The sequence below is a fragment of the Oncorhynchus keta genome, chromosome 26 (assembly GCF_023373465.1).
Source record: "Oncorhynchus keta strain PuntledgeMale-10-30-2019 chromosome 26, Oket_V2, whole genome shotgun sequence".
NCBI classification, from domain to species: Eukaryota; Metazoa; Chordata; class Actinopteri; order Salmoniformes; family Salmonidae; genus Oncorhynchus; species Oncorhynchus keta.
The window spans coordinates 2,083,018-2,155,106 of NC_068446.1; the positions used below are offsets into that span (position 1 = coordinate 2,083,018).

At 43.6% G+C, this 72,089-nt stretch overlaps 3 protein-coding genes across 5 annotated transcripts in view; 2 read left to right on the forward strand and 1 right to left on the reverse strand.

Moving 5' to 3' along the window:
* Positions 1–20,880: 20,880 nt before the first annotated feature.
* On the forward strand, positions 20,881–23,775 carry psmg4 (proteasome (prosome, macropain) assembly chaperone 4). The gene is made up of 3 exons (XM_035736753.2): positions 20,881–21,182; positions 21,371–21,446; positions 23,583–23,775. Exons 1-3 carry the CDS (start codon positions 20,940–20,942, stop codon positions 23,702–23,704), a joined length of 441 nt encoding a protein of 146 aa, XP_035592646.1. The 5' UTR covers positions 20,881–20,939; the 3' UTR covers positions 23,705–23,775.
* Positions 23,776–23,910: 135 nt separating this feature from the next.
* LOC118358822 (solute carrier family 22 member 23) lies at positions 23,911–52,038 on the reverse strand. Its single transcript, XM_052480021.1, has 10 exons — positions 50,979–52,038; positions 48,535–48,638; positions 48,024–48,178; positions 38,033–38,219; positions 33,340–33,467; positions 30,675–30,777; positions 28,923–29,149; positions 27,428–27,460; positions 27,015–27,138; positions 23,911–26,269 (listed from the first exon to the last, which is right to left on the reverse strand). Exons 1-10 carry the CDS (start codon positions 51,414–51,416, stop codon positions 25,798–25,800), a joined length of 1,971 nt encoding a protein of 656 aa, XP_052335981.1. The 5' UTR covers positions 51,417–52,038; the 3' UTR covers positions 23,911–25,797.
* Positions 52,039–61,894: 9,856 nt separating this feature from the next.
* LOC118358682 (uncharacterized) overlaps positions 61,895–72,089 on the forward strand; it is a 17,488-nt gene continuing 7,293 nt past the window's right edge. For 2 of the 3 annotated variants that reach the window (XM_052480031.1, XM_052480030.1), the window contains exon 1: positions 61,904–62,424. In XM_052480031.1, the coding sequence (XP_052335991.1) occupies positions 62,006–62,424 (419 nt within the window). In that variant the 5' untranslated portion in view covers positions 61,904–62,005. Of the gene's footprint in view, positions 62,425–71,085; positions 71,611–72,089 lie in introns of those variants that run through there. The other variant, XM_052480032.1, reaches the window with a different exon arrangement.

Here is a 72,089-nt window from a genome sequence, read left to right on the forward strand (position 1 = left end):
GTATAAGGTGCTTTAGTGACAAAACGGATGGCACTGTGATAAACTGCATCCAGTTTGCTGAGTAGAGTGTTGGGAGCTATTTTGTAGATGACATCGCCGAAGTCGAGGATCGGTAGGATAGTCAGTTTTACTAGGGTAAGTTTGGCGGCGTGAGTGAAGGAGGCTTTGTTGCGGAATAGAAAGCCGACTCTAGATTTGATTTTCGATTGGAGATGTTTGATATGAGTCTGGAAGGAGAGTTTGATCAAGCAATTGTCTGTTCGATATAACCCACATACGTTTTCTTGACAACCCCTCATTGTCATTTTGGATGAAGCAAAGTAAAAATAAATCAATTAAGAAATAATATCAATTAAAAAAATAATGAAAGTGGGAATAATTACTCTATATGTGCATTCATTTATTTATTCATGTATTTATCTATTTATGTGTGCATTTATTTATTTATTCATGTATTTATCTATTTATATGTGCATTTATTTATTTATTCATGTATTTATCTATTTATGTGTGCATTTATTTATTTATTCATGTATTTATCTATTTATGTGTGCATTTATTTATTCATTTATTTGTAAATGAGGAAGGTTTGATCCTCCATAGTATGTAGGCCAGGTACTGAATATGCATTTGACAAAGATTTGTGGAGCTTTGACTAACATTTACCAGTAATTCAAAACTATTTGATTTTTCATGTATTTATTTCTATTTAATCGTTTACATATTTTCATGTTATTTCAAAATAATTTTTCTAAATCAATTGTTATTTTATTAACATAGTTTATTTGCTCAATTGCAGTAGAATTCAATTATATTGTAATTCCATGTTAGGCTAATTTGAGTTTGTGAAAGATTCCCCTCCGTACTTTTAGCCAAAACTTGTGTCAAAGGTGTCAGCAGGAACTTCAAGCTATTGATTCAACAAAACAAACTTTACTTTATACTAATTTTGAGTCAAGTGTAAACCGTTCAAAGTGATTTAGAAACTTTTATGAAAATTGCTTGTTATTGTGGGGGAGAGGACTTTGCAATACAGTTAGCAAAAAAGCTGTGCATGGTCCAGCTCTACTGGTAATTAAAATGAAGTGTTAGTGTCAGTAAATATGATGTCCATTCTACAGTAGCTAGCTAGCTAACTCTTTGCTATTCCGTTTTTGTCATACATGAGGTAAACACACATACACACAGGTATCCAAATGTGTAAAGATGTGTGTTCCGTATTGCAGTGTTCTATGTTTGTGGTTAGCAGGTTCACTACCTGGATTAGTCTATGGCACCAACACAGCTGTCATGCTTGTTGTCTGGCTTTCAGTGCAGTTTCATTTAGGGACAGGAGATGGTGCTGTTCACTCAGCTCAGGCTTCAGTTGCGTTGTATGACAAGTACTAACAATTTGATTTGTGCTACTTCTATATGTCATATATTTCCACTTAAAATACATAGGAATTGTCAGTATTATTCATCAAGTAGATATCTGTCTAATTGTTTTTTTTATTTTTTTCCCCCACAGTACCTCAGCGGTATCAGGCAGACCCGTGTGTGAATGGAGTGGATCTATTCTACCAGCAGGCTGGAACAGGAAAGCATGCTGTTCTACTACTTCCTGGAGCTCTGGGTGGGTAACAACACTAGTAGCATGGTCCCCAGGCTACAAGTGTCTGGTGCACAACACTCTGACCTGTCACTTCATCCAAACTTGTCCATTAACTGTCTAAAGTTGTAGATGATGAGCTCTTTCAAATGTAAAGTAGCCTAAATCATGAATGTCGCACTACTGATTAAGGCGTCTGCCCATCAGAGCATCAACACTAATTATAGTGACTTTGATGTTGAGAGGTGACTGATGTTGAGAGGACCTCAAACCTACCTAGCCTACAGTTTAACAACTTCATAAATACTGTTTTTTGGGCCCTCAACAGTAGAATTAGAAACCTTTAATGTTTGTTACCGGTGTTGTGCGGGTTAAATATTCTGTGAAGCTGTGAGACAAAACAAAGGACCACAGTACGAAAAGACAGGGATCAGTCAATATGATGTAGCACCATACACTCAACACTGTGAAGCTGTGAGACAAAACTTACCTGCACATATTCATATCTCTGTTGTTTTACACGGTCTGAGTATCCTTCGAAATGGACTCTGTACAGCTGCTTCATCCTAATTCTGTTGCGTTTCAGTAGACGAGACAGTGCAGAGAGACTCCACTCTTTTGACGTTTTGGAATATGGTGTTATATGCCATTATGTGGTCCTGCAGTTCTGAGTCTGATGCAGTTAATTACAATGACTATATTTACAATGGCCACAGCACATAGCCTGGTTCCTCTCTAGGTTTCTTCCTAGGTTTTGGCCTTTCTAGGGAGTTTTTCCTAGCCACTGTGCTTCTACATCTGCATTGCTTGCTGTTTGGGGTTTTAGGCTGGGTTTCTGTACAGCACTTTGAGATATCAGCTGATGTATGGAAGGGCTATATAAATACATTTGATTTGATTCATCGCCATTTTACCTGCTGATTAGCTGTTGTTGTCTTACCCGTTGTTGTCTTAGCTAGCTCTCCCAATCAACACCTGTGATTGCTTTATGCCTCACTTTATGTCTCTCTCAAATGTCAATATACCTTGTATATTGTTGTTTAGGATAGTTATCATTGTTTTAGTTTACTACGGAGTCCCTAGTCCCACTAGTCCCTCTCTACATGCCTCAGATGCCTCCTTTGCTCCGCCTCCCACACATGCAGTGACATAACCCAGTATAACCAGCGTGTCCAGAGATGCAACCTCTCTTATATCATCACTCAGTGCCTGGGCTTACCTCCACTGTACCCGCACCCCACCATACCCCTGTCTGCACATTATGCCCTGAATCTATTCTACCCTGCCCAGAAATCTGCTCCCTTTATTCTCTGTCCCTAACGCACTAGACGACCAGTTTTGATAGCTTTTAGCCGTACCCTTATCCTACTCATCCTCTCTTCCTCGGGTGATGTGGAGGTTAACCCAGGCCCTGCGTGTCCCCAGGCACTCTCATTTGTTGACTTCTGTAATCAAAAATGTCTTGGTTTCATGCATGTTAACATCGGAAGCCTCCTCTTCTAAGTTTGTTTAACTCCCTGCTTTAGCACACTCCGCCAACCCTGATGTCATTGCCATGTCTGAATCTTAGGCTTTGGAAGGCCACCAAAATTATTAGATTTCCATACCCAATTACAACATTTTCCATCAAGATAGAATTGCCAAAGTGAGAGGAGTTGCAATGTACTGCAGAGATAGCTTGCCAAGTTCTGTTATACTTTCCAGGTCTAAACCCAAACAGTTTGAGCTTCTAATTTAAAAAATGAATCTCTCCAGAAATAAGTCTCTCACTGTTGCCGCCTGTTATAGACCCCCCACAGCTCCCAGCTGTGCCCTGGACACCATATGTGAATTGATTGCCCCTCATCTATCTTCAGAGTTCGTTCTGTTAGGTGACCTAAACGTGGATATGCTTAACACCCCAGCAGTCCTACAATCTAGGCTAGATGCCCTCAATCTCACACAAATTATCAAGGAACCCACCAGGTAAACCCCCAATCCGTAAACATGGGCACCCTCATAGATATTATCCTGACCTCCAAATACACCTCTGCTGTTTTCAATCAAGATCTCAGCGATCACTGCCTCATTTCCTGCATCCGCTATGGGTCCTTGGTCAAACTACCACCCCTCAGCATCGTCAAACGCTCCCTAAAACACTTCTGTGAGCAGGCCTTTCTAATCGACCTGGCCCGGGTATCCTGGAAGGATATTGACCAAATCCTGTCAGTTGAGGTTGCCTGGTTGTTCTTTAAAAGTAATTTCACCACCATCTTAAATAAGCATGCCCCTTTCAAAAAATGTAGAACTAAGAACTGATATAGCCCTTGGTTCATTCCAGACCTGACTGTCCTTGACCAGCACAAAAACATCCTGTGGCGGACTGCAATAGCATCGAACAGTCCCCGCGATATGCAACTGTTCAGGGAAGTCAGGAACCAATACACGCAGTCAGTCAGGAAAGCAAAGGCTAGCTATTTCAATCAGAAATTTGCATCATGTAGCTCTAACTCCAAAATGTTTTGGGACACTGTAAAGTCCATGGAGAACAAGAGCATCTTCTCATCTCCTGTAATCAGAGGGATGATATAAATACTATGCATGCCAGTTTCTCTTGGCTAAGAGTTGAGGAGAGACTGATTGCATCACTTTATAAGAAACATTAATGTGTTGAAAATCCCAAATTGTTTGCATAGTCAACTTACACACAGCTCTGACACACACACTTACCATCCAACCTCACTGAGCTCGAGCTGTTTTGCAAGGAGGAATGGGAAAGAAATTCAGTCTCTCGATGTGCAAAACTGATAGAGACATACCCCAAGCGACTTACAGCTGTAATCGCAGCAAAAGGTGGCGCTACAAAGTATTAACTTAAGGGGGCTGAATAATTTTGCATGCCCAATTGTTCAGTTTTTGATTTGTTAAAAAAAGTTTGAAATATCCAATAAATGTCGTTCCACTTCATGATTGTGTCCCACTTGTTGTTGATTCTTCACAAAAAAATACAGTTTTATATCTTTATGTTTGAAGCCTGAAATGTGGCAAAAGGTCGCAAAGTTCAAGGGGGCCGAATACTTTCGCAAGGCACTATATATATATATATATAGTACCAGTTCAAAGTTTGGACATATCATGTAGTTACCAAAAAAGTGTTATATTAGAGATTCTTTGCCTTGATGACAGCTTTGCACACGCTTAGAATTCTCTCAACCAGCTTCATGAGGTAGTCACCTGGAATGCATTTCCATTAACAGATGTGCCTTGTTAAAAGTTCATTTGTGAAATGTCTTTCCTTCTGAATGCATTTGAGCCAATCAGTTGTGTTGTGACAAGGTATACAGAAGATAGCCCTATTTGGTAAAAGACCAAGTCCATATTATGGCAAGAACAGCTCAAATAAGCAAAGAGAAATGAAATCTTTACTCTAAGACATGAGGGTCAGTCATTATGGAACACTTCAAGAACTCTTAAAGTTTTGTCAAGTGCAGTCTCAAAAACCATTAAGTGCTATGATGAAACTGGCTCTCTTGAGGACCTCCACAGGAAAAGACGACCCAGAGTTACCTCTGCTGCACAGGATAAGTTCATTAGAATTACCAGCCTCAGAAATTGTAGCCCAAATAAATGGTTCACAGAGTTCAAGTAACAGACACATCTCAACATCAACTGCTAAGAGGAGACTGTGTGAATCAGGCCTTCATGGTCGAATTGCTGCAAAGAAACCACTACTAAAGGACACCAATAAGAAAAAGACACTTGCTTGGGCCAAGAAACACGAGCAATGGACATTAGACCGGTGGAAATCTGTCCTTTGGTCTGATGAGATCAAATGTGAGATTTTTGGTTCCAACCGTCGTGTCTTTGTGAGACGCAGAGTATGTGAATGGATGATCTCAGCATGTGTGGTTCCCACCGTGAAGCATGGAGGAGGAGGTGTGATGGTGTGGGGGTGCTTTCCTGGTGACACTGTCTGTGATGTATTTAGAATTCAAGGCACACTTTACCAGCATTGCTACCACAGCATTCTGCAGCAACAGGCTATCCCATCTGGTTTGCGTTTAGTGGGACTATCCTTTGTTTATCAACAGGACAATGAACCAACACACCTCCAGGCTATGTAAGCGGTATTTGACCTATTTGAGTGATGGGGTGCTGCATCAGCTGACCTGGCCTCCACAATCACCCAGCCTGAACCCAATTGAGATGGTTTGGGATAAGTTGGACCACAGGGTGAAGAAAAAGCAGCCAAAAAGTGCTCAGCATATGTGGGAACTCCTTCAAGACTTCAAGAGAGCGGAAGAAATTTGAGAAAGTTGACAAGGATAAGTCACCATGACTCGGCGTAAAATTGCTGGAGAACGAGTTCGACGAAATTCACACCATTCGTGAGGACGTCAACATTCACATTACCCACGCCCTCACTCAAATCCCTGTCCAGGGAACACTTGATCTAGACACAAGCCCCCTGGTTTTGTCTACAGTCTCTGATAGAGATGTGGAGACGCACAAAACAAGCAGCGTTAATACAGCTGACTCCTTTCCCATTCCGTTAGTGGACACGAAGGTGGGTTATCTGTCTTGAAAACCGACACAGATAACCAACCGCTCTGTTCTTCCAACCCACTCCACTTTGTGGGGGATATAGCGAGAAACCAACTTGAACCGGCCTTACCTTAAAGCCGTCTTAGAGGACTGTTTGACTTGTGATGCTTTGATAGATTCGGGTTCAACTATTTCCCTCATATTGCAGACTTTGCTGGATGAACTCAACAGAGCAGTGGACCCATCAAAACTTTGGTTGAAAACGGAATGTTGCAGCACTAGACTTGGAGGTTTCACTCAGGCTACCTCGCCTCTAACCAACCGTCTCCTACTAAAACTGAACTTCAAATGCGTGTCACTTAGCCGCCCCGTGTACGTGACTAGCACTGACACCGAACATATGCTGATTGGGATAGATTTAATTGACCTTTTGGTTCCACTAATGGATTGGAAAACCAGCCAAGTCTGGTCAAAAATAACTATGCCAACTCACCACATTCTTCAAAGGCTACATGCCATACATTGTGCAACGACGAGGGTTCAACATCATCTACTGACGTACCCCCGGGGGAACTAGGTCACGAGTCCGCTATTGGTGGCAAATTACAGGGTGACAAGTTCAACTCTTAATCAAACATGAGGTTTTACTCTGTGGCTTGGGTGGTTCACCAGCCGACACATACTGCCCTCCTCTGATAGGTGGTGTGCTCCTAAATGGCACTATGATTGATGCCATACTGCCCTCCTCTGATAGGTGGTGTGCTCCTAAATGGCACTATGATTGATGCCATACTGCCCTCCTCTGATAGGTGGTGTGCTCCTAAATGGCACTATGATTGATGCCATACTGCCCTCCTCTGATAGGTAGTGTGCTCCTAAATGGCACTATGATTGATGCCATACTGCCCTCCTCTGATAGGTAGTGTGCTCCTAAATGGCACTATGATTGATGCCATACTGCCCTCCTCTGATAGGTGGTGTGCTCCTAAATGGCACTATGATTGATGCCATACTGCCCTCTGATAGGTAGTGTGCTCCTAAATGGCACTATGATTGATGCCATACTGCCCTCCTCTGATAGGTGGTGTGCTCCTAAATGGCACTATGATTGATGCCATACTGCCCTCCTCTGATAGGTGGTGTGCTCCTAAATGGCACTATGATTGATGCCATACTGCCCTCCTCTGATAGGTGGTGTGCTCCTAAATGGCACTATGATTGATGCCATACTGCCCTCCTCTGATAGGTGGTGTGCTCCTAAATGGCACTATGATTGATGCCATACTGCCCTCCTCTGATAGGTGGTGTGCTCCTAAATGGCACTATGATTGATGCCATACTGCCCTCCTCTGATAGGTGGTGTGCTCCTAAATGGCACTATGATTGATGCCATGGCAACCTGGTCCGAAAATTCTGCAATCCGTTTGGAAACGTTCAACAACATTTCTAAAGTGGCTAACTGCCACCCCCTTGTTCCGAAAACATTCAGATTCCCACTGGCAACGACTCCCCAGACAACACTCACCGCCTTATGGGTGTATGCGCTATCACTCTGCATTGGAACCAAGGAAGTATCTCACTACCTACTGGGCGTCGCGAACCTCCCACATACAATCTATTTGGAAACGGACATTTTGGTAAGATTGGGTGTTCACCTCGATACCATACACCAAGGTCTTTGGTCTTTGGCGCAGCCAGTCCAACATGCCTTGTCTTTCGACCCTGTGCGAATGGCATCCGGGCAGACTATTCCTGAAGCTTGCAAAGTGATAACTGAGTCTGCCGTGGTGATACTGGCAAGAACCACAGAGGTTTCTATAAGACTGAAACTGGCGCCGGGCTACCCTCTCCGCGACTATTCGACTTGTGGCTAACAGTTATCACTTTGCAAGCTTCAGGAATAGACCTAACCCACTGTTGAAACTAAATGCAAGATCCACTTACCTCTTGTTACAGAATCTGACTCAAGTGGATATTTCCATTCCTCTGCACACTCAGCTAGGAACATTGATCGATTACTCCTTCCATGATTTTGAACTTGTTGTTCCTGTGATTGGGCCTCTTCTGTCCTCCCTAGACCTATGTGGTGAGAGAGGAACGCTTTTTACTTGTCCGTCAAAGGCAATCGCAATAACTCCCATATTGCCACTTGATGACACATCGACGTTCAGGCTGGATGTCGATTCTGACAAAGAGCTGTTGATATACGCCATTGTCACAGAGGATGATACCTCATCTCCTTCTGCATGTGAGGTACACACTGTCGTGTCTTTGGCATCATTAAAACTTTAGACTTATTTATCAAATAACTCTCTGTAATTATTATTACGCGATTAAACTGATTAATCATGTAACTGTAATTAACATTTAGTCGGGGCACCAAGGAAAATATTCAGATTACAAAGTTATAATTTTCCTAATATAACTTTCAGATATTTTAATATCTGATCAATTAGTCTTCAAATTAATAAATTATAATTGACCTCACATTAGTCTCATTCCAAACGTCATAAATTGTTGGTTATCTGCACGAAACCAGTCTTCACTATTTTATCTTTATTTAGATTTACTAGGCAAGTCAATAATAACAAATTATTATTTTCAATGATGGCCTAGGAACAGTGGGTTAACTGCCTGTTTAGGGGCAGAACAACAGATTTGTACCTTGTCAGCTCGGGGGTTTGAACTTGCAAACTTCCGGTTACTAGTCCAACGCTCTAACCACTAGGCTACCCTACCACCCCTATGAGTCATCCATACATCAATTGTCTTAAAATAATTTATTTACTAACTAAGTATTTCACAGAAGTGCATAACAAACAGTAGATATGGTTAAAAGGAAATGATAGGAGAATGTGCCCTAGTGGGCTAAACCGGCATGGTGGCTTGTTAGACAAAAGGGGAGTGGGGGGTCAGCTGAGGAGACACTACAGAGTTGAATATTATAACAATTGAAATGCTAATCCTTTGCACATGAACGCTCACTCATTCGGGAACAATTGCAATACATATATTTACGCTCAGTTTGTCGTCAGGATCTCTGTTGAACAGTTTGTTTCTGTTGGAGAGTCTGTCCGCCCTCTCTCCCTCTCTGTCTGTCGTGGTTAGAATGGGTAGTTCAGAGTGACATTCATTCATGTTGTTATAGAATAGATGTTTCGGCGGTTGTCTATCTTCGCGTTCAATGATACCGAATTCCTAGCTGCAGACTAGTAATTAATACCAAAGACTTGTTCTTATTCTGTCTGTTTCGATAGTCTACGAGTTTAACCACGTGGTATGGTTAAAATATTCAGCCATCTACTCAAACCTTAGCTTATACTCAGGTTTATGGTCTCTACACAAACCTTGGCCCTCTCATGGTAAGCTGGTCTGCAACCTTTAGCCATCTCGTAATTGAGCTCGGTCTGGTGATAGAAAACCCAGGTGGGGTTTTTATTTGGGACATAGAAAAAGGCTTTCTCATGACGCCAGGTCCTGTCTGTACCCCTGAGGGTGTGCCAAGGACTTAGTGAAGCTTTTTAGGGAATTGGAGTTTCCTTCATTAAACAGTCCAAAATCACATTACACAATTTCACAAACAGTATCATCCTCACTCATTCATCTTATACAACAATTAGATGTAAACCTCATAATTGAGGCTATTGTATAAACAGTGTTATGGTAATGTGGCCCTATTTGTCTCCCATGAGTTTCACAAAATTGTACCAAACGGACCAGTTCGTAGCTGGATTCTTCACTGATCTTTTATACATTCTCCAGAACATAAATGTCTTTCGGTTCTCCAGTTCTGTGAGGTGGAAGAAATTCCTTTGTTCTTTCTATGAAACTCAATCTCTCTCTATACTGTCTGGCCATGAGGCAGGATCTTCCCTGGGAATTTACAACCTCTCTGACCACAGCAGCCTGGTTGTAGGAGACAGAGAGAGATGGTGTCTAGGTAGTGGGATGGTGCTCGCGGTGTCCAAAGAGGGCAACGTCATGACAACACTGATGAGGGAACAGCCGATCATTCCCCAACAATTGACAGGCCATCACCACCTGATGAAAACCTGTACAATATGGCCGAACCATATCCTGGTTTCCATGCACAGGTACTAAAACTTCTGTCGGAGGCAGATGTACTTGTCAATGACTGACGCGGAACAAAATCAGTTGTGGGAATTGTTTAACACAGTGAGATCTGGTCCAGAATCGCTGGATTGCTGTGTTGCGGGTATTCATGTGGTTCCTACGCCACCCAGAGCAGCTTCTACGTTTGTGAGACGACCAAAAATTCCTCTTGCAGCGTGCACAGTGGTACAAGAGATTATCGCCTCCCTATTAGGTACACAGATAATCAAGGAATGCAACATTATGTACAGTGCTCCCGTGTGGCCCATTTTGAAACCAACGGGTAAATCGAGTCTTACCATTGACTATAGACAACTCAACAAACTGGTTCCGTTGTCTCGTTGGAACAGCTCGACCAAGAGTTGCCAAAGGTGGCAAACGCCAAGTACTTCTCCACCCTCGTTGTGGCGAATGGTTTCTGGACCATGACAGTAGACCCTTGTGACCAACACTAGTTGGTTTTCTTTTTCTCTAACAAATCAAATGTATTTATTAAGCCCTTCTTACATCAGCTGATGTCACAACGTGCTGTACAGAAACCCAGCCTAAAAACCCAAACAGCAAACAATGCAGGTGTAGAAGCACGGTGGCTAGGAAAAACTCCCTAGAAAGGCCAAAACCTAGGAAGAAACCTAGAGAGGAACCAGGCTATGTGGGGTGGCCAGTCCTCTTCTGGCTGTGCCGGGTGGAGATTATAACAGAACATGGTCAAGATGTTCAAATGTTCATAGATGACCAGCAGGGTCAAATAATAATAATCACACTGGTTGTAGAGGGTGCAACAGGTCAGCACCTCAGGAATAAATGTCAGCTTGCTTTTCATAGCCGATAATTCAGAGTATCTCTACCGCACCTGCTGTCTCTAGAGAGTTGAATTCAGCAGGTCTGGGACAAGGTAGCACGTCCAGTGAACAGGTCAGGGTTCCATAGCCAGAGGCAGAACAGTTGAAACTGGAGCAGCAGCATGACCAGGTGGACTAGAGACAGCAATGAGTCATCAGGCCAGGTAGTCCTGAGGCATGGTCCGAGGGCTCAGGTCCTCCGAGAGATAGAGACTGAGAGAAAGAAGAGAGAGAATTAAACAGAGCATACTTAAATTCATACAGGACAATGGATAAGACAGGAGAAATACTCCAGATAAACAGACTCACTCTAGCCCCCGACACATAAACTATTGCAAAATAAATACTGGAGGCTGAGACAGGAGGGGTTGGGAGACACTGTGGCCCTGTCCGACGATACCCCCGGACAGGGCCAAAGAGTCAGGACAACCCCAACCACTTTGCCAAAGCACAGCCCCCACACCACTAGAGGGATATCTTCAACCACCAACTTACCATCCTGAGACAAGACCAAGTATAATCCACGAAGATCTCCCCAACGGGTTCACCAACGTGGACAGGACGAGCACGTCAGTGACTCAACCCACTCAAGTGACGCACTCTTCCTAGGGACAGCATGGAAGAGCACCAGTAAGCCAGTAACTCAGCCCCTGTAATAGGGTTTGAGGCAGAGAATCCCAGTGGAGAGAAGGGTACCGGCCAGGCAGAGACAGCAAGGGTGGTTCGTTGCTCCAGTGCCTTTGTGTTCACCTTCACACTCCTGGGCCAGACTACACTTAATCATAGGACCTACTGAAGAGATGAGTCTTCAATAAAGACTTAAAGGTTGAGACCGAGTCTGCTTCTCTCACATGGATAGGCAGACCATTCCATAAAAAATGGAGCTCTATAGAAGAAAGCCCTGCCTCCAGTTGTTTGCTTAGATGGAGGACAGTAAAGGAGGCCTGCATCTTGTGACTGTAGCGTATGTGTAGGTATGTACATCAGGATTTGTCAAAGCCTTTGACCCATCTTCTTCAGAAAGACACCCCGTTCGTTTGGGATGCCACTCACGACGAAGCTGTAACTTCCTTGAAAAACCTGGTTTGTGAGGCACCCTGCCTGGTATACCTCAACAAAGATGTTCTTTTTTTAATGTTGGTTTCTCAGAGCACTGCCTTAGTGCTGGCTTATACCAAAAATACGACCAAGACAGACATGGGGTTGCTTACGCAAGCAAACCACTCAACCCTGCTGAACACAAGTGCTCAGACTGTGGAAAAACGCTGCTGTCAACCGTCTGGGCGATCAAGCACTTCACCAGTTATGTCGGCGGACAAAAGGTGATCATAGAAACATGTCACCAGCTGGTGACCTTTCTGAAAAGCCAACAAATCTGTGAAGGTACTGTCAACTCAGCAAAAGAAAAAACCTGCCTTTGGGCGGGGCTTTGGCGGTGTGATGACGATGAAACCAAATTTGCACCTCGTGTAATGTAGCTCCGCCGTTGCCTTCGAACCATCACTACTTCAAACAGAATGTCTCGATGCCGATGGCACTTGTGAATGGCTGTTCTTACCGTCATCTAGAACTCTTGCAAGCTGGTGTGGGATTGGTATGGCACGTCGACATTCCATGCAAACCTCTTCAATTTCATCTCGGCAACAAGACCAGCTTGTTGCAGAAGTTGCTGGCGTACTGATCACACTGCAAACGGCGGTGAAACACGATTTTCAGAACTAGAAATCTGCACCGACTCAAACTACGCCAGAATCACCTTCTTATGCCACTTGGTGTTTTGGAAACAAAAGCACATGACCACTTCAAGAGGCAAAGAAGTTAAAAACACAGAGCTAATTCTAGCTTGTGATGACCTCATAACCAAACACGACATAGAGGTGTATTGGTAGAAAGTCAAGGGACACTCCAAATTACCTGGTCGTGACAAACTTGCCAACGACCATGCCAACAGTATGGTGAAATCTGGTGCAATCCACTGCACCCCTTGGGTGTTCGATGCTCGAGACGCAATGATCACCGAGGTGCCCATGGTGTCTGCGGTAACGCGTAGCCATGTAGCACCGCGGGAAACATCTTCGCACGAACATAATGTGTTTTCAACTCATTCATTCCTGAACGGTGAACTGGTAGCAATGCAACACCAAGATGAGTCCCTCACCACTTTGATGGCTTCCTTGTCTGATCCTGTCAATCACCCAATGTCCGAACTGGCTTTGGCAGGCTCACACGACTTGCATTCGCTGTACGCAACTAAACAGCACCTCACACTTGTAGATGACCTACGGGTTTATGTTTCAGAAACCGACGCCACACAAAGGTGGGTGGTTCCTAAAACACATAGGGGGTTAATGATACCTCATGCCCACAATGAGCCATGTGGAGGCCATCGGGGGGTCAAGGCTACATGTGAAACATTGCAACAGGTGGCCCACTGGCCTCACATGGAACAAGACGTGGCACAATCCGTGAAGGGGATGTCTAGTTTGCTGCCAGTTTCAACCCTCCTTCCACCCACTTCACAGAGCACCATTGCGTCTTACCCCTGGAGCTCGATCCAGATCGACTGGGTTGGCCCAGTTGCGAGGTCGGCAAGAGGCAAATAGTATCTCCTCACAGTGACGTGCGCATTCACCAAGTGGGTGGAGTGCCTGCCCGCAACCAATGACACATCGGAAACCACATTTTCAGTCGTTGCGGCCTGCCAGGAGAAACCGTGGACTGCAACAGAGGAACCCACTTTTCGGAAGCTGTAATGACAGAACTGTGGCGGCTCCTGGGAGACAGAGTTAACCTCCACATCATGCACCACCCTAGGAGCTCCGGCAGGGTAGAAAGGAGCCCCCAGACAATCATCAGAATCCTGAGGAAATACATGGCAGCCAACCACAGGGATTAGGACGTCAAACTCCCACTGGTACTGATGGCGATCAGAGCCACAGGCAACAGGTCTACGGGAATAACACCATTCAAGATGATGACAGGCCAACAAATGATACTTCCACTGCATCTTCTGTACCAACAGGGACATGTCGCCGCAGCCACCGCCTACACGACTAATCAATACGTGATGGACTTGTGAACCCACCTCCAGACGACTTCCTTTGCGCACGCTCAAGGCAAGTTGGAAAGAAGTTCAAAAGGTGACACGACCCATTACGACAAAAAGGCCTCACACCACGTGTTCGAGGTTGGGGATGAGGTGTGGTACGTCATATACACCAAACCTGTGGGCGTCACGACAAAGTTCCTGCCCCACTGGACGGGGCCACACACAGATTTTGGTGAAACTGTCACCTGTAGCTTCTCAAATCAGAATCAGCAAAGGTCGACACAACAACATGTTCATGTTGGACCATGGGAATCAAATGAAGTTGTACCATGGGAATCAAATGAAGTTGTACCATGGGAATCAAATGAAGTTGGACCATGGGAATCAAATGAAGTTGTACCATGGGAATCAAATGAAGTTGTACCATGGGAATCAAATGAAGTTATACCATGGGAATCAAATGAAGTTGTACCATGGGAATCAAATGAAGTTGTACCATGGGAATCAAATGAAGTTGTACCATGGGAATCAAATGAAGTTGTACCATGGGAATCAAATGAAGTTGGACCATGGGAATCAAATGAAGTTGTACCATGGGAATCAAATGAAGTTGTACCATGGGAATCAAATGAAGTTGTACCATGGGAATCAAATGAAGTTGTACCATGGGAATCAAATGAAGTTGTACCATGGGAATCAAATGAAGTTGTACCATGGGAATCAAATGAAGTTGTACCATGGGAATCAAATGAAGTTGTACCATGGGAATCAAATGAAGTTGTACCATGGGAATCAAATGAAGTTGTACCATGGGAATCAAATGAAGTTGTACCATGGGAATCAAATGAAGTTGTACCATGGGAATCAAATGAAGTTGTACCATGGGAATCAAATGAAGTTGTACCATGGGAATCAAATGAAGTTGTACCATGGGAATCAAATGAAGTTGTACCATGGGAATCAAATGAAGTTCAAATGAAGTTGGACCATGGGAATCAAATGAAGTTGTACCATGAATCAAATGAAGTTGTACATGGGAATCAAATGAAGTTGTACCATGGGAATCAAATGAAGTTGTACCATGGGAATCAAATGAAGTTGTACCATGGGAATCAAATGAAGTTGTACCATGGGAATCAAATGAAGTTGGACCATGGGAATCAAATGAAGTTGTACCATGGGAATTGTACCATGGGAATCAAATGAAGTTGTACCATGGGAATCAAATGAAGTTGTACCATGGGAATCAAATGAAGTTGTACCATGGGAATCAAATGAAGTTGGTTGTACCACCATTGGACCATGGGAATCAAATGAAGTTGACCATCAAATGAAGTTGTACCATGGGAATCAAATGAAGTTGGACCATGGGAATCAAATGAAGTTGTACCATGGGAATCAAATGAAGTTGGACCATGGGAATCAAATGAAGTTGGACCATCAAATGGTTGAATCAAATGAAGTTGGACCATGGGAATCAAATGAAGTTGTAATCAAATGAAGTTGGACCATGGGAATCAAATGAAGTTGTACCATGGGAATCAAATGAAGTTGTACCATGGGAATCAAATGAAGTTGTACCATGGGAATCAAATGGGAATCAAATGAAGTTGTACCATGGGAATCAAATGAAGTTGTACCATGGGAATCAAATGAAGTTGTACCATGGGAATCAAATGAAGTTGTACCATGGGAATCAAATGAAGTTGTACCATGGGAATCAAATGAAGTTGTACCATGGGAATCAAATGAAGTTGTACCATGGGAATCAAATGAAGTTGTACCATGGGAATCAAATGAAGTTGTACCATGGGAATCAAATGAAGTTGTACCATGGGAATCAAATTAAGGGAATGTGAAGTTGTACCATGGGAATCAAATGAAATTGTACCATGGGAATCAAATGAAATTGTACCATGAATCAAATGAATCAAATCAAATGAAGTTGTAATGTTGTACCATGGGAATCAAATGAAATTGTACCATGGGAATCAAATGAAGTTGTACCATGGGAATCAAATGAAGTTGAATGGGAATTGTACCATGGGAATCAAATGAAGTTGTACCATCAAATGGTTGAATCAAATGAAGTTGTACCATGGGAATCAAATGAAGTTGGACCATGGGAATCAAATGAAGTTGTACCATGGGAATCAAATGAAGTTGTACCATGGGAATCAAATGAAGTTGGACCATGGGAATCAAATGAAGTTGTACCATGGGAATCAAATGAAGTTGTACCATGGGAATCAAATGAAGTTGTACCATGGGAATCAAATGAAGTTGTACCATGGGAATCAAATGAAGTTGTACCATGGGAATCAAATGAAGTTGTACCATGGGAATCAAATGAAATTGTACCATGAGAATCAAATTAAGTTGTAGCATGGGAATCAAATGAAATTGTACCATGGGAATCAAATAAAGTTGTACCATGGGAATCGAATGAATTTGTACCATGGGAATCAAATGAAGTTGTACCATGGGAATCAAATGAAATTGTACCATGGGAATCAAATGAAGTTGTACTACTCCCCCCATGGGAATAGAAGGGGTGCAAGCCAGCACCGAATAGATAGAAACCTAGCAAAGTCGGAGGTACTAAGAAAATTGTTAAGTGTCCTCAGCTGATCCCTTCAAGGAGATCAATAAGTTGCACCTTACCTTCTCTTCCCAGCTACAAGATATTCTGCTGTTCGAAATAGGGAAATCAGCAACATTTGTTGTGTCATAACATTTTCGTATACAAAAACCAAACCACTGAAATAATCAAACGATATCTCTAATTAAGCGTTTTTGTAGGATGGAGTTCCTTTGGCTGATCCTGACACTGCGCCCTAGTCAAAACCAAACCAGCAGATGTACTCACGAGCGGACCCCCAAAGGGAATCGTTCTCCGCGATAATCTAGGACTCCTTATAACCAACTGCAGAGTACACACACAGAGGGTGTATTTTTACTGACGTTGCCGGTTGTTGAACTGGAGAATATCTATAGATTGAAAATTCTAAATGTACAATTTTGGCACAACAGCACCCATGTGAAAATTGCCACACCCCCAGTCGTAGCTTATCCGGAACACAATGGGGGGTGGATGTGGGGGTTTTATGACACCTTGATCGTAAACCATAGGCAGCAGACGATTCCTTTTGGTGCCTAGTTTGGGTGATCGGAATGTCTGTGTGCCTTATGAAGAATTTACTGCCCAAGAACTTCAACATCAAACAATGGACATCGGGACAATATATTTTATCCTCCGAATGTTAGTATTTATGAGAAATGGAATGTGAAAGATGATTGTCTATTTTGTGAGGTCATTAAAAGTAATGTCATAATGGAATCATTGTAACTTGAAGGGTTTTCGTGTTGAAGGGTATATCATGTTTACATAATATCCAGGATATTGAGAATGTTTTTCTGATGATAAGACTGTGATTTTAGTTCTCTGACAAAATCATTGTAAATTGTGATACCTTGCCTCGTAACTAGACACGTCTCAGGGAACCCAGAGAGCATGTCAATGTGACGCAAACGCCCCCTTTTTAGTTAAGAATTAACATGTCAGACTAGAAGGGCCACAAGCTGCAGGTCTATGATTATAGTCACGACCCCGAAATGCAACACAAGGTTGAAGAAGACAAAGGAACCTCTTAACAATCAATGCTATGGTTGAGTAGCTGTACTGTATCTAAGAAGGTGAATTTAAGCAGGACCATCTGGTTATTCTCTTCAAATCATTGTTTGCCTACGCGGCTTTCATCACCACTCTGGGATCATCGACACGGCTGATTAGCCGTCCTCAGGAGACCACTCTTCCAGAACGAGTGCATTTAAACAGACAACTAAGAAGGACAGTGTGACATCTTGTGGACAATCAGAGACTTACACCCGAGAATGAAGGAGAAGACCATCTAAAGAACAAGGACTCCATCGAACCCTTATTACCAAGCGCAACCTGGCCCCGATGAAGACCTTCACTACTTCACTACTTCTTACCCATAATAGCGGCAATTCGGGGCAAGTCATTAGGGATAAACTAAGCTTAGTTACAAATGTATCCAAGTGTTATTTCTCTTTCTCTCTTTCTTTAAATCTCCATATAGTGTAACCAGTGTCATATTGTGCTACCGACTTGACATCAAAGAATTGTTACCGAAACCAGAAGAGAGCCGTGAGTTGTAGTGATTTAGTTATAAAAGATTCCCACGGAAGTAACTTCAATGTCTGTTTATGTCCTACAAGAAGAGGACATCTAAAGTGTGGACGTTTCAGTTGTTTGACATAAGCATAGACGCTGTTAATAATGAACATCTAGTCCTAATTAGCCATTCGTAGGAGGATTATATTACCGCAGACTACTTCTATTATTTTAGTCCCTTCCAGCCCTCATACAGACTCCATGAACACAGTAATGGGTGTCATTCTTTATTTTGTATTTGTTTGTTTGTTATTGGGATGATATAAATGCTGTAAGACTGCTAAACTCTTTGCTATGGTTTCGTTGGTTGTATTCAAGCTGCATATGGTGAGTTATTTGTAACTTTTCACCATATACTCGTAGGAAAGGTGCCACTACTACTAAGTACTGTGGTGAGGTTAAATGTGTTGGCCAACAGAGACACATTTCTGTTTGTTGCTCAACCTCCCAAGGCTGAACTTGAGCTAAACCCTATTTCTTACCTGTTACATATGCTTCAGTAAGGTTGGCTTCTTAGCATTCATAGCAATCAATGGAGGCTGCTGAGGGGAGAACGGCTCATAACAATGTCTGGAATGGAGTAAATGGAATGGAATCAAAAACATGGTTTTCAAGTGTTTGATACCATTCCATTCACTCCGGTCCATCCATTTTACTCCATTCCAGACATTATTATGAGCCATCCTCCCCTCAGCAGGCACCACTGATAGCAATGGTTATCAACTGTACCGCAGAAATGTATCGTAAATCACATTAAATAGATGTTGTGGTGGCAGCTGCAGAGACATATTTGGGTATATGAGAATTGAGTTAAGAGTTACAGGGTGTGTTGAGTGGTGGTGTTCCAGGCAGGCCATTGGTATGGTGCAGGAGCAGATAGGGTGAAAGTAGTAGTGGAATGGGGTAGTGGGATTTTAATGAGTGTAAGTGCCAGCTGCAGAGAAGTACCTGGGTGTATGAGATTTTACTGCAGAAGAGTTATAAGATGGTTCTCAGATGTTTATGAAATAGTGGTATATCGGTGTAGGGTTGGTCGGTGGTTATTAGATATATTTTTGTCTTCCTTTTTATTTTTGTATCACAAATGTAACGTGATCGATCACACACTACCGCACAGTAGGATGGCGGCATGCACAAACAAAATGTGTGAACGCTACGATACCAAAAAATGTGGATAAAGGTACACCACAGGGGAGCGTGATTAGTCCTCTGTTGTTCTCAATCATGATCAATGATGTTTACTCTCAGGTACAGACGGATATTGGGAGGTTGTTATTTGCAGATGACGGGGCCTTATGGAAGAGGGGAAGAAATGTGCCATACATAGTCAGGAAGGTACAGGAAGCAATTGATGTGGTAGAGCGGTGGGCATTAATGTGGGGATTCAGGTTCTCTGTAGTGAAAACACAGTTCTTTACCAGGAGGAAGGTGGGAGATGAGGTATGCTTGAGGTTATATGGGATAAACTTGGAAAGGGTGGAGGCCTTCAGGTTCCTTGGGGTTAAACTTTGACACTAGACTGACCTGGGCAGAACACATTGTGAGAGTGGTGGGAAAGTGTAAGAAGGTGCGAAATGTGATGCACTGTCTGATGGGGAAGGAGTGGGGGCTGGCCGTTCCTCATTAAGGACCCTGTATGTTGCATTGATCCGATCTGTAATCGACTATGGCAGTATAGCGTATGGTTCGGCAGGCCGGACATCATTGGAAAGGCTAGATGTCATACAGGGGCAAGGACTCAGAATATGTAGTGGGGCTTTCCGGACGTCCCCAGTGGCTGCACTACAGGTGGAGATGGGGGATATGCCATTGCAGATTACTGTTGACCTTGCAGTGAGTGGAGGAAGTCAAGCCAGACATAGTAGTTATTTGTTCTGATTCATGTGCAGTGTTAATGAGTCTCCAGTCCTTTAGGTTACGTAGCAGACAAGACCTGCTTTATGAGGTGCTACAAACCCATGCAGGATTAGACAGATGGGTATACAGATTAGATTTACTTGGGTCCCAGCCCATGTGGAGGTGGAGGGGAACGAGGCAGTTGATGTGCTGGCTGATGTACAAGCACTTAGAAGTGGGGATGTTATAATTTTTAGTTTCGATGAGCAAGACAGGGGCAAAAAGCCTGATATGGACAGTGATGGTGCAGAGATGGCAGGAGCAGTGGAATAGAGATACTAAGAGCAGTCATTTATTGCAAGTACAGAGGAAAGTCGGGGAGGGGAGGACGGCAGGAAGAGACAGAAGAGATGAGGCTATTTTTACAAGATTAAGGGTGGAACACAACCAGTTGAATAAGTCCTTAGATGTGATAGAAAAGCTTCCAACAGGAAAGTGTGATTATTGCCAGGAAACAGAGACCGTGGAGCGTGTATTGCTACAGTGTGGGCAGTATCAGAGGGAAAGAGAGAGGCTGAGATCTAGTATGAGGGAGAAGGGGATACAGGAAATTAGTTTCAATAGTATATCGAGTATATTTTGTTATTTACTTTCTCCCTGTCTCTAGCCCACACTCCACTACAGTAGGTGGCGGTATTGCACCTTAACGTTGGATGCCAACCCAACCTAAGAAGAATTACCAACGACGAAGAAAACAAGGAAGTGACTTGTTGTTTATGGACGCACATGAGGTGGTTGAAATGTTTGAATAATGGTCTGGTATCATTGTCTTCATATAAACATCGATTCAATATGAACATAGCAGAAAGTGGAGCAGTAGGCGATGCCATTACAGTGCACGATTTCTCCGAGAAGATCCTCGAGCAAACGGTTCACTTTCACGTCATAAAACTCAATGGAGGATTTTTCCTTTGGGTGGGTTCGAACCCCGTCTTGTCCAACTTGGCTGTTTCAATGGAAAGTAAATTTGTGAGTAGTCTACTGTAAATATATTGTTTTAAAGCAGACTAGCTAACAGAGATGGATTGTTAGTTAGCTTCACCGTGCAATGTTTTTAGCTAGCTACGCTACTATAACGTTATTCTAATGGCTGATGATGCTATTTGTAATTTAGCTAACCTACGTATCTGTGTTTATTTATATATATATATATTCAGGATTCGATGCCGCTGTCTACGTTAGTCCTGGGGGACCCGTCGGACACCACTCCAAATTCACTGGCGCAGAGATTGAGTAAGCACCCTTTCATCCTGTCAATATCATCTCTCTCTCTCTCTCTCTCTCTCTCTCTCTCTCTGTCTCTGTCTCGGTCTCGGTCTCTCTCTCTGTCTCGGTCTCTCTCTCTGTCTCTGTCTCTCTCTCTCTCTCTCTGTCTGTCTGTCTCTGTCTCTCTGTCTCTCTCTGTCTCTCTCTCTCTCTCTGTCTCTCTCTCTCTCTCTGTCTCTCTCTCTCTCTGTCTGTCTCTGTCTCTCTCTCTCTCTGTCTGTCTCTCTCTCTCTCTCTCTGTCTCTCTCTCTCTCTGTCTCTCTCTCTCTCTTTCTCTCTCTCTCTCTCTCTCTCTCTTCTCTCTCTCTCTCTTCTCTCTCTCTTCTCTCCCTCTCTCTCTCTCCCTCTCTCTCTCTCAGAGAGCGTAGAGGTTTTACTCTGCTCCAACTCTGGCCACGGATTTGTGTATGGAGGTCAATGTGTGTCGAATTTGGTCAACAAAAACATGTTATAGCTATTTGATCAACTTAAACGTTCGTGATGGTTGATATGAATGTACTGATTTAAATGAACGCACGTGGCATTTTGGCAATTTAACTTGAGGTCAACAGATAATGATTCTTCAATGCAGATACCAATTATTGGAGGACCAAAAAAAGCAGATACCGATTAATCTACCGGTGTGTGTGTGTGTGTGTGTGTGTGTGTGTGTGTGTGTGTGTGTGTGTGTGTGTGTGTGTGTGTGTGTGTGTGTGTGTGTACATATATATCTATATATATATCACCCACATTTTGTCAGTTTCAGGCCAGTGGTGTCTGACTTACATATGTACTAACGTGTACATACGGAGACAGACAGATCGATAGTCCTCCTCAATTTCATTGTGGGGGACAACAAACCACCAATTCATATACACTCACACACAAATACACACAAGCACAGTCTCTGTATGTCATGAATTTCTAGATTTTGGTATTTGCTGAGTTAGTTTGTTCAAACTCATCCAAGTAAAGAATGGGAAGCTAGATATTTGATCCCTGACGCCTCTATTTTTACCCAACACGAGGCTACTAACATCAAAATGATCTGATGGCAATTTTAGGCTGCCACAACGTTGCTTATACAGTCAAATCTGTCTAACCGTCAATTATATAGGGATTTCATTGATAGCTGTTCTTCAGAACAATAACCGAAAGCTAGATGCTTAAACTACTAGCCAGTATTATGTTCTATTGTTGGTGTCAGTTTTCACCATCTGAAACACCACTAACCCATCTGAAACACCACTAACCCATCTGAAACACCACTAACCCATCTGAAACACCACTAACCCATCTGAAACACCACTAACCCATCTGAAACACCACTAACCCATCTGAAACACCACTAACCCAGCTGAAACACCACTAACCCAGCTGAAACACCACTAACCCATCTGAAACACCACTAACCCATCTGAAACACCACTAACCCATTTGAAACACCACTAACCCATCTGAAACACCACTAACCCATCTGAAACACCACTAACCCATCTGAAACACCACTAACCCATCTGAAACACCACTAACCCATCTGAAACACCACTAACCCAGCTGAAACACCACTAACCCAGCTGAAACACCACTAACCCAGCTGAAACACCACTAACCCAGCTGAAACACCACTAACCCAGCTGAAACACCACTAACCCAGCTGAAACACCACTAACCCATCTGAAACACCACTAACCCATCTGAAACACCACTAACCCATCTGAAACACCACTAACCCATCTGAAACACCACTAACCCATCTGAAACACCACTAACCCATCTGAAACACCACTAACCCATCTGAAACACCACTAACCCATCTGAAACACCACTAACCCAGCTGAAACACCACTAACCCAGCTGAAACACCACTAACCCAGCTGAAACACCACTAACCCATCTGAAACACCACTAACCCATCTGAAACACCACTAACCCAGCTGAAACACCACTAACCCATCTGAAACACCACTAACCCATCTGAAACACCACTAACCCATCTGAAACACCACTAACCCATCTGAAACACCACTAACCCATCTGAAACACCACTAACCCATCTGAAACACCACTAACCCAGCTGAAACACCACTAACCCATCTGTCCTCCGTCTCCTTTGTGTTTCAGCTAAAAGGACTAAGAAACAGGTGTATGTGAGCTACTGCCTGCCCATGACGGACTCCAACCTGTCTCTGCTGGTCGAGAACAGGATCAAGAAAGAGATGGAAGTTCACCCTGACAAGTTTTAACCTTCCCCTTCTTTTTATTCACTAGTTTAATTGTTTTGTACCAAAATAAAACAATGGAAAGAAAAACAACATTACCTGTCTGGAATGTTCTGTCGATTGCTGTTTCTCATGAGTGGGATCTAACCAGAGACGCCTCTGTGTAGAGGCTGCAGACACACTATATTTTCTGTGCCCACTGCCCACAAACTCAAGTCTACAGACATGTATCACCTCAGTAGTTCATTTATTTGACATAATCAACAAGTTTATTATCAAAACAACATTTATGGCTTTAATATCGCAAATGCATCATATATAAAAAAATAAACACGTACAAAATATTAGTGGTTGACAAATCGATCACTCGTGGAAATTCATTTTATTTACCGTGACGTTTCATCGCTGAAAACATTTACAAATAAACCATACAAGTGGTCAAAATATGTGCCATTTGCTTCAAATATAGTTGATGGTAGAAATGTATTGACTTGGCCTTTTTAAGGTCATCTATATGTGTGACAATGTGCTATGAAAACTTTTTGATATGCATAGTACATAAAACATGATAGTCCATGCATTGTCAATGGATGGCACATTAATACATACCTTACATTTGGTATTCAATCATTTGTAAGAGTATAAAGTTTGTATACAAACACTCTGTCAACCACAGCTATTCTAACTAGATCACTATTATATTGCATTATAACTTAATCTATTCTAGACACTAACCATTTCAAAACCCCTATAGACATTGTGATTCATGGCATGGCCAGACATTATTTAACCGTGCTAGAGAGCGGTTTAAACAAGTACTAAAAACAGCAATATACAACTAACATTTTTTACCAGATGAAAATTAGCTTAAACTAGAGGTATGTCAAGCGACAATAATCCCCTTGGCAACATGACAAAAAATAAATACTGAATTACTGATAGATTATTTTCAGTCACCTGTCCAGTTGAAATCAGAGGATTTTTAAAACTGAACAACCATTGTGATAAAGCCATTAAATAACTGAGATGTTTCATAGTGGTAGCAGTAGACAGTCTGCATCCCAAATGGCACCCTATTCCCTATGTAGTGCACTCAAAAGTAGTGAACTATGTAAGAAATAGACTGCTATTTGGGACGCAGACATACTAGTAACTAACTGGACATTAGTATTGTCCACTCAAACACTCGATGCCTTTTGATTTTTCCATAGAATATGGAAATAAAAACACAAAAAGATTCAAAGTCCAAACTAATTTCCTAAGCCATCACAGTTTCTTTAGGTTTCCGGCTGGCGCCATCATTTAATAGGGGCTGCAGTACTCAGTTTTCTTAAGTATTTACATTGATTATACTACTGCTAAGGATAAAGTGCCAACTTGGACTTTTGACAGGGGGGTGGGAGGCAGAAATTCACAATTGAGCCCATCAAGTAGGCTTCAGTATATAGGCCTGACCTCTCCTTTTGTTACATTTAGAGTGCAGCAGTTTCACCCAAAACCAGTGTCTCAAACGAGCTGACAGACACATTTTGATTACATTTGATTGAACTTTGAATTTTAGTGCAAAAAAAGTTACGCTAATAGAATTTGAAATGCATAGAGCACACATCACTGTTGAAAGACATTTCAAATGAAACATGTCTGCTCTGCTGCTCTATATGTGTCTCTCTGTGTGTTTTAGAGTACACCACTCTGCTTATAACGTACAACCGACACCATGACATCCCTCCCCAGTCCCATGCTGGGACCATGGTACCCATAGACACACCACCAACCCGTGGGGACAACTACCCTATGGGCACAAATAGATGTAAGTCATTGCAATGAGTTTCTGTTCATTGCAAAGACATACACAGGTGTGTGAATAACTCCATCGTTTGTTTCAAGAATATCCTGTTCTATTGCAGGCCCTCAAATACTTCATAAATCATATTAATAAATCATATTGAGTGTCTGAGGGTGATAATAAGAGGGTCATCATTTCTCCATTAAACCCAACGGAAGTTTTTTTTTTTTAAGTTTTAAAAATGAAAGAGTTCCTCGTGGAAGAATCTTACCAGCAGGACTGAATGAATCAGACCAGTCATGACCAGGAGTGGGACAATTCAAGCCTTGTCCTATCCTCTGTCTGTGTGTGTCAGGGGGGGGGGAGGCCCTCCCACGCCATTTACCACCATACTATTACTGATCACCTCTCCTCCGGTAGCGTACGCAAAAGACGTAGGCACTGCTGCAAGAGCAGTAGCCGCTGCTGCTGTGGCGCCCCCGGTGGCCGTAAGACGCAGCGGCGTATCATGGACGCGGGAGTATAAGTCCCTATCCCCAGGCTTGGTGAGAAGGAGGTGCTGTTCTCCAGGCCGGTGGGTGAGCAGGGGCTGGCGGGTGTAGCTCTCCCCGTCCACGAGGCTCTCTGGCAGGGGTTGGTTGCGCGGCTCAGGCAGCAGTAGCAGGCAGATGATACACAGCAGGGTGCAGGCGGCGAAGATCATGTGGTGCAGGAAGTAGCCCTTCTGGTTGTGGAGCTCCATGATAGGGGCCGTCAGCATGCCGAAACCAGCACTGGCCAGGACCAGACCCAGACCACCACCCCTGACGAGAGAGGGAGACAAAGAGGGAGAGTCTAGTTTCAGAAACGACTAGCCAAACACTGAAACCAGACAACATAAAAAAAAGATTATCAACCGGGAATCGGGTACAAGTAACATTGTAATAGTAAATCGGCTCCAATTAGTATGATATGTTACGTTTCCTATGTATTCATTTGTGGATGTCCATCATCCGTTTGTCCTATGAAATGTTAAGAAGTATAATTCATATGATATATTATGAATTCCAATTTGTTACGAATTTAAATTTGTTGTGGCTAACGATTTCTAGGGGGTTAAGGTTAGGGGAAGGGTTAGCTAACATGCTAAGTAGTTGCAAAAGTAGCTCAAAAGTAGTAAGTAGTCACAAAGTTGCTGATTAGCTAAAATGCTAAAGTTGTCCGTGATGAGATATGAACATGCAACCACTCTACCATCGTTTTTGCCTTAAGTAACCTTCTGTCCTATGTAACCATAGCAAACGTAACATATCATACTCATTTGAGTGTCTCGGATGTATGTTTACTATGTTACCAGTCTAGTCTATGAGACCAGGCTGATATTCCTGAACAATATAGTCTGTCAAAATGAATTTATATGACACATACAGACTACACCACAAGATGGCGCTAGTAAGCCATTCTAACACAAACGTACTTGGCGGGACATCATTTGACCAAATAAGTGTGTTATAGGAATCCAATAACTGTTGGTGTGGGTGCGGTCAGACCATACATAGTGTGTGTTACCTGATGACGGTGGGAGTGATCTCAGCGCAGAAGAAGATGCTGAGGGTGCTGACGGCGTGAGAGGAGAACATTCCGATGATGGAGAATGCCACCGAGAACTTCCTGTTTAGTGTGTCCCTCAGAACTAACCAGGCGAGAAGGATGAGAATCATGAGAGAGAGAGGAGGTGAGACACATACTGTACATCGTAAATATACAAATGTCAATTACTGGGTCTAGTCATAACAGAGAACTTGATCACGGAAAACAGTTGGTGTACTGGCCAGCCTTTCATTTTGTTTAACGACTGTTTTGTTGATTCTACCACACAAAATCAACAGATGGGAGCATGAGCCTGGCCTGTGGAGCTGCAACCCAGAGCACCTGATTGGCATATCTTTTCAATCAGTGAATTTGATAAAGTCAAAGTGTACCTGTGTCGTGGCGAAGGCTGTACTTCCCAATCACTGCATTCAAGGCAAGGTCAAGGGTAGGGGAAGAAAAACAGTGAAAATGAGTACAGCCATGAGAGAATCTCATGATTTTTCTGACCGATACAGATCTGATATGAGGACAGCAGAGGCACTGATCTGGAAAAGGGCATTCTAGTAGTGACTCCTCTGGATCACTGAAATAACGCCATTATCAGAGTCCTTTGTGTGTAACAGGTTCGGGATATAATGAGATGCTGTGGCTTTGTAATGTCCATGTAAACAACTGTTTGTGGATGATGACTATGAGGGGGATTTCCCACATTGCTCACTCATTAACCTCTTGAACCTCTGGGGGCAGTATTTCATTTTTGGATGAAAAACGTTCCCGTTTTAGACAAGATATTTTGTCACGAAAAGATGCTCGACTATGCATGTAATTGACCGCTTTGGAAAGAAAACACTCTGACGTTTCCAAAACTGCAAAGATATTGTCTGTGAGTGCCACAGAACTAATGCTACAGAAGAAAACAAGATGAAACTTCAAACAGGAAGTGAGCCAGATTTGAGGCGCTGTGTTCCAATGTCACCTTATATGGCTGTGAATGCGCCAGGAACGAGCCTACACTTTCTGTTGTTTCCCCAAGGTGTCTGCAGCATTGTGACGTATTTGTAGGCATATCATTGGAAGATTGACCATAAGAGACTACATTTACCAGGTGTCCGCCTGGTGTCCTCCGTCGAAATTGGTGCGTAATCTCCAGCTGCATGTATTTTCCCATGTGATTCAGAGGAGAAACCAAACTGCCATGAATGACTTATCATCGAATAGATATGTGAAAAACACCTTGAGGATTGATTCTAAACAACATTTGCCATGTTTCTGTCGATATTATGGAGTTAATTTGGAAAAAAGTTTGGCGTTTTGATGACTGAATTTTCTGGGTTTTTTCTTAGCCAAACGTGATGAACAAAACGGAGCGATTTCTCCTACACAAATAATATTTTTGGAAAAACTGAACATTTGCTATCTAACTGAGAGTCTCCTCATTGACAACATCCAAAGTTCTTCAAAGGTAAATGATTTTATTTGAATGATTTTCTTGTTTTTGTGAAAATGTTGCCTGCTGAATGCCAGGCTTAATGCTATGCTAGCTATCAATACTCTTATACAAATGCTTGTTTTGCTATGGTTGAAAAGCACATTTTGAAAATCTGAAATGACAGTGTTGTTAACAAAAGGCTAAGCTTGAGAGCCAATATATTTATTTCATTTCATTTGCGATTTTCATGAATAGTTAACGTTGCGTAATGGTAATGAGCTTGAGGCTATAATTACGCTCCCGGATACGGGATTGCTCGTCGCAACAGGTTAAAACATCGGACAAAACGTGGGCTTTCAAAGGCCGGCGGTTGACCTAAAGGTTTATTCCTTGGACATTGAATGTCCGTGTTTCACGCGTGTTGAATGCACAACACACGTCTGTACTCTACTCACAGTTTAGCAGGCCCAGCTGCAGCAGTGATGCCAGGGCGGTGATGATCATGAAGGTGAGGAGTCCGCCCCGACGTCCCATGAACGCCACGGCCGGGCACAGCGCCAGGCAGGTTGCTACGGCGATGCCGGCCATGGTGTAGTAGTCGGCATTGAACATGGCCGACACAGGGGCCTCTGGGTCCATCATACTGCGGGCAAAACAGTGGTGGATACCGTAGCCCGTCAATCTACAGAGATACACACATAAACACATTATTGGTAAGAGCAGAAGAGTGGTGGATACAGTACCCCGTCAACCAGCAGATACACACATAAACACATTATTGGTAAGAGCAGAAGAGTGGTGGATACAGTACCCCGTCAACCAGCAGAGAGTGAGACACATGTAGCGGAGGTGAGTGGGATTGACGCTAGTGCGATGAAGTAACTTAAAATCGGTGTCACCCTCCTCTTGGTCTCAGGGTTATGACATTGGTTTTCCAAGTGGGAGACCCGGGTTCAGATCCTACCAGTTACACACACACACACACCATCAGTACTAGAAGCGAGACGCTGGTACGGAGCCTTGTCTTCATGGGGAACCTATAGCTCATTGTGTAATTCATGTTCTGTTTGGCACATTGCCCTTTGCCTTTTAATACGATTTTTACTCTGCATTATTATTCATCATTTACTGTGTATTTATTCCTCATATCACTATTTTTATTATTATTTTTTTATCTTTAACTCTGCTGGAAAAGAGCCGTAAAGTAAGCATTTCACTGTTCGCCTACACCAGTGGTTCCCAAACTTGTTGTAGTCCCGTGACCCTTCAAACATTCAACCTCCAGCTGCGTACTCCCTCTAGCACCAGGGTCATCAAGGTAAGCCTGCCACACACACACTAGATACGATACATTTATTGAACATCAGAATGAGTGTGAGTTTTTGTCACAACCCGGCTCGTGGGAAGTGACAAAGGGCTCTTATAGGACCAGGGCACAAATAATAACACAATGATAATCACTCATTTTGCTCTTTATTTAACCATCTTACATGTACAACTTTATTTGCTAATCGGAAATTGTGAATAACACACCACAGGTTAATGAGAAGGGTGTGTTTGAAAGGGTGCACATAACTCTGTAATGTTGAGTTGTATTGGTGAGAGTCTCAGTCTTAAATCATTTTCCACACACAGTCTGTGCCTGTATTTAGTTTTCATGCTAGTGAGGGCCGAGAATCCACTCTCACATAGGTACGTGGTTGCAAAGGGCATCAGTTCCTTAGCAGGAACATCGGGGGCATCAATTCCTCCACTATGTCTCCCTGCCATGGCTTTTGCTCCATCAGTACAGATACCAACATGAACAGCAGCTACGTTTGGCTACTTACGGACCGTTAGTGGAATTCCCGCGAGAGAGTAACGGTTAATGTGATTGGATGTTAATTGTTTGACGAGGCTACCTGTATTTGACCTTGTGCTGTTATTTCCCTGAACACTAGATGGTTTCATTTATTTTTTGGCAGTGAAACGAGGCTACTCAGGCGAGGGAGAAAAAAAATCACTCAAATGTATACCCCTGTTGGAAAATATTAATGGACTGTTTGAAAATGTGAAAAAGTACACTTGTTTGTATTTTATTTGGCGGACCCTCGATGGCAGTTTGGGAATACCTGGTCTACACTAATTGTTTGCCAAGAAAAACAAGATTTGACTTGATTTTACTCAGCTGCACACACACACACACAGAGAGAGAGAGAGAGACTTACGAGTTGACACAGAGCACCACGAGGTTCTTCCACAGGTTTCTGGTGCTGGTCATCTTGATGATGCAGGTCCTATTTGGCTTCTTATGCAGCTCACGTTCCAGTTCTGGTGATGAGACACAACATGCTGTAAGACCTTCCCACTGGCAGGGCAACACACAGACACACAGACACAGACACGCACACGCACACGCACACACAAACAAAACACACAACACAACACAACACAACACAACACAACACAACACAGCACAGCACAGCACAGCACAGCACAGCACAGCACAGCACAGCACAGCACAACACAACACAACACAACACAACACCAGCCAGCCCCAGCCAGCCAGCCAGCCAGCCAGCACCACGGGAAATCCACACCACACAGACTCTTTAGTAATGTTCTTCTGTGGATGGATGTGTGTGTATGAGATCTGAAATAAAACACTTTATTTTATTTTATCTAGCAGGACCTATTAATCTGCTCCCAGCTTTTAAATATTTTCTCAGATTTTATATCCGTGTGTGTGTCTGGGATTAAGCTGTGCAGATATTTCATCAGTCCTGCAGTTGCACATGTTAAAATGAATGTGTCACTGTGCCTGAATGACTGAATCCATTACACGTTTCATAACTGAAATCAGAGGCCTGCTGCTGCATGTTGTGTATAACCACAATACAATCCGTGCAAATGCAATTGACAATGTGTTGTTGTGAGTCTACGTGTGACATCCCATACGTACGGTTGAAGTCGGAAGTTTACATTCACCTTAGCCAAATACATTTAAACTCAGTTTTTCACAATTCCTGACATTTAATCCAAGTAAAAAATGACCTGTTTAAAGTCAGTTAGGATCAGCAGTTTATTTAAAAAATGTGAAATGTCAGAATAATAGCAGAGAAAATTATTTATTTAAGCTTCACATCACATTCCCAGTGGGTCAGAAGTTTACATACACTCAATTTTTATTTGGTAGCATTACCTTTAATTGTTTAATTTGGGTCAAACGTTTCGGGTAGCCTTCCACAACCTTCCCACAATAAGTTGGGTGAATTTTGTCCCATTCCTCCTGACAGAGCTGGTGTAACTGAGTCAGGTTTGTAGGCCTCCTTGCTCGCACACGCTTTTTCAGTTCTGCCCACAAATTTTCTATGGGATTGAGGTCAGGGCTTTGTGATGGCCACTCCAATACCTTGACTACCTTGACTTTGTTGTCCTTAAGCCATTTTGCCACAACTTTGGAAGTATGCTTGGGGGCATTGTCAATTTGGAAGACCCATTTGCGACCAAGCTTTAACTTCCCGACTGATGTCTTGAGATGTTGCTTCAATATATGCACATCATTTTCCATCCTCATGAAGCCATCTATTTTGTGATGTGCACCAGTTCCTCCTGCAGCAAAGCACCCCCACAACATGATGCTGCCACCCCTGTGCTTCACGGTTGGGATGGTGTTCTTCGGCTTGCAAGCCTCCCCCTTTTCCCTCCAAACATAACGATGGTCATTATGGCCAAACAGTTCTATTTTTGTTTCATCAGACCAGACATTTCTCCAAAAAGTACGATCTTTGTCCCCATGTGCAGTTGCAAACCTTAGTCTGGCTTTTTTGTGGCGGTTTTGGAGCAGTGGCTTTTTCCTTGCTGAGCGGCCTTTCAGGTTATGTCGATATAGGTCTCGTTTTACTGTGGCTATAGATACTTTTGTACCTGTTTCCTCCAGCATGTTCACAAGGTCCTTTGCTGCCGTTCTGGGATTGATTTGCACTTTTCGCACCAAAGTACATTCATGGAGACAGAACGCGTCTCCTTCCTGAGCGATATGACGGCTGCGTGGTCTCATGGTGTTTATACTTGCGTACTATTGTTTGTACAGATCAATGTTTGGAAATTGCTCCAAAGGATGAACCAGACTTGTGGAGGTCTACATTGTTTTTGTTCTGAGGTCTTGGCTGATTTCTTTTGATTTTCCCATGATGTCAAGCAAAGAGGCACTGAGTTTGAAAGTAGGCCTTGAAATACATCCACAGGTACACCTCCAATTGACTTAAATTAGAAGCTTCTAAAGCCATGACATCATTTTCTGGAATTTTCCAAGCTGTTTAAAGGCACAGTCAACTTAGTGTATGTAAACTTCTGACCCACTGGAATTGTGATACAGTGAATTGTAAGTGAAATAATCTGTCTGTAAACAATTGTAGGAAAAATGACTTGTGTCATGCACAAAGTAGATTTCCTAACCGACTTGCCAAAACTATAGTTTGTTAACAAGAAATTTGTGGAGTGGTTGAAAAACAAGTTTTTATGACCCCAACCTAAGTGTATACTTCCGACTTCAACTGTATATTCTGCATGGCCAGCTACAAACCAGAGGTTAGGTTGTAGACACTGATGGAATAAGTGTGGTTCTGTTTAACTCAGGGTTTTCCTGCCTCTCCATCTCTCTTCTTTCTCTCTACTTCTCCATATCCCCTCGTTTTCTCCACCTCTCCCATCTGTGTATCATCACCTACCACGTCTATCTCTCCATCTCTCTTCTTTCTCTCTACTTCTCCATATGCCCTCGTTTTCTCCACCTCTCCCATCTGTGTATCATCACCTACCACATCTCTATCTCTCCATCTCTCTTCTTTTTCGATGTCTGTCTACATTTCCCCGTCTCTCCATCTTCCTCACCTGCTAGAATACCGCTGGGTTCAGTTGTCATGTCCACCTGGTTCTTCCTGGCGATGCGGAGCATCATGGCTTTAGAGCAGCCGTAGTGCTGGGTGGCCAGGAGCCAACGCAGGGACTCTGGGAAGATCCTACAGAGAGAAGAGGAAGAGGGGGGGGGAGTAAACATGAGAAAGAGAGAGAGAATGACAGAAGGAAAGTGAGAGAAAAATGGTATTATCTGAGACTGCAGTGTGCAGTGTACTGTTCAAGTCAAAACCTGGTCCTGATGAGCAAGTCTTTATAGGCTGGTGGCCAAGGTCCAGTAGAAGTAGAACAATACAGAACCATGTATTTTCACATCCCCAATGTCTCCCATTTATGAAATGGATGGTTGTGTACAAATATTTTACTGCAAAAAGTGGTTAAATTGATAGATATTGGTGCAGAATAATGCCTGGCTGGAGGGGGGGAAGGACACCAAAAGCTAATGTAACCTACATACACAAACAAACAGCATTAGGTTATCTCAATGCATAGGCCTGTCCCCCCACAGACACAACAGGCGGAAATGTCAACTATGAATATTTAAGATGAATGTATGCTTTACTTTTTGTTGAATGGTTAATAGACAACCTTCCAAGTAAGATTTGCTCTCATTCACTGCTGTGTGGTCCTGCCTGACAAGAATACATACAGTTACACATGTTTTTTGATGTTGTGGCTATGGTAATCTGCTATAAGGAAATCAAGTGGGTTCAGACATCGTAATTAGATTTTTGGGGGATTCAAGTTTCCTTCCCAGTGGGCACAGACGTCAATTCAACGTGTATTCCACGTAGGTTCAACGTCATTTCATTGAAATGACGTGGAAACAACATTGATTCAACAAGTGTGGGTTGAAGGATTTTGTTATTCCTACTCTTGTAATTTAGTCAGGGTCGAATGGCCTCCCGACCTTTGGCAGTCCAGTTCCACGGTGTCTCTGTCATTAGTAACTGCCAGAGGTTGAGTGGGCCTATCGAGAACAGTTCTGGGAGATTCAGGCGTTGACAGAGGTTCAATTCCTACCATAATATGTGAAAGCCTCGTAAGTCGATGGCATTTCTTGTCAGGTTGTGTTGGTTCATTATACTGAACACCTACCTGCCTTATGTGCTTCTCATCATGTGTGGTTGCATTCTGCACAAACTCCATAATGTCACCAAGTTAACATACAGCACCTCCATGGCAGACAGACAGGATGGGGGACATGGTTTTCTGGAAACAGCAATGTGCCAGCTCAACCTGAATAGCATAAGAGTGCCCCCCGAACATCCCAATGTGGACCACTAATGCAGTGAGCCAGCGGAAAGTCATGTTGGATTCAGGAAGCTGTAATGGACTAGTCGTGAATCAAAGCTCCCTTCTAAATGATAAGGAGGTGACTTGAGAGCTCAATGCTGGAGGCACAAGTTATACCACAGTGGGGGAAAGATGTAAAGTTAGGGAGAGGGTGTCAAGAGTCCAGGGTTGGATTTGCTCTCCTTACGCTGGAGCCTCTGAGTTGCCTCATTGATCCCCAAAGAGGCTATTAACTTTGACAAATGAATGTTGCCATGCCAAGCAGTCTGTTGCCCTTTCTTCCCTGAACAAAAATATAAACGCAACATGTAAAGTGTTGGTCCCATGTTTCATGAGCTGAAATAAAAGATCCCAGAAATGTTCCATACACACAAAAAGCTTATTTCTCTCAAATTTTGTGCACACATTTTACATCCCGAGCCACTGCCTGTTCACCCCGCTATCATCCAGAAGGCGAGGTCAGTACAGGTGCATCAAAGTGGGGACAGAGAGACTGAAAAACAGCTTCTATCAGACTGGCCATCAGACTGTTCCATCACTAACTTTGAGTGGCTGCTGCCAACATACTGACTTATCTCTAGCCACTTTTTACAATGAAAAATGTATGTAATAAATGTGTCACTAGCCACTTTAAACAATGCCACTTTATATAATGTTTACATACCCTACATTACTCATCTCATATGTATGTACTGTACTCTCTACCATCTACTGCATCTTGTTTACATACACTACATTACTCATCTCATATGTATATTCTGTACTCTATACCATCTACTGCATCTTGCCTATGCCGTTCGGCCATCGCTCATTCATTAATCTTTATGTACATATTCTTATGAATTCCTTTACACTTGTGTGTATAAGGTAGTTGTTGTGAAATTGTTAGATTACTTGTTAGATATTACTGCATGGCCGGAACTAGAAGCACAAGCATTTCGCTACACTCGCATTAACATCTGCTAACCATGTGTATGAGGACCATTAACATCTGCTAACCATGTGTATGTGACAAATAAGATTTGATTTGATTTGACTACTCTCTTCACAGAACATCGCAAACTGTCTCTTGCCGGAATAGAAAAGGGAGTGGGAGGCCCCGGTGCACAACTGAGCAAGAGGACAAGTACATTAGAGGGTCTAGTTTGAGAAACAGACGCCTCATAAGTCGTCAACTGGCAGCTTCATTAAATAGTACCCCCAAAACACCAGTATCAACGTCAACAGTAAAGAGGCGACTTCAGGATGCTGGCCTTCTAGGCAGAGCTGCAAAGAAAAATCCAAGTCTCAGACTGGCCAATAAAAATAAAATATTAAGATGGGCAAAAGAACACAGACACTGGACAGAGAAAAATTGGAAGAAAGTGTTATGGACAGACTAATCTAAGTTTGAGGTGTTCGGATCACAAAGAAGAACATTTGTGAGGCGCAGAAGAAAAGAAAAGATGCTGGAGGAGTGCTTGATGGGATGATCTGGGGGTGCTTTGGTGGCGGTAAAGTGGGAGATTTGTTCAGGGTAAAAGGGATCTTGAGCTGTCACTCCATTTTGCAACGCCATACCATACCCTGTGGACGGCGCTTAATTGGAGCCAATTTCCTCCTACAACAGGACAATGACCCAAATCACAGCACCAAACTATGCAAGAACTATTTAAGGAAGAAGCAGTCAGCTGGTATTCTGTCTATAACCAGCACAGTCACCGGATCTCAACCCTATTGAGCTGTTGTGGGAGCAGCTTGACTGTATGGTACGTAAGAAGTGCCCATCAAGCCAATCCAACTGGTGAGAGGTGCTTCAGGAAGCATGGGGTGAAATCTCTTCACATTATCTCAACAAATTGACAACTAGAATGCCAAAGGTCTGCAAGGCTGTAATTGCTGCAAATGGAGGATTCTTTGACGAAAGCAAAGTTTGAAGGACACAATTATTTTTTCAATTAAAAATCTTTATTAAAAACCTTGTCAATGTCTTGATTATATTTTGCAACTCATTTCATGTCTGTTTTCATGGAAAACAATGTCATTTCTAAGTGTCCGCAAACTCCTGCAGGAAGCCTTTTGCCTTTTGGTAGGCCGTCATTGTGAATAAGAATTTGTTCTTAACTGACTTGCCTAGTTAAATAAAGGTAAAAAAAAAAAATTAAATTAAAAATTGATCACAATAGCCACAACTTTAAGAAAACGTAAACTTACGTATTTTTGTCAGGACCATACAACAGTGAATGAGAGCAACTTTAACTTGGAATGTTGCCTATTAATCTGCTACCAAAAAGTAAAGCTTGCATTCATCATAAATATTCATAGATAGATATTTACGCCTATTATATCTCTGTGTTTACAGGTCTATATTTCCAAGATGCATTAAGATATCCTAATGCTGTTTTTTGTTAATGTAGTGTATTGTATTTCACATTTGAGCAATGTCAGAGCTTGCAATATTGGGTTACATGAGCTTATGAGGCCAATCCCCCCTCCAGCCAGGCATTATTCTGCACTGTTTGAGTTTAAGGGGTGTGTCACAATATCTATCAATTTAACCACTTTAGCAGTCAAAGAAATTTACACAACCATCCATTTTATAAATGGAGACATAAGAAAACATGGTTGTGTTTTGTTCTACCTTCTATCCTTTTTGAGGACTGGCCACTAGCCTATTAATTATCCTCTAACCCCACAGCATGGTGGAATCCCTGGGATTTTCTCGTTTGAGCAAAAGTCTGTCCTCCGTCCTCTTTGCTTCGTCCTCTCCTCCCTCTTCTGAGTGGTCGAGGAGAGTGTCAATTAGTTAGTAGGCAAACAGAAGAGGGTCCTCCCCTCCTCGATAGCCACCTTCCATCGAGGATAGACTACTCATGTGTATCATACCAATGAATAGTTTGGAAATCTGCCACACCCCCTCTGAATCAGCTTTGGTTTTGTCAAAGGAGAAAAACATGCACACATTTAAAAACAATATGCAACTTATTGTTTTATCTATGAACTGTCTTGCATTACCAACAAATAATGTTTTTAAGCACTTTACACATTTATTTTTAGGTAATTTGCTTAATGACGTGAGAGTGGAGTGGAACAGTCTCATTTGAAGAAAACGCATTTCCAACCACATTCACTTTCCACATTCAACTTAGATTTTTTTTAAAAAGGAGTTCGAGAGGGGACGGAGGAGAGAGGATGCATGAGGTAAGCAAATCTAATTGATAAAAGACCCCTCAGTGTGCTGAGCTACTTCATGAGTGGGAGGAGCCACTCCCTAAGTGGGTGTGGCAATCCCCTCAGTGGGAAGGACTCCATGGTACATCTAATTTCAACCTCTAGGATGATTGTCTCAACAGAATGGTGGTAACATATAAGACATTTGGGCGGGGCTCTTTACCAGACGTAGGGCAGCATCAGGATGAAGGGGCAGATGATCATGATCTGCAGGACCTGCCAGTCATCCTGGTCCGGCCAATCACGACACAGAGCCGCCACCCCGGGCATCACCAGCTGACCGCCCACCATGAGGAAACTGGCCACCATGGTCATGGAAAAACGCCAGCCTGGCAGGCACAGCTCAATCCCTGTGGGGGAGGGGGTGAGGAGAGAGAGAGGGGAGAGAAGTTAGATATATAGCCACCATGGCCATGGAGAAATGCCAGCTTGGCAGGCACAGCCCAATCTCCATAGAGAGAGAGAGGGGAGAGAAGTTAGAGATATAGCCACCATGGCCATGGAGAAATGCCAGCTTGGCAGGCACAGCCCAATCTCCATAGAGAGAGAGAGGGAGCGGGACAGAAGTTACAGCCAGATAAATTGGGCGGGTTCAGTGAGTTCAGTCTCGGAGCTTTTTGCATGTTTTTGCTATGAAGGGCTTTTCAACCTAGCTGAGCCCAATTCAAACTGTACTGAGCTGTCCTGGTTACAAGTCCACCATTGTTGCTGAAACAGTGCTGAAAAGGACAATGTGGGGGGGATCAGAACAGTTCTGTTAGCCACGATAGTGTGAAAGGGGTAGGGTATAATGGCATACATTACTGAGGTATAGTGCTGTAGCTCTCTGATGTAGCTTAGGTGTTCAACCTACAGCTCATTCCCTCAATTAATAATTGAATACCTATCTGTGTCACAAAATTCCCTCAGAAGCCGTCAGTTAAGCAACCGTTAACAACCAGTTAAGAACCAGTGAACCATGAGCTCGCCTTTCTGTCAGAAATCCACACTATGGCCATTCTCAAGGGTTCAGTCCGTGAGCCATTTCACAGTCACCGCCCATCTCTTCCCTGATTGGGCTGTCATCTCATCCCTCTACCGGCTACCCTGTGGTACAGACCAGATGGTCCACTCCAGATGGCAAGGTCTATTTAAATGCGCCCAGTAGGGGTGTTTAGGAGAGGGGGGGAGGGGCTCTATGCTGTATGCTCACTAACCAGGGCCCATGTAATGTCACTTCCCATAGCAGAGATGACAGAGAGGAGGGAGAAAGGAAAGAATGCAGAGGTTGCAGAACACAAATAAGCCCCTCTCTTAAGAGGAGAACTTCCTCCATTCATCAGCTCAATAACTGGTTGAATAATGAGAGAGAGAGAGAGAGAGAGAGAGAGAGAGAGAGAGAGAGAGAGAGAGAGAGAGAGAGAGAGAGAGAGAGAGAGAGAGAGAGAGAGAGAGAGAGAGAGAGAGAGACGAGAGAGAGAGAGAGAGAGAGAGAGAGAGACAGAGAGAGAGAGAGACAGAGAGAGACAGAGAGAGACAGAGAGAGAGAGAGACAGAGGGAGAGACAGAGAGAGAGAGAGAGAGAGAGAGAGAGAGAGAGAGAGAGAGAGAGAGAGAGAGAGAGACAGAGAAAGCACAAGTGTATCCTACCGTGGAAGTGTTTTGATCCACACCCTCTTTGAACCAGCTGCTACTTTTTTTTATCACATTACATATTTGTTTTGGGATCCACCCCTGTAAAGTGGAGACGAAGCTTCTCATTTCATACAAGAGCATTTTCGTCCATGTTCACTCTCCTTGTCACCTCTCATCGATTACCTTTGACCTTTTCAAAAGGAGGCGAGAGTGGACCCCAGGAGTTTAATTGAGAAAATGCTATAGAGACTGAAAAGGGGGGAGAAGTGTATTGCAGCAGGGGAATATCTCCTCTTCCTCCTCCCCCTGTCATTTTGTCTCTCTAACTACACTAGGGAGGAGAGCTAGGAGTCAGCTGATACCTGAAGATTGAGAACACCCACTCCTCTCCCCTGGAGCCCAAACACAAAGTTCTCTCTCTCGCTCTCTCTTTCTGTGTGTGTGTGTGATGAAAGTCTGCCCACTCAGCACAGCCCCCTCTGTTCAAACAGAATCAGACCCAGAGCCCAAGTCCAAACCACCTCCTCATTACAGATACTGTAGCAGTCTGTATGACACTAGTTTCATGTACTGCTCACAATAAAGATGTCTCTAGAAGAGCCTGGTATATAATTACTTGCTAAATATAGCAGTAACCCCTGCTGCCTCCCCAAAAATGTAACCCCTTAGGGAGGTGTCATTATTTCAATTTGTATTTATTTAAAAAAAAATATTTATCTTTAAAGGTTTATTGTTGGAAAAGGACCCATAAGTAAGCATTTCACTGTTTTTCACGAAGCATGTGACAAATACAATTTAATATGGCACAAACACACACACAAACACACAGCACTGTGAGTCAGGCAGGGACTTTTGTTCCAGCTTAAAGGGAGAAAGACTCCTCTTGTGTCGATTACCTCACTGACCCCCCTTCCTCTCCTCCCTCCTCTCCTAATCTCCTCTGCTCTCCCTCCCTCCCACACTTCTCTCTTCTCAGCTGAAGTGGCTCTACCCTCAAAAGCTCCCACTCCCGCCCTGTCCTCTTCCCCCACCCCCTGGCCTTGTTCCCCTCCTACTCCTTTCACAAGGAGGCAGACCTCTGACTAAGGCGGAAATTGATCACCTGCAGAGAGAAGAGAGAGAGAGAGAGAGAGAGAGAGAGAGAGAGACCTATGAAAAGACTTCCACCCTGCTACCATACAGCGGGTAAATGCAAGCATTCCCATGACTGTGCCTCAAAAACCCAACGTCTACCTGGCCCACCACTCAACCATGGAGAGAGAGAGCCTTTATGCTCATAAAGGCACAGCCTTTATGACCAGGTCCTCCTCTACAAAGCAGCAGTGTTCACCTTCGCCTAGGCCCTAAAGACATCTGCATGCTTCCCAGCCGAAACAGTTGCATATATTAGACTCCGGAGAGGTTGTCTTTGGGTTGTTCGGGTACACACATGTTTTTCTGGAGGCAAAGCTGAAGTTCGGAGCCGAAGTGTTTGCCCCTCCGTCGGTAATTGGTCAAAAGTAGGGATTTTTCTTGTTTTTTTGGAGTCTTTGTTGACAGACGACTTGTTTTCATGCACATTTTTTTTTGTGAAAAATACTGCACCAAACATCTTAGTCAAAGCTCTAAAGCAAAAACTTTCAAATGAATGACTTGTTTAGTAAATAATGTTTCTGCTACCGTCTCTTATGACTGGATATCAGAACAGTGATTACTCACCCGGACAAAGATTTTTTCATTAAGTCTGACGCTATGAATGTACTGCTGCTCGCGGACCAGGCCCAAATCCCAGCAGATCCAGGTGCCTTTAGAGAATTTGTTGGCGAATGGGTAACCCGCCTCTACCATCTGTCCTATTGACCAACGTGCAATCACTGGAGAATAAACTGGATGAGCGCCGTTTGAGACTATCCTACCAACGGGACATTAATAACTGTAATATCTTATGTTTCACCTAGTCGTGGCTGAATGACGACATGATAATATTCAGCTCGCTGGGTTTTCTGTGCATCGATAAGACAGAACAGCTACCTCCGGTAAGGCGAGGGATGGTGGTGTGTGTCTATTTGTCAATAACAGCTGGTGCGCAATCTCTAATACTAAGGAAGTCTTGAGGTTTTGCTCACCCGAGGTAGATTAGCTCATGATAAGCTGTAGACCACAATATCTATATTTTTCGTAGCTGTCTATTTACCACCATAAACCGATGCTGGCACTAAGACCGCACTCAACGAGCTGCATAAGGCCATAAGCAAAGAAGAAAATGCTCATCCAGAAGCGGCACTCCTTGAAGCCGGAGAATTTAACACAGGAAAACTCTAGACCACCTTTACTCCATACAGAAATGCATACAAAGCTCTGCCTAGCCCTCCATTTGGCAAATCTGACCATAATTCTATCCTCCTGATTCCTGATTCCTACAAGCAAAAACTATAGCAGGAAGTACCAGTGATTCGCTCAATACGGAAGTGGTCAGGTGACACAGATGCTAAGCTACAGACTGGAATATGTTCCAGGATTCATCCGATGGCACTGGAGTATATCACATCAGTTACCGGCTTCATCAATAAGTGCATCGATGACGTCGTCCCCACAGACCATATGTACATATCCTAACCAAAAGCCATGGATTACTGTCAACATTCGCATTGAGCTAAAGGCTGGAGCTGTCGCTTTCAAGGAGCGGGACACTAATCCAGACGCTTATAAGAAATCCCGCTATGCCCTCAAACAAACCATCAAACAGGCAAAGCGTCAATACAGGACTAAGATTGACTTACTAATTAAGGATTACAAAGGGAAACACAGCCGTGAGCTGCCCAGTGACGCAATCCTACCAGACGAGCTAAATGCCTTCTATGCTCGCTTCGAGGCCAGCAACACTGAAGTATGCATGAGAGCACCAGCTGCTCCGGAAGACTGTGTGCTCATGTAGCCTATGTGAGTAAGACCTTTAAACAGGTCAACATTCACAAGGTCGCGGGGACAGACGGATTAGCAGGACGTGTACTCCGCATGCGCGGACCAGCTGATAAGTGTCTTCACTGACATTTTCAACCTCTCCCTGAAACGAGGCTGTAATACCTACATGCTTCAAGCAGACCCCATAGTCCCTGTGCCCAAGAACACCAAGGTAACCTGCCCAAATGACTACCGCCAGTAGCACTCACATCTGTAGGCATGAAGTGCTTTAAAAGGCTGGTCATGGCTCACATCAACAGCATCCTCCCGGAAACCCTAGACCCACTCAAATTCACATACCGCCCCAACAGATCCACAGATGATGCAATCTAAATTGCGCTCCACACTGCCCTTTCCCACCTGGACAAAAGGAACACCTATGTAAAAATGCTGTTCATTGACTACAGCTCTGCGTTCAACACCATAGTGCCCTCAAAGCTCATCACTAAGCTAAGGACCTTGGGACTAAACACCTCCCTCTGCAACTGGACCCTGGACTTCCTGACGGGCCACCCCCAGGTGGTAAGGGTGGGCAACAACACATCTGCCACACTGATCATCAACACGGGGGCTCCTCGGGTGCGTGCTTAGTCGCCTCCCTGTCATCAACGACTTCGCGGCCAAGCATGACTCCAATACGATCATTACGTTTGCCCATGACACCACGGTGGTAGGCCTGATCACTGTCAACGACGAGACAGCCTATAGGGAGGAAGTCAGAGAACTGTCAGTGTGGTGCCAGGACCACAACCTCTCACTCAATGTGAGCAAGACAAAGGTGCCGATCGTAGACTACATGAAAAGGCGGGCCGAATAGGCCCCAATTAACATCAATGGGGCTGTAGTGGAGCGGGTCGAGAGTTTTCAAGTTCCTTGGTGTTCACGTCACCAACAAACTATCATGGTCCAAACACACTAAAGACAGTCGTGACGAGGGCACGACAAAACATTTTTACTCCTCAGGAGACTGAAAAGATTTGGCATGGATCCCCAAATCATCAAAAAGTTCTACAGCTGCACCATTGAGAGCATACTGACTGGTTCCATCACCGCCTGGTATGGCAGCTGCTCGGCATCTGACCGTAAGCTGTTATAGAGTACATCACTGGGGCCAAGCTTCCCGCAATCCAGAACCTATTTAATATACGGAGTCAGAGGAAAGCCCATAGAATTGTCAGAGACTCCAGTCACCCAAGTCATAGACTGTTTTCTCTGCCACCGCAAGGCAAGCCGTACCGGAGCGCCAAGTCTCGGACCAAAAAAGGCTCCTTTTTCTTGTATCTCATGGTTTGAGATTCCTTTAGGTGCCTTTTGGCAAACTCCAAGCGGGCTGTTATGTGCCTTTTACTGAGGAATGGCTTCCGTTTGGCCACTCTACCATAAAGGCCTGATTGGTGGAGAGCTGCAGAAATGGTTGTCCTTCTGGAAGGTTCTCCCATCTCCACAGAGGAACTCTTGAGCTCTGTCAGAGTGACCATCGGGTTCTTGGTCACCTCCCTTACCAAGGCCTTTCTCACCCAATTGCTCAATTTGACCCGGTGGCCAGCTCTAGGAAGAGTCTCGGTGGTTCCAAACTTCTTCCATTTAAGAATGATGGAGGCCACTGTGTTGTTGGGGACCTTCAATGCTGCAGAAATGTTTTGGTACCCTTCCCCAGATATGTGCCTCGACACAATCCTGTCTCGGAGCTCTAAGGGCAATTCCTTCGACTTCATGGCTTGGTTTTTGCTCTGACATGCACTGTCAACTGTGGGACCTTATATAGACAGGTCTGTGCTTTTCCAAATCATGTCCAATCAATTGAATTTACCACAGGTGGACTGCAAGTTGCAGGAACATCTAAAAGATGATCAATGGAAACAGGATGCGCATTAGTTCATTTTGAGTCTCATAGCAAAGGGTCTGAATACTTTTTGAACTAGGTTATTTCTGTTAATTATCTGTAATACTTCTGTAAAAATGTCAATATAACTGTTTTTGCCATGTCATTATTGTATGTAAATATTATTTTTACTCCAGGCTGTAATCGCTGCCGAAGGTGCTTCAACAAAGCACTGAGTAAAGGGTCTGAATACTTATATAAATATCATATTTCTGGGGAGTTTTATATACATTTGCAAACACTTCTAAAAAATATTTTTGCTTTGTCATTATGGGGTATTGTGTGTACATTAACGAAGGGGGACATTTTTTAAATCAATTTTAGAATAAGGCTGTAACGTAACAAAATGTGGGAAAAAGTCCATGTGTCTGAATACTTTCCCCCGAAGGCACTGTATGTCCTACAAACACTTAGTACTGTTATAAGAACTGTGGAGCCACTGATAAGGCACTGTATGTCCTACAAACACTTAGTACTGTTAAGAACTGTGGAGCCGCTGATAAGGCACTGTATGTCCTACAAACACATGCTTAGTACTGTTAGAAGAGCTGTGGAGCCGCTGATAAGGCACTGTATGTCCTACAAACACTTAGTACTGTTAGAAGAACTGTGGAGCCGCTGATAAGGCACTGTATGTCCTACAAACACATGCTTAGTACTGTTAGAAGAACTGTGGAGCCGCTGATAAGGCACTGTATGTCCTACAAACACATAGTACTGTTAGAAGAACTGTGGAGCCGCTGATAAGGCACTGTATGTCCTACAAACACTTAGTACTGTTAGAAGAACTGTGGAGCCGCTGATAAGGCACTGTATGTCCTACAAACACTTAGTACTGTTAGAAGAACTGTGGAGCCGCTGATAAGGCACTGTATGTCCTACAAACACATAGTACTGTTAGAAGAACTGTGGAGCCGCTGATAAGGCACTGTATGTCCTACAAACACATAGTACTGTTAGAAGAACTGTGGAGCCGCTGATAAGGCACTGTATGTCCTACAAACACTTAGTACTGTTAGAAGAACTGTGGAGCCGCTGATAAGGCACTGTATGTCCTACAAACACATAGTACTGTTAGAAGAACTGTGGAGCCGCTGATAAGGCACTGTATGTCCTACAAACACTTAGTACTGTTAGAAGAACTGTGGAGCCGCTGATAAGGCACTGTATGTCCTACAAACACATGCTTAGTACTGTTAGAAGAACTGTGGAGCCGCTGATAAGGCACTGTATGTCCTACAAACACATGCTTAGTACTGTTAGAAGAACTGTGGAGCTGCTGATAAGGCACTGTATGTCCTACAAACACTTAGTACTGTTAGAAGAACTGTGGAGCCGCTGATAAGGCACTGTATGTCCTACAAACACTTAGTACTGTTAGAAGAACTGTGGAGCCGCTGATAAGGCACTGTATGTCCTACAAACACTTAGTACTGTTAGAAGAACTGTGGAGCCGCTGATAAGGCACTGTATGTCCTACAAACACATAGTACTGTTAGAAGAACTGTGGAGCCGCTGATAAGGCACTGTATGTCCTACAAACACTTAGTACTGTTAGAAGAACTGTGGAGCCGCTGATAAGGCACTGTATGTCCTACAAACACTTAGTACTGTTAGAAGAACTGTGGAGCCGCTGATAAGGCACTGTATGTCCTACAAACACATGCTTAGTACTGTTAGAAGAACTGTGGAGCCGCTGATAAGGCACTGTATGTCCTACAAACACATGCTTAGTACTGTTAGAAGAACTGTGGAGCCGCTGATAAGGCACTGTATGTCCTACAAACACTTAGTACTGTTAGAAGAACTGTGGAGCCGCTGATAAGGCACTGTATGTCCTACAAACACATAGTACTGTTAGAAGAACTGTGGAGCCGCTGATAAGGCACTGTATGTCCTACAAACACATGCTTAGTACTGTTAGAAGAACTGTGGAGCCGCTGATAAGGCACTGTATGTCCTACAAACACTTAGTACTGTTAGAAGAACTGTGGAGCCGCTGATAAGGCACTGTATGTCCTACAAACACATAGTACTGTTAGAAGAACTGTGGAGCCGCTGATAAGGCACTGTATGTCCTACAAACACATAGTACTGTTAGAAGAACTGTGGAGCCGCTGATAAGGCACTGTATGTCCTACAAACACTTAGTACTGTTAGAAGAACTGTGGAGCCGCTGATAAGGCACTGTATGTCCTACAAACACTTAGTACTGTTAGAAGAACCGTGGAGCCGCTGATAAGGCACTGTATGTCCTACAAACACTTAGTACTGTTAGAAGAACTGTGGAGCTGCTGATAAGGCACTGTATGTCCTACAAACACATAGTACTGTTAGAAGAACTGTGGAGCCGCTGATAAGGCACTGTATGTCCTACAAACACTTAGTACTGTTAGAAGAACTGTGGAGCTGCTGATAAGGCACTGTATGTCCTACAAACACTTAGTACTGTTAGAAGAACTGTGGAGCCGCTGATAAGGCACTGTATGTCCTACAAACACTTAGTACTGTTAGAAGAACTGTGGAGCCGCTGATAAGACACTGTATGTCCTACAAACACATGCTTAGTACTGTTAGAAGAACTGTGGAGCCGCTGATAAGGCACTGTATGTCCTACAAACACATGCTTAGTACTGTTAGAAGAACCGTGGAGCCGCTGATAAGAGTCTGAGATTACAGCCGGTCCAAAGAAACCTAAAATGTACTTCTTTTTTTTATCCCCATTTTACTGTTCATAAAAAAGTTAGATTTTTTACCTTTTTGCAACTTGCCATGCCTTCATTTTTTTTGTCTCTCCTTGTCCAATTCACAGTTTGTCCACTAGATATCAGTAGGAGATCACATGATGTTGAGAAGTTGCTAACTCTAGGATTTGAATAATATTTCCAAAAAAGACAAGGGCTGTAAAAGCTTTCAAATTATATGTAACTTTCTATCTTCTTGCCCAAACAAGAGTTTAAAAGGTTAAGAAATGCTGATATTAGAGAAAGAACCTGATCAGGTGAAAAAATGTCATGGCAGAGTTTTTAGCAGAAGTCATGATGGAGGGGGAAAAAAACGCTTTGTCAGCCTCCCTTCTAGTATGGCCTGGTATCAATGACCTCACACACACACACACACACACACACACACACACACACACACACACACACACACACACACACACACACACACACACACACACACACACGCACAAACAACACCAATCTAAAGACAGCATCCACTTTGCGAATGCGAGGCTCTACACATTCACAAACACATAGTACACAACAAAATGACATCAACTAGAAACCCTTTATTCAAAACCATCTTCCCAAGACCACCCCCCCTAGCCCCAACCTCTGACTGACTGACTAATCTCTCTGGTGATAAAAGGCCTAGGGGGCAAGGGCGATGAGTGGGGGGTTGGAGTTTAGGTGGTATATGGTGTAGGGGGTAGTAGGATAGAATCCCAGGCATCGCTGGAGATAAAGGACAAGATAGACAACACTGATGTCCCCATCAAGGGGTGGGGTGTCAGTATGCCAGACTTTGTCAAGGTCCCCTCCCATCAAAGACCATTGAGTGATAGTTCATGCTAATCATCTTATTCATGCTGTGTATTTAATCAAATTAAACATTGTTGATGACTTCTCTGATACAGGTAGGAAACAGGAAGCAGAACGTCTAGAGCAGGAAGTATGAAGTAGATACCAGGAAGTGGAGGTGCCCTACTTACTCAGTATGTAGAGGGAGAGAGTGAGGCCAGCTAGACAGAAACCCTCAAAGAAACGCAGTGTGCTGAACATAGTCACGTTGAAGGAGAACGCTACGCTCAAACCAAACACCAACATGAACAGCACCGAGACGATCAGAACAGGTTGACGACCGAACCTGAGAGAGAGGGGGGAGACGGCGGGAGAGAGAGAGAGGGGGGGGCAGACAGAGAAACAGAGCGAAAGTGAGAGAAATGGTGTGAAATGGAAATGGAGAGGAAGAAATTAGTATTTTGGTCTGGAAGAGAACATTCCGATCCTCTACAGTCTGTTTGGTTCAGAGGTCAGCAGGTCATTGGGTCAGAGTTGTGAACCAGTTATTCTATAGCCTCTGTTGCCTACAGACAACCACAACATCGAGAGCAGTGGGTGTTTCAACACGAGACGATGCTCTATTCTGAGATGTATGGGAGAAGGGGATGGATGCAGCCACAGATGTGAAATGAAAGAAGGGGACAGTGCAGAGTAGTGTACCAGTCGGCTACGACTCCCATCACCAGGTAGCCGAAGATAGATCCCACTAGGAAAGAGAACTTAGCGATGTGAACTTTCCAGGCTGAATCACACACCAAGTTCCACTGCAGAGAGAGAGAGAGAGAGAGAGAGAGAGAGAGAGAGAGAGAGAGAGAGAGAGAGAGAGAGAGAGAGAGAGAGAGAGACAGAGGACAGAGAGAGAGAGAGAGAGAGAGAGAGAGAGAGAGAGAGAGAGAGAGAGACAGAGGAGAGAGAGAGAGAGAGAGAGAGAGAGAGAGAGAGAGAGAGAGAGAGAGAGAGAGAGAGAGAGAGAGAGAGAGAGAGAGAGAGAGGAAATTAAATATATTGTTAACAGTATGAAATAATACCTCAAACATCATTATTGGTTATGAGTATTTGGCACCTTTTACCCCCAACCCCTCTTATAATGCCACTCGTTCCTAATGCAACATAAATCTACATTTTCATGGTAAATGTATTTGGTGGTGAAAGAAAGAGAGGGACAAACATACACCATATATCTATCAACAGCATTATATCCTACAGCAAACACCACAACAGGAAGAGTAACGAGTCATTCGTTAGAGAATAGAGAGAGAAAAAAATTAAAGATCCCTATGCACAATTTGGTTGGAGTTTTTTTACCCTGAGAACCTGTGTGCAGATGGAAGGCACAGACAGCACAGAGTGGTGTGATTTATCAACACTGTCTGTCTCTCTTTCTTCCTCACTCTATCTCTCTCTCTCTCTCTCTAAATTCTCCCTTTGTCTCTCACACACTCTTTCTCTATCTCTTCCTATCCCTTGCTCTCTCTCTCTCTCCCTCCCTCTCTTTTTTTCTTTCCCTCTGTTATGCTCTGAATGTGTTGATTATTCATGAAGGGCGATTTGGAGTTTTGAGTGTACAAACATGTTGTAATCTCATGTGTACCATTCAAACATGCCACAGAAGGAAACCAGAGATTGTGTGTGTGTGCGCGTGAGTTTGTGTGCGTGTGAGGGAGAATGATATATGAAATTATAGATTGAGAGTGAGAGAGCTTTAGTGTGTATATCCATGTCTCGGACCTGGTCTTGTTTGAAGTCACAAAGAGCCAGTCTGTGTTCATGAGTATCAGATATTAAGAACATCTATGTTTTGTGTCAATGCACACAATGGTATAGTTAATTTAAAACAGATTTTGGGAACAGTGGCCTGTGAAGGTGTGTGTGTGTGTGGGGGGGGTGGTATGTGGTGTGTGTCTGTGTCTGTGCTTACTATCAATGTGTGCATTTTGGTGTGTGTGTGATGTCAAGCAGCTGTTAGTAAAAGAGTATGGCTGTTTAACAGTGACTCACACCCTGCTGAGCCCCCAGCTTTGTTCCAGAGCAGAGGGAGTGGGAGAAGAGGAGGGGGAGAGGAATGGAGGGAAAGATAGAGGGAGGGAGGGAGGGAGGGACAGAGAGAGAGAAGAGAGGGATAGCGAGTTGGAGGGAGAAATGGAAGAGAGAGAGAGAGCAGGATGGGAGAGGGAGTAGAGAGAGGGATGATAAAGAGCGATACAGGGATTGAGAGAGATGAAGAGAAAGAGAGAGATGGAGATAGATGGAGGGGGAGAGGAAAGAGAGGAGAGAGTGGGAGGGAATGAGAGAGAGAGAGAGAGAGAGAGAGGGGGAAAGAGGATAAGAAGGAAAGAGAGATGATTATTGGGTATGAGTGATAAGTCTGCAGTGGCCTGGGCATTGTGAGATAAAGAAAGACACAGTCTGTAATAGGTGTATCTAATGGCTATTTAAACTCAGCATTATCAGAGAAAGCAGATGTCTGGCACTGTACACACACACACACACACACACACACACACACACACACACAGTAAAACACTCATAAAGGATCACACACACTAACAACACACACACACACTGAAACCTTATCTCATAGAAGTTTAAGATGCAATTGGTTGTTTGTCAAACCTGCTCATATGCTGGTTCATGTGTTGGGGTAACAAGAGACAGCGTACACCTACTCTTCTTCTATGATGGCTCACAGCATAATCACATTCCCTGCTCTCATTAGCACCGCAGAGGCTACACTGTCACATGTATCACATTAAACACTGAATAACTAAATTAGCTTGCATGGATAATTATACTCCAGAGTGCAGTGTGTTTTTGATCATGCCAATTCAGGTCACGGGATAAATTAAAGTGGTTTGAAAATGAGTTACTGTGTGCTCTGAGAGCAAACTGTGATCTGTTTTACAGTAGGCCCATGGCACAGAATGGAACACTGGACAGAGTGCATATGCGCTGTCCATGGTGCTGGGTAGAATACATTTCCTATACATCCGCCCTATAGTTGCATAGGATGCGGTGTTGCTGATTCTGATGATTAGGCCTAATTATGTATTTTCAGACGCAGAAATCATCAGAAGGAAGGTAATGGTATATGGAGCACACGTTACCTTGGTAACCACGTTCTGACTGAGTCCCGTCTGCAGCTCGAGTTTCCACTCCTTGCACTCGCACTCCATGCCGCCGCTGTAAGGCACGGGCTTACCAATGTCTCCGTTCGTGGCGGTCACCGGTAACTTTGAAGAACCAACGGTCCAATTACTTCCGTTAACAAGAGGCTGCACGCACGTGCCTTTTGGTTGCGCCAAAAGGAAATAATCCGAAAACTGGCTAAATCCGATAAATAAAGCCGGTATCCACGTCAGAACAACGAGCTGTTTTTGGTGTTTCCCAAATCCCCCGAGAGACGGTAGTACCGAGCCGTCGACGTGCGGCAGGAGCCTAGGTGCCTGTGTCTGCTCCAGCGGCATGAAGCCGTTCTCCGGTGGCGGTTGTTCCCGGTCCTGCGGCTGCGCCTCCGCCACCGGCCGCTCTGGTCCCGCTGCCATCTATACAACAAAGAGGTGCCTAACCCCACAGCCAAACTCCGGGCGCTCTGCTGCCCTGTCCACACCGCTCTGCGTAAACCCTTTGTTACAAAGGAAACCCCGAGCGCAGGCAGACCAATCTTGTGTGTCCAACAAAGACGCATAGAATGAGGTCTGGCAGATTACCGAGCGGTTGGTCATCTCACCATGGTGCTCCGGTTAGAATGGGCCGACCGAACAACAGTTTCAGGTGGTGCCTGGGTCTCAGGGGGAAGCCGAGGTGAGGACACAGGCAAGGTGGTGGCTCGGAGAGGCAGGCATGCTTACCATGTGCTTTGTGTTCCAACCAGGTATAGCATCCATGTGGGGCTAACACACAGGCAAAGAGGTGTGGGTGACCGATCAGTCTAAACTCGAGGCTGCACATCTGCTAGCCCCTCCACGCGCTCCACAGGTAACACACCTGTCCAATCCTTGACCCTTCGCAGGTATTGTGGTGGTGGTAGTCATTGCTCCAGTTTACAGACAAAGCCAACCGTTATCCTACATCTCGTCCGGATCTCAAACAATAAGAGATCCCCGTATGATTTCCATGAACAGGTAACCTATTTCTCTATTCTTCTGGGTCTCTAGTCCTGAACAATCCCACACCCAGTCTCTGAGATAGAATCAAGCCCCGCCCGCCCTGGTCGTGCACCGCGCTGTGATTGGTCAGTGTTTACGGGGCGATTGCACCACTCACGCGCAATTGGGCATCGGTGCCGTAACCCAGGCCTACCAAACGGCAACAAACATCTCCTTTGTTTAGCCCATGTCCCATTTCCCATAAAATAATAAAATGAGTTTATGCGAAATACTACAATTACTGTGTATTTTGTCGATGAGGGTAGATTAACTGAAGATGTGTTGGAAGCTATAATGATTTGTCTCAACTAAAGCGAGCGAGGGGCTCCAAATCACAGTCTACCAAGCCCCCCATATGGCTCAGTTGATTGTAATATCCATGTCAGAATGTCTGACTCATAAATAGATAATAACGTTTGCATTTCTGGAGATGACAATAGCCTGTCACTCAGGTGGGTTGCAGGTGATGTGTGGATAGTATGACGCCAGAGGGCGCCAAATGATCACAAACTAAGGGCGAGTGAAATCAGAGATCAGTACATAATAACGAGATACTCGTGTCTCCGCCCTAACAATGGGAGTCGTTTTTCTAAAGGCGGGAAGGTAGGCGAAACGTTTAGGTCCAAAATAAACCGATAGAAACCGAATTGGGCTTATATTTGACATATTTTGGCAAGAGTGAAACCTTTCTCTTCGCCTCTTCCTCTCTGGTATAATGCATTGCCTAATGTTTGACAGCAGGCAGGTCCTATTGACCCACGTTTAAAGCCAATTTATGCTTGCTTGGAAATGTGGTCGCAGGCGCCTATGGAGGGTGTGACGCAATGGCGGAGCCCCTGTCGGCATGCGGAGGCCAAATTGAGCTCCGTACCACATCGCTGTACGCCTCCCAAATGTGTAACAATGCGGAGGTCTCCATATAGCGCCGTATAGCTCCACATTGACATGACTGGTAGGAGGGGGCGGGAGGTCCTGTATAAAACAAATCTCAATTGACAACTTCCTTCACAACAGCCACAGCTCACATCACCTTAAACGCTGCACAGACAAAAAGTCGGCAGATATATGTAACGGATGTGAAATAGCTAGCTAGTTAGCGGTGGTGCGCGCTAAATAGCGTTTCAATCGGTGACGTCACTTGCGCTGAGACCTTGAAGTAGTAGTTCCCCTTGCTCTACAAGAGCCGTGGCTTTTGTGAAGCGATGGGTAACGATGCTTCGTGGGTGACTGTTGTTGATGTGTGCAGAGGGTCCTGGTTCGTGCCCGGGTATGGGCGAGGGGACGGTCTAAAGTTATACTGTTACATATAGATGAAGTATAGTATAGTTTTTGTTAGAGTGAAAACTTATGCTCATCTAACCAATAGGCAGCGCTATCACCGGTCCTAGGTTGGTAACTGTTCTGTGAGCAATAGAGTTAGTTTGTTGAGTATTGGTCTCCATGATAGATATTGGTGTAAATCAGTTCCTAATAAATTACAAGTAAAGATTACATCCTGTGTCCTCCAATTATATGTTGGTCTATTCGATATACTACATTTGGCGACGAGACAAAATCGGGAAAGAAGTTTTCGGTGAGACTACAGAGTTTTATGAGTTGTGAACGGTGAAACTACCGTGAGTGAATATTAGCATGCTAGTTAGCTAGGAAAGGCTAAGCGAGTGAGAGCTAGCGACACGGGGAAGCTAGCAAATACTTTTGCCTTCTTTTTGGAAGCAGTGACTGGACGACAGAAAGGATGGCAGGCACAGTAGGATTGGTGGCACCATTTTGACAACAAGACACAGTTGTGGGAAGAATATTGCGAAGTTTTCAACCATTTTTTTTGTTGTTGTTGCAAATGAGATCGCCAACGCAGCAAAAGCAAAGGGCCATTCTACTGAGCTGTGTGGGCGTGCAAACCTACACCTTGATGAGGAACTTACTGAGCCCGGGAAAAGCCAGGAGAGAAATAATTTGAGGACTTGGTGAGTGTACTGAATACAAAATGTCAATCCTACACCGAGTGAAATAGTACAAAGCTGGAAATTAAATAGGAAACCAGAGGAAAGTGTTATTAAATATGTGGCGGAGCTAAGGAAGCTAGCACAGGACTGTAAACTATGGAGACACCCTCACAGCGATGCTACGTGACAGATTGGTATTGTGGGGTAGATGATGATAAGATACAACGGAGCCTTTTAACTGAGGAGTTTTTGACATTTGACACGGCTCTGAGGAAAGCGCTGGCCATTGAAGCAGCCGACAAGAACGTGAAGGATTTGAACTGCCTGAGCGAAGGGGGGGCGACTGGCGACAGGGACAGTTTACAAAGTGGACGAGCGCGTGAAGAAGCAGCAGGAGGGAAAATGCTACAGATGTGGTGAACGCAACCACTGGGCAAATTAGTGCAGGTTCAAGGAGAGAAAAGTGTCACAACTGGGGTAAGAGGGGGAACATAAAGAGGGCCTGCAGAATTACAATCGCAGACAAAATGAGCACGCAGGCTCATAAAACAACTCAAGGGGAGGGGGGAGACATTCGAAAGGGCACATTTCATACAGGAAGAGGAAGAGTGTAGTGAGGATGTGTTTACTATTCACAATATGGATACTACCATTACTAAGGTACCTCTGCTTTGACAGTATTTAACTGTACAGCGATGTGAAGTGAAATATGAGATAGATACTGGCTGTAGTGTAACAATAATACCACAGTCAGAGTATATGCTAGGCTAGGGAAGAAAGCAAAGGTTCCAGAGCTAGGTACATGTTTTATCAGTCTGAAAACATATACCGGACAGAAAGTGGACATTGTAGGATCAGCTAATGTGAAAGTTGAATACAGAGGAATAGTCAAAGAGCTACCAGTTGTAGTTGTAGCGGGGTCAGGACCAAACCTGCTGGGGCGAGGGTGGATCACCATGTTGGATGTGGACTGGCATACCATGAATAAGATGCATGACAGCAAATATGCTCTACAGGAAGTGTTAAAGTGTCTCCTGACCCCTCCTGTCTCAGCCTCCAGTATTTATTCTGCAGTAGTTTGTGTCTGGGGGCTAGGGTCAGTTTGTTATATCTGGAGTACTTCTCCTGTCCTATTCGGTGTCCTGTGTGAATCTAAGTGTGCGTTCTCTAATTCTCTCCTTCTTTCTTTCTCTCTCTCGGAGGACCTGAGCCCTAGGACCATGCCCCAGGACTACCTGACATGATGACTCCTTGCTGTCCCCAGTCCACCTGGCTATGCTGCTGCTCCAGTTTCAACTGTTCTGCCTTACTATTATTTGACCATGCTGGTCATTTATGAACATTTGAACATCTTGGCCATGTTCTGTTATAATCTCCACCCGGCACAGCCAGAAGAGGACTGGCCACCCCACATAGCCCGGTTCCTCTCTAGGTTTCTTCCTAGGTTCTGGCCTTTCTAGGGAGTTTTTCCTAGCCACCGTGCTTCTACACCTGCATTGCTTGCTGTTTGGGGTTTTAGGCTGGGTTTCTGTACAGCACTTTGAGATATCAGCTGATGTACGAAGGGCTATATAAATTAATTTGATTTGATTTGATTTGATTTAAAGAAAAATGAGGAAGTGGTCAAGGATGAGTTGGGCAGGTTGAAAGGATTCACAGCAAAGATACATGTATCAAGTGATGTCACACCCAATGAAAACTAAGATAGAGGCTGAGTTAGATTGTTGCCAAGACAACAAAATGATGGAACCAGTGAAGTTCTCAAGACTGTGCAGCACCCAGTCTGAGTGTGTGGTGACTATAAAGTAACTGTAAACAGAGTCTTATCACTAGAACAGTACCCCATTCCTAAAATGGAGGACATGTTCATGTCCTTAGCTGGAGGAGAAAAATTCAGCCAACTAGACATGAGTCATGCTTACCAGCAGACTGTGCTAGATGAAGATTAAAAATATATGTCACAGTGAACACACACACACAAGGGACTGTTCACCTATGCCAGGTTACCCTTCGGCGTCAGCTCCAGTCCCGCCATCTTCCAGCGCACTATGGAGGAGATTCTACAGTGTATCTTGATGATATTCTCCTGACAGGAAAAAATGATCAGGACCTCATCCGAACACTGGACAGAGTGGTACAGCAACTGGAGGAGACTGGGCTATGCTTGAAACGGAGTAAGTGCAGCTTCATGGACAAGGAAGTGACAATTCCTAGGACACAGGGTGGACGCTACTTGCAGGACGCACCACAGTCACAGAACTGAAATCGTATCACTCTTGTTAAATGAAATGAAAGCAGTGCCACAGATGGCTTCTCCTAGAATAATGAGATGGGCAGTAACACTACGAGCATATGAGTACGTTATTACTTACAGAGCAGGCAAGGACAATGGTACTGCAGATGCTCTCAGCTGCCTCCCTCTCATAGAGTGTCCAAGCAGTCCGCCACCGGAGGAACGAGTGCTGATGTTGGACTAGGAAAACAGCCCACTGATGACCTCCCAGCAAATCCAGAGCTGGACAGCGAAGTATCCAGTCCTATCGAGGGTCCGTAAGTACACACTGAGGAGGTGGCCAGATCACAATGTCGGACCTGAGTTTGCGCCATACAAACAGAGACAGCACGAGCTCAGTGTCCAGGACGGCTGTGTGCTGTGGGCAGCCCATGTCATTGTTCCAGAGAGAGGACACACAGCGATGATGGAGCAGCTACATCAGAGTCATCCCGGCATGACCAGAACGAACGGTTTGGCCAGGAGCTACATGTGGTGGCCTAATATGGACTCTGACATTGAAAGGAAGGTAAAGTCATGCACCACATGTCAAGAGCAAAGGAAAGCACCTGCTAGTGCACCACTCCATCCATGGGAGTGGCCCAGTAAGCCCTGGAGAAGGCTACACATAGACTATGCAGTTCCTTTCATGGGGAAGATCCTTTTGGTGATTATAGACGCTCACTCAAAATGGCTGGATGTATATCCAGTGAGCTCAGCTACATCTGTGCCTCAGGAACAGTTTCAGTATTCATGGAATTCCAGAGATTATTGTTTCGGACAACGCTCAGGATTTTGCTTGTGAGAAAAGTAAGGAGTTCATGGCAAAGATTGGAATCACACATGTCACCTGGGCACCATACCATCCTGCGCCGAATGGTTTGGCAGAGAGATCCGTTCAGACGATCAAAGAGCCAATGAAAAGAGTGCAGACGACTGTTTGGAGACAAAATTGAGTAGAGCCTTGTTTAGCTATCGTGTCACGCTATAGTCAACCACCGGACTTTCACCGGCTGAGATTTCACCGGCTTGAGATGATGAAGTTGAGGTGCACGTTAGTCTTGATACATCCAGACCTAAAGAGTAAGGTGCAGGCTAAGCAAGCAGGACAGAAAACTTACCATGACACACATGCAAAAGCTTGCGGTTTTGTAGTCAGAGAGTGTATACCAAGCAGAGGTGGGACCAAGTCATTGTTTTACAAGTAAGTCTCAAGTCTTAGCAGTCAAGTCTCAAGTCAAGACCAACAAGTCTCAAGTCTTAGCACTCAAGTCCCAAGTCAAGACAGGCAAGTCTAAGTCAAGTCTCAAGTCAAGACCAACAAGTCTCAAGTCAAGTCTCAAGTCCTAAACTTTCACATGCAAAGTTATGAATGTTATAGCTGTCAGCTATATTAGCCACGACTTACCTTTCTTTGTGCAGCTTCAAATGTCGAACAAAGTTAATTTTCTTCCAGCATGTTTTGCAAGTTGCAATCTGATTTTGTTGATATAGTGTAGTCTTTGTTTCCGAAAATAATAATTTGGGGTATCATCTTTCCAAGCGCTCTCCATGAGAGAGGCCTGTAATTTATTTTTATTTTTATATATTTTAAATACTTATTTTCTACCATAATTTGCAAATCAATTCATAAAAAATCCTACAATGTGACTTTCTGGATTTTTTTTCTCATTTTGTCTGTCATAGTTGAAGTGTACCTATGATGAAAATTACAGGCCTCTCTCATCTTTTTAAGTGGGAGAACTTGCACAATTGGTGGCTGACTAAATACTTTTTTGCCCCACTGTATGTTTTCAATAAACATTGGAGATGAAATATAGTTTACATGTAGTCAACAATCTAAGCCAACCCCGTCTGTTTTACCTGATAGTTGCACACGTTTTGGTTTCGCTGCTTAACAACCAACCCTTTCTATAGCCTAGTGATTATAAGGGCGGTACTGAATCGGTCTTCTACATGAAAAAACTCCAAGACTCGATATAGCGAATCAATCCACCCACGCTGCTGCTATTAAACATGTGACACTTCTGGAAATGGAAGGAAGGATTCGGGTTGATAAAGAAAGGGTGGTTTATGCGTATGTTGCTCTGCATTTCCATGACAACAAGCATCGGGGTCATAACCCAGTCTCCAACAATAAGCCTACCTCACACACATAGGAGCAACATTCTGCAGTTACATGTTTGAGCTAATGTGATACACACATTCTTGCAATAAATGAATTATGCACACACGCTGTACTCTGACAGGCTATCTTCATAAACACTCACTTATGCAAACAAGCACACACGCACGCTCTAATGCACACACTCACTAACACACACACAGACACACACACACACACAGAAAGAACTGTGAGATTCCTCAGAGCCTGCTGAGTTCGTTCTGGTCAATGTCAAGTACAGAGGCCAAGGCTGTTCAGTCTGTGTACAGTGTACAGGATTACTGCAACATTATATTCAGAATTGACAACATTTGAGACCAAGACACATTGCAGTTAACCTTTTAGACGAGCTCGTGCCTAGTGGTGAAGATTGAATGTCTTCATATTATCTTTATATTATCTTTAAAGGGGGCATTCAGCAGTTGCTACATCCATTTTTGGACTTGTAAATGAATGATAATTACCCATTGATTCTTGAAGAACACAACATATAAATGCCTAATGAACTTAGTTAAACTGTCTTACTCCATCAAATCAAAGTTTATTTGCCAGGTACGCCGAATACAACAGTGAAATGCGTACGTACAGGCTCTTAACTGTCACGCCCTGGTCAAAGTATTTTGTGTTTATCTTCATTTATTTGGTCAGGCCAGGGTGTGACATGGGTTTTTGTATGTGTTGTGTAGCTTAGTGGGATTGTAGCTTAGTGGGGTGTTCTAGGAGAGTCTATGGCTGTCTGGAGTGGTTCACAATCAGAGGCAGGTGTTTATCGTTGTCTCTGATTGGGAACCATATTTAGGCAGCCATATTCTTTGGTTGTGTTGTGGGTGATTGTCCTTAGTGTCATGATGTCCTTGGTCTGTGTTAGTTGACACGAGTATAGGCTGTTTTCGTTACGTTTATTCATTTTGTATTGATTCGTGTTACGTTTGTTTGATTTAACATGGATCGCAATCTACACGCTGCATTTTGGTCTGACTCTCCTTCACCACCTGAAAACCGTTACTCTAACCAATAGTGCAAAACAAGTATTAGGTGAACAATAGGTAAGTAAAGAAATAAAAACAACAGTGAAAAACAGTAGCGAGGCTACATACAGACACCAGACACCATCAGAACCCGAAATATAAGCTTGTCTTACTCCAACACTTTTTGTAAACAAATAAAATGTTAACAAACACTATATAGTCTTAAAACATGGTTACAACTATAATTGTGACATCATGGATGGTCAGTCCTTGCATCCAAAGCTTTGTCTATGAATTTGAGAGAGTGTACATTTCTCCAGCCCCATCCCTCAGCTTTCTAGGTGCTTCTACACCTGCATTGCTTGCTGTTTGGGGTTTTAGGCTGGGTTTCTGTACAGCACTTTGAGATATCAGCTGATGTACGAAGGGCTATATAAATAAATTTGATTTGATTCTACTGAACCAGGGGGCAGGGAAACACCTTGTTATTGTGCCGCTTTAAAGATACTGTAACATGATAAGATGCAAATAGGTATAACTCATTCTTTATTGTGCTGATTCAAATCAGTACGATTGACTTCCAGGTTCTCTCTACAAGTGACAGAGTGCTGTCAAACGTGTTTTTCCTGTGGACACCACCCATTGTCTTGGATGAGGGATCTGCATATTTTTAGTGTCAAGGCATGTGTGTTACAGTGATAAAAAGTATTTACCAAACTAGGTAACACTTTACTTGACACCCAGAGCCTTTAACACATTGTCATGCTCATAGCCATGTCATAATATAGTCATAACAGCTGTCATAACATGTCATAATATAGTCATAACAGCTGACATAACATGTCATAATATAGTCATAACAGCTGTCATAACATGTCATAATATAGTCATAACAGCTGTCATAACATGTCATAATATAGTCATAACAGCTGACATAACATGTCATAATATAGTCATAACAGCTGACATAACATGTCATAATATAGTCATAACAGCTGTCATAACATGTCATAATATAGTCATAACAGCTGACATAACATGTCATAATATAGTCATAACAGCTGTCATAACATGTCATAATATAGTCATAACAGCTGACATAACATGTCATAATATAGTCATAACAGCTGACATAACCTGTCATAATATAGTCATAACAGCTGACATAACATGTCATAATATAGTCATAACAGCTGTCATAACATGTCATAATATAGTCATAACAGCTGTCATAACATGTCATAATATAGTCATAACAGCTGTCATAACATGTCATAATATAGTCATAACAGCTGTCATAACATGTCATAATATAGTCATAACAGCTGACATAACCTGTCATAATATAGTCATAACAGCTGACATAACATGTCATAATATAGTCATAACAGCTGTCATAACATGTCATAATATAGTCATAACAGCTGACATAACATGTCATAATATAGTCATAACATGTCATAATATAGTCATAACAGCTGACATAACATGTCATAATATAGTCATAACAGCTGACATAACATGTCATAATATAGTCATAACAGCTGTCATAACATGTCATAATATAGTCATAACAGCTGACATAACATGCCATAATATAGTCATAACAGCTGTCATAACATGTCATAATATAGTCATAACAGCTGACATAACATGTCATAATATAGTCATAACAGCTGTCATAACATGTCATAACAGTGTCACATGAATATATTACGACAGGTTATGACACGTTATGTCAGTTGTTATGACATAGTTATATCTGTGTATCAAGTAAAGTGTTAACCAAAAACTGTTATAATGAATAGTGTTATGAACGCTGTTGTAATGAATGTCTCATTAGAGATTAACTGTCACAATTGTCTGCAACATACATAAGTGTTTTTTTAAAGATGACTAACGTTGGATCGCCTTCGATATGTTCTTTAGCCAGGGGGCCTTTCCTATTCTGTCTTTTACTCCATTCATTTCCTCAATAGTGATCTGTTGGAAAGAAACAGTAAACATTTCAGTGTCAGGACTTCTTCAGTTTGACCTTCAACAACAGACTGAAACACTGAGAGATAATTAGCCTACCCTCCCACGGAAAACACAGGCACACACACACACACACACACACACACACACACACACACACACACACACACACACACACACACACACACACACACACACACACATTTTGTTCTTCTATCCTCGTGTCGACATTCAAAATCGTATTTCCCTAACCCTTACCCTAACCTTAACTCTAACCCAAACCCTAAACCTAACTCCTAATTGCTAACCCCTTACCCCAACCCCAACCCTAATTGTAACCCTAATCCATAAATTTCAAATATGCTTTGTCCTCATGGGGACATGTCCCCACGAGGTAGATTTTTCCTTGTTTTTACTATCCTTGTGGGGACTTTGGGGGATTTTAGGTGCCCACAAGGATTGAAGAACCAAACCAAACACCACACCACTTATCCACCTAGGCTGGGCTATGGAACATACATATCATACTAAATGGAAGAGAACAGATTTACGTTTACTATGATACATCTCCCCCTGAGTACAGGTTGAGATAGAAGAGGGCCGGGGACGTGGAAAGAAAAAAACACAAAATTAAAATATTTTTCTAGGCAAGTAGGTTGATGAAAGGTGTGGTCTGTTTTGTTTGGCCAAAAACGATACTTTCCCGTGTTGCAGATCAAGTCGGTGCTGCCTCGGGACTCTGCTCCGCAGACAGGTGCAGGAGGGATCACATCAACCGCTTCAGACAGTCTCCTCTGGCAGCTTTTGCGCACTGCAGCCAGGATTGCAAACTCTTCGTCCACCATTTTTCTCCAGCGGAGTTTTATAACTTTTTGGATCCAGAGATGAGTCTATACGGGTCCCAGAGGGTGCTTTATGTCAGCCGCAGTATCGGGTCCAGGCCCGACCTGAGCGGCAGAACTGGACAATATGCCCAGAGCGAAGTGCACGGTGGTAGTGGATACGGACAGGAGTACATGGACGATAATACTTACAGCTCCTCAAAGGATTCCTTGCGAGGTGGTGGTGGAGGACAGGGGTAAGAATTGTTTTTCTTCAAAAGGCCCCTATTCTGCTGTAGGGTACTGTGTTACACGATTGCGTTCACTTGCCCGTATACATTTGAACTAGGCTACAACTCCATTGCCACTGAAGATAAATACAATGCACTATATAACCGTGTCATCTAACACATTATTTCAATCTAGTTCATTATTTTTTTATGTCAAGGTCTTGATTTTGTCGGGGGGATAATTATAGGCCTATGTGTCGTTGTCGTATATATATATATAGCCTAGGCTATTAGGCATCATTGAGAGGTCTTTGTTTCCAAGAATAACGACCTGCTGTCTTTAACCATGTGACAACCCCCAAAATATACAGAAAATGAACCACACAGCAAATTCTTCAGCGTTAAATCAACACTGACATTTAGTGTTACATGTAACTATGGGCCAGTGTCTAAATGGGTCCACCCTTTTCAGTGTTAAATTAAAACTGTGCTTAGAGCTGTTACACTTTTTCAGTGTTAAGGAATGAACACTTTTAGGGTTGTGCAATACCACCTCATATAGTATTTTTAACACTAGGAAGTGTATATAGTTTACACCAAATGGTGTTTTGCAATACCACCTCATATAGTATTTTTAACACTAGGAAGTGTATATAGTTTACACCAAATGGTGTTGTCCAATACCACCTCATATAGTATTTTTAACACTAGGAAGTGTATATAGTTTACACCAAATGGTGTTGTCCAATACCACCTCATATAGTATTTTTAACACTAGGAAGTGTATATAGTTTACACCAAATGGTGTTGTCCAATACCACCTCATATAGTATTTTTAACACTAGGAAGTGTATATAGTTTACACCAAATGGTGTTGTCCAATACCACCTCATATAGTATTTTTAACACTAGGAAGTGTATATAGTTTGCACCAAATGGTGTTATGCAATACCACCTCATATAGTATTTTTAACACTAGGAAGTGTATATAGTTTACACCAAATGGTGTTATGCAATACCACCTCATATAGTATTTTTAACACTAGGAAGTGTATATAGTTTACACCAAATGGTGTTGTCCAATACCACCTCATATAGTATTTTTAACACTAGGAAGTGTATATAGTTTACACCAAATGGTGTTATGCAATACCACCTCATATAGTATTTTTAACACTAGGAAGTGTATATAGTTTGCACCAATGGTGTTGTGCAATACCACCTCATAGGATTTGAACCATTATGCAAATGCAGTGCCTTCAGAAAGTACCCCTTGACTTTTCCCACATAAAAAAAAGCAGACATTTAATATCCCTTTGAGCATGGTGAAGTTATTCATTACACTTGGGATGGTGTATCAATACACCTAATCACTACAAAGATACAGGCACACTTCCTAACTCAGTTGCCGGAGAGGAGGCCAATTGCATGTTGAGACATGCAGATTTGAATGGCTGTTATAGGAGAAAACTCAGGATGGATCAACAACATTGAAGTTACTCCACAATACTAACCTCAAGGACAGAGTGAACAGAAGGAAGTCTGTACAGAATATATTTTTTCCAAATCATCCATCCTGTTTGCAACAAGGCACTGAAGTAAAAGTACAACAAATGTGACGAAGAAATGAGCTTAATGTCCTGAATACAATGTGTTATGTTGGGAGCAAATCCAACACAACACATCACTGAATACCGCTCTTCATATTTTCAAGCATGGTGGTGGCTGCATCATGTTATGGGTATGCTTGTCATCGGTAAGGACTAGGTTGTTTGTTTAGGATGAAAATAAACAGAATCAAGTTAAGCACAGGCAAAATCCTGGAGGAAATCGTGGTGGTCTGCTTTCCAACAGACAGTGGGAGACAAATTCACATTTTAGCAGGGCAATAACCTTAAACTCAAGGCCAAATAAACACTGAGTTGCTCATCAAGACAACACTGAATGTTCCTGAGTGGCCTAGTTACAGTTTTGACTTAAATCTGCTCAAATCTATGGCAAGACCTGAAAAAGTCTGTCTAGCAATGATAAACTATCAACTTGACAGAGCTTGAAGAATTTAAAAAATAATAAAGTGGAAATATTGTACAGTCCAGGTGTGCAAAGCTCTTAGAGACTTTACCAGAAAGACTCACAGCTGTAATCGCTGCAAGGTGATTCTAAGATGTATTGACTCGGGGGTGTGAATACTTACAGTACCAGTGAAAAGTTTGGACACACCTACTCATTCCAGGGTTTTTCTTTATTTTCACAATTTTATACATTGTAGAATAATAGTGAAGAAGCCAAGTAGGAAATCAAAAAAATATTAAATCATGTAGTAACCAAGAAAATTAAATATACTTTATATTTGAGATTCTTCAAAGAAGCCACCCTTTGCCTCGATGACAGCTTTGCACACTCTTGGCATTCTCTTAACCAGCTTCATGAGGTAGTCATCTGGAATGCATTTAAATGAACAGGTGTGCCTTGTAAAATGTACATTTCTGGATTTTTGTTGTTGTTGAGCCAATCAGATGTGTTGTGACAAGGTAGGGGTGGTATACAGCAAATAGCCCTATTTGGTAAAAGACCAAGTCCTTATTATGGCAAGAACAGCTCAAATAAGCAAAAATAAAGTGTTATACATCGGTTTAAAGATGAACTTCTTGTTAATCCAACCATGGTGTCAGATTTCAAAAAGGCTTTACGGCGAAAGCATACCATGCGATTATCTGAGAACAGCGCCCAGCAGACAAAAAATTACAAACAGTTACCAGCCAAGTAGAGGAGTTTACACAAGTCAGAAATAGCAATACAATTACTCACTTACCTTTGATGATATTCATATGGTTGCACTCACAAGACTCCCATTTACTCAATAAATGTTTGTTTTGTTTGTTTAAAGTCCCTCTTTATATCCAAAAACCTCAGTTTTGTTTGCGAGTTTTGTTCAGTAATCCACAGGCTCAAAGGCAGTCACAACAGGCAGATGAAAAATCCAAAAAGTATCAGTAAAGTTTGAAGAAACATGTCAAACAATGTTTATAATCAATCCTCAGGTTGTTTTTTAGTCATAATAATAATATTTAAACCGGACAAAAGTTTCGTCAATATAAAAGGTAAACAAGAAAGGCGCATCCTCGGTCGTGAAAAACCTCTGGGACACTGCAGGGTCCACTTACTCAGAGAGGTCTTACTCCCTAATTTTTCAGAATACAAGCCTGAAACAATTTAATGGAATCTAGTGGAAGCCATAGGAAGTGCAACTTGAGTCCTAAATCAATGGAATATGTATAGGCAGTCAATGGAAAACTACAGATCCTGGATGGATTTTTCTAAGGTTTTCACCTGCCATATCAGTTATGTTATACTCACAGACATTATTGTAACCGTTTTGGAAACTTTAGAGTGTTTTCTATCCAAATCTACCAAATATATGCATATCTTAGGTTCTGGACCTGAGAAACAGGCAGTTTACTTTGGGCACGCTTTTCATCCGGAGGTGAAAATTCTATGCAGAAAATTTCAAGAACTTTGAACGTTTCTTCAAATCAAATCAAGTTTTATTTGTCACATACACATGGTTAGCAGATGTTAATGCGAGTGTAGCGAAATGCTTGTGCTTCTAGTTCCGACAATGCAGTAACAACCAACGAGTAATCTAGCTAACAATTCCAAAACTACTACCTTATACACACAAGTGTAAAGGGATAAGGAATATGTACATAAAGATATATGAATGAGTGATGGTACAGAGCAGCATAGGCAAGATGCAGTAGATGGTATCAGTAGATATACATATGAGATGAGTATGTAAACAAAGTGGCATAGTTCAAAGTGGCTAGTATATGTATTACATAAAGATGCAGTAGATGATATAGAGTACAGTATGAGATAAATAATGTAGGGTATGTAAACATTATATTAGGTAGCATTGCTTAGTGGCTAGTGATATATTTTACATCAATTCCCATTATTAAAGTGGCTGGAGTTGAGTCAGTGTGTTGGCAGCAGCCACACAATGTTAGTGGTGGCTGTTTAACAGTCTGATGGCCTTGAGATAGAAGCTGTTTTTCAGTCTCCCGGTCCCAGCTTTGATGCACCTGTACTGACCTCGCCTTCTGGATGATAGCGGGGTGAACAGGCAGTGGCTCGGGTGGTTGTTGTCCTTGATGATCTTTTTGGCCTTCCTGTGACATCGGGTGGTGTAGGTGTCCTGGAGGGCAGGTAGTTTGTCCCCGGTGATGCGTTGTGCAGACCTCACTACCCTCTGGAGAGCCTTACGGTTGTGGGCGGAGCATTTGCTGTACCAGGCGGTGATACAGCCTGACAGGATGCTCTCGATTGTGCATCTGTAGAAGTTTGTGAGTGCTTTTGGTGACAAGCCGAATTTCTTCAGCCTCCTGAGGTCGAAGAGGCACTGCTGCGCCTTCTTCACGATGCTGTCTGTGTGGGTGGACCAATTCAGTTTGTCTGTGATGTGTACGCCGAGCAACTTAAAACTTACTACCCTCTCCACTACTGTTCCATCGATGTGGATTGGGGAGTGTTCCCTCTGCTGTTTCCTGAAGTCCACAATCATCTCCTTAGTTTTGTTGACGTTGAGTGTGAGGTTATTTTCCTGACACCACACTCCGAGGGCCCTCACCTCCTCCCTGTAGGCCATCTCGTCATTGTTGGTAATCAAGCCAGCCACTGTTGTGTCATCCGCAAACTTGATGATTGAGTTGGAGTCGTGCGTGGCCACGCAGTCGTGGGTGAAAAGGGAGTACAGGAGAGGGCTCAGAACGCACCCTTGTGGGGCCCCAGTGTTGAGGATCAGCGGGGTGGAGATGTTGTTTCCTACCCTCACCACCTGGGGGCGGCCCGTCAGGAAGTCCACTACCCAGTTGCACAGGGCGGGGTCGAGACCCAGGGTCTCGAGCTTGATGACGAGTTTGGAGGGTACTATGGTGTTAAATGCTGAGCTGTAGTCGATGAACAGCATTCTCACATAGGTATTCCTCTTGTCCAGATGGGTTAGGTGCAGTGTGCAGTGTGCAGTGTGGTTGAGATTGCATCGTCTGTGGACCTATTTGGGCGGTAAGAAAATTGGAGTGGGTCTAGGGTGTCAGGTAGGGTGGAGGTGATATGGTCCTTGACTAGTCTCTCAAAGCACTTCATGATGACGGAGGTGAGTGCTACGGGGCGGTAGTCGTTTAGCTCAGTTACCTTAGCTTCCTTGGGAACAGGAACAATGATGGCCCTCTTGAAGCATGTGGGAACAGCAGACTGGTATAGGGATCGATTGAATATGTCCGTAAACACACCAGCCAGCTGGTCTGCGCATGCTCTGAGGGCGCGGCTGGGGATGCCGTCTGGGCCTGCAGCCTTGCGAGGGTTAACACGTTTAAATGTTTTACTCACCTCGGCTGCAGTGAAGGAGAGTCCGCATGTTTTGGTTGCGGGCCGTGTCAGTGGCACTGTATTGTCTTCAAAGCGGGCAAAAAAGTTATTTAGTCTGCCTGGGAGCAAGGCATCCTGGTCCGTGACTGGGCTGGTTTTCTTTTTGTAATCCGTGATTGACTGGAGACCCTGCCACATACCTCTTACATTACATCATTACATTTAAGTCATTTAGCAGACGCTCTTATCCAGAGCGACTTACAAATTGGTGCATACACCTTATGACATCCAGTGGAACAGCCACTTTACAATAGTGCATCTAAATCTTTTTAGGGGGGGGGGGGTGAGAAGGATTACTTACCCTATCCTAGGTATTCCTTGAAGATGTGGGGTTTCAGGTGTCTCCGGAAGGTGGTGATTGACTCCGCTGTCCTGGCGTCGTGAGGGAGTTTGTTCCACCATTGGGGGGCCAGAGCAGCGAACAGTTTTGACTGGGCTGAGCGGGAACTGTACTTCCTCAGTGGTAGGGAGGCGAGCAGGCCAGAGGTGGATGAACGCAGTGCCCTTGTTTGGGTGTAGGGCCTGATCAGAGCCTGGAGGTACTGAGGTGCTGTTCCCCTCACAGCTCCGTAGGCAAGCACCATGGTCTTGTAGCGGATGCGAGCTTCAACTGGAAGCCAGTGGAGAGAGCGGAGGAGTGGGGTGACGTGAGAGAACTTGGGAAGGTTGAACACCAGACGGGCTGCGGCGTTCTGGATGAGTTGTAGGGGTTTAATGGCACAGGCAGGGAGCCCAGCCAACAGCGAGTTGCAGTAATCAAGACGGGAGATGACAAGTGCCTGGATTAGGACCTGCGCCGCTTCCTGTGTGAGGCAGGGTCGTACTCTGCGGATGTTGTAGAGCATGAACCTACAGGAACGGGACACCGCCTTGATGTTAGTTGAGAACGACAGGGTGTTGTCCAGGATCACGCCAAGGTTCTTAGCGCTCTGGGAGGAGGACACAATGGAGTTGTCAACCGTGATGGCGAGATCATGGAACGGGCAGTCCTTCCCGGGAGGAAGAGGAGCTCCGTCTTGCTGAGGTTCAGCTTGAGGTGGTGATCCGTCATCCACACTGATATGTCTGCCAGACATGCAGAGATGCGATTCGCCACCTGGTCATCAGAAGGGGGAAAGGAGAAGATTAATTGTGTGTCGTCTGCATAGCAATGATAGGAGAGACCATGTGAGGTTATGACAGAGCCAAGTGACTTGGTGTATAGCGAGAATAGGAGAGGGCCTAGAACAGAGCCCTGGGGGACACCAGTGGTGAGAGCGCGTGGTGAGGAGACAGATTCTCGCCACGCCACCTGGTAGGAGCGACCTGTCAGGTAGGACGCAATCCAAGCGTGGGCCGCGCCGGAGATGCCCAACTCGGAGAGGGTGGAGAGGAGGATCTGATGGTTCACAGTATCGAAGGCAGCCGATAGGTCTAGAAGGATGAGAGCAGAGGAGAGAGAGTTAGCTTTAGCAGTGCGGAGCGCCTCCGTGATACAGAGAAGAGCAGTCTCAGTTGAATGACTAGTCTTGAAACCTGACTGATTTGGATCAAGGAGGTCATTCTGAGAGAGATAGCGGTAGAGCTGGCCAAGGACGGCACGCTCAAGAGTTTTGGAGAGAAAAGAGAGAAGGGATACTGGTCTGTAGTTGTTGACATCGGAGGGATCGAGTGTAGGTTTTTTCAGAAGGGGTGCAACTCTCGCTCTCTTGAAGACGGAAGGGACGTAGCCAGCGGTCAGGGATGAGTTGATGAGCGAGGTGAGGTAAGGGAGAAGGTCTCCGGAAATGGTCTGGAGAAGAGAGGAGGGGATAGGGTCAAGCGGGCAGGTTGTTGGGCGGCCGGCCGTCACAAGACCTCTTGTGTCTGAGCCATTGAATTGCGATTCTACTTTGTCTCTATACTGACGCTTAGCTTGTTTGACTGCCTTGCGGAGGGAATAGTTACACTGTTTGTATTCGGTCATGTTTCCGGTCACCTTGCCCTGATTAAAAGCAGTGGTTCGCACTTTCAGTTTCACGTGAATGCTGCCATCAATCCACGGTTTCTGGTTTGGGAATGTTTTAATCGTTGCTATGGGAATGACATCTTCAACGCACGTTCTAATGAACTCGCTCACCGAATCAGCGTATTCGTCAATGTTGTTGTCTGATGCAATACGAAACATATCCCAGTCCACGTGATGGAAGCAGTCTTGGAGCGTGGAATCAGATTGGTCAGACCAGCGTTGAACAGACCTCAGCGTGGGAGCTTCTTGTTTTAGCTTCTGTCTGTAGGCAGGGAGCAACAAAATGGAGTCGTGGTCAGCTTTTCCGAAAGGATGGCGGGGGAGGGCCTTATATGCATCAAAGCGGAAGTTAGAATAGCAATGATCCAAGGTTTTACCAGCCCTCGTTGGGAGTGGCGCGCGATGTGCCCGTCTCCGGAGCCTGACCAGAAGACCGCTTCGTTTGCCTCTTACGAAGTCGTTGTTTTGGGTCGCCGGCTGGGTCTGTTGTCCTGGGTGAAAGGCAGAACACAGGATCCGCTTCGGGAAAGTCATATTCCTGGTCGTACTGATGGTGAGTTGACGCTGCTCTTATATTCAGTAGTTCTTCTCGACTGTATGTAATAAAACCTAAGATGACCTGGGGTACTAATGTAAGAAATAACACGTAAAAAAACAAAATACTGCATAGTTTCCTAGGAACGCGAAGCGAGGCGGCAATCTCTGTCGGCGCCAAAAGCCGACATTTGCAGTAGCAAAAACCATTAAGCGCTATGATGAAACTGGCTCTCATGAGGGCCGCCACAGGAAAGGAAGGCCCAGAGTTACCTCTGCTGCAGAGGGTAAGTTCATTAGAGTTACCAGCCTCAGAATATTGCACACCAAATAAATGCTTCACAGAGTTCAAGTAACATACACATCTCAACATCAACTGTTCAGAGGAGACTGCGTGAATCAGGCCTTCATGGTCGAATTGCTTCAAAGAAACCTCTACTAAACGACATCCATAGGAAGAAGAGACTTGTTTTGGCCAAGATACACGTGCAATGAACATTAGACCCGGTGGAAATCTGTCCTTTGGTCTGCTCTTTGTGAGACGCAGAGTAGGGTTACCACCGTGAAGCATGGAGGAGGAGGTGTGATGGTGTGGGGGTGCTTTACTGGTAACACTGTCTGTGATGTATTTAGAATTCAAGGCACACTTAAGCAGCATGGCTACCACAACATTTTGCAGCGATATCCCATCTATCCCATCTAGTTTGGGCTTAGTGGGACTATCATTTGTTTTTCAACAGGACAATGACCCAATGCACCTCCAGGCTGTGTAAGGGCAGATTTACCAAGAAGGAGAGTGATGGAGTGCTGCATCAGATTACCTGGCCTCCACAATCACCTGACCACCCAATTGAGATGGTTTGGGAAGAGTTGGACTGCAGAGTGAAGGAAAAGCAGCCAACAAGTGCTCAGCATATGTGGGAACTCCTTCAAGACTGTTGGAAATGCATTCCAGGTGAAGCTGGTTGAGAGAATGTGAAGAATGTCCAAAGCTGTCATCAAGGCAAAGGGTGGCTGCTTTGTAGAATCTCAAATATAAAAATAAATAAATCATTTTTTGATTTGTTTAACACTTTTTTTTGGTTACTAATTGATTGCATATGTGTTATGACATAATTGTGATGTCTTAGTAAAAACAAAGAAAAACCCTTGAACGAGTATGTGTCCAAACTTTTGACTGGTACCGTATGCAAATTAGATACCTCTGTACTTAATTTTGAATAAATGAGCGTACATTTCTAAAAACATGTTTTCACTTTGTCATTATTGGGTACTGTGTGAAAGATGGGTGAGACAAAACAGATTTAATATTTATTTTTACTCCGGCTGTAACACAACAAAATGTGGAATAAATCCCAGGATATGAATACCTTCTAAAGATAAGGTAGGTCTGTATCTCTTGACAACCCGTGTTGGATTAAGGACATTACAATAATGTTTGCGAGTCTTTAGTGTCGCATGCTCTTATATAAGCATGTACAAAGACTCCAGAACTGGTAGCGGACATGCTCAAACTTGAATTAGCATAACCAAAGAGGCCTTCAACTGCTACAACACTTCGACTTGCATGTGGCCAAAAACAATGAATTGAAAGCCACATCCCCACCAAGCCACAGCTCCAATATAATTTCCCCGGTGTGCCTTGCCTTTTGGAGTGAATTGACTGTATTTGTTAGTGACACAGAGACATGCTTGTTGAATCCATACATTTCCAGTCCTATGGACTGAAATATCACCCATGAAA

What these genes read in the sequence shown, in the direction of transcription:
- psmg4 (XM_035736753.2), top strand. Translation starts at nt 20,940, where the DNA reads ATGAGGTGGTTGAAATGTTTGAATAATGGTCTGGTATCATTGTCTTCA. An exon ending in TTTCAATGGAAAGTAAATTT is followed by an intron (nt 21,183 to 21,370) that starts GTGAGTAGTCTA and finishes ATATATATTCAG; the next exon opens with GATTCGATGCCGCTGTCTAC. An exon ending in TTCACTGGCGCAGAGATTGA is followed by an intron (nt 21,447 to 23,582) that starts GTAAGCACCCTT and finishes TTTGTGTTTCAG; the next exon opens with CTAAAAGGACTAAGAAACAG.
- LOC118358822 (XM_052480021.1), bottom strand. Translation starts at nt 51,416, where the DNA reads ATGGCAGCGGGACCAGAGCGGCCGGTGGCGGAGGCGCAGCCGCAGGAC. An exon ending in CTGATGCTGCCCTACGTCTG is followed by an intron (nt 33,468 to 38,032) that starts GTAAAGAGCCCC and finishes TTCTCTCTGTAG; the next exon opens with GATCTTCCCAGAGTCCCTGC. An exon ending in CAGCCTTCGCCACGACACAG is followed by an intron (nt 27,139 to 27,427) that starts GTACACTTTGAC and finishes TCGCCTGGTTAG; the next exon opens with TTCTGAGGGACACACTAAAC.